Source organism: Pelodiscus sinensis, chromosome 2 (genome assembly GCF_049634645.1).
Source record: "Pelodiscus sinensis isolate JC-2024 chromosome 2, ASM4963464v1, whole genome shotgun sequence".
NCBI classification, from domain to species: Eukaryota; Metazoa; Chordata; order Testudines; family Trionychidae; genus Pelodiscus; species Pelodiscus sinensis.
The window spans coordinates 125,898,534-125,970,622 of NC_134712.1; the positions used below are offsets into that span (position 1 = coordinate 125,898,534).

The 72,089-nt window shown below is 44.4% G+C and overlaps 3 long non-coding RNA genes and 1 other non-coding gene across 5 annotated transcripts; 2 read left to right on the forward strand and 2 right to left on the reverse strand.

The window, feature by feature from the left end:
* Positions 1-16,413: 16,413 nt before the first annotated feature.
* LOC112547776 (small nucleolar RNA SNORA76) lies at positions 16,414-16,552 on the reverse strand. The gene has a single exon (XR_003091589.2). It is a non-coding gene; the product is annotated as a small nucleolar RNA SNORA76 (small nucleolar RNA).
* Positions 16,553-16,555: 3 nt separating this feature from the next.
* On the reverse strand, positions 16,556-29,052 carry LOC142827204 (uncharacterized). The gene is made up of 3 exons (XR_012901754.1): positions 28,924-29,052; positions 17,027-17,304; positions 16,556-16,721 (listed from the first exon to the last, which is right to left on the reverse strand). It is a non-coding gene; the product is annotated as an uncharacterized LOC142827204 (long non-coding RNA).
* On the forward strand, positions 20,545-29,139 carry LOC112547761 (uncharacterized). The gene is made up of 3 exons (XR_003091571.2): positions 20,545-20,725; positions 23,343-23,548; positions 29,004-29,139. It is a non-coding gene; the product is annotated as an uncharacterized LOC112547761 (long non-coding RNA).
* Positions 29,140-31,950: 2,811 nt separating this feature from the next.
* Positions 31,951-55,833, forward strand: LOC112547758 (uncharacterized). 2 transcript variants are annotated; one of them, XR_003091570.2, is made up of 5 exons: positions 31,951-32,024; positions 32,162-32,211; positions 37,095-37,208; positions 38,737-38,909; positions 55,714-55,833. It is a non-coding gene; the product is annotated as an uncharacterized LOC112547758 (long non-coding RNA). The 2 variants fall into 2 exon arrangements; XR_012901755.1 differs by lacking the exon at positions 55,714-55,833 and adding an exon at positions 48,838-49,211.
* The last annotated feature ends 16,256 nt before the right edge of the window (positions 55,834-72,089 follow it).

A 72,089-nucleotide genomic window follows, 5' to 3' on the forward strand; every position in this document is an offset into this window, starting at 1 on the left:
GTGATTATGCAAATGAAGAGTGGGAAATTCAAATCTGCGCTTCATTTGCAGTTTCGTTTGTCTGCATTTGCACGCCTCTCTCGAAAGAGGAATGTAGTGTAGATATACATACAGAGACACAAAGTGTGTGAGTATAAAAGACACTGTGTGTGTCAGTGTGTGTGTGACAGGCTTTATGGCACAGATTGAATATATGCAACAATGTATATGTTACAGTGTGGCACAGACCGGGGGTGTGTGCCAGTGATACAGAGAGTGTGTGTGTGCTCCCTGCTATTGCTGGGTAAGTTTCTGAGAGAAGCCACCCTCTGGCTATGTCTAGACTACATGCCTTTTTCAAAAGAAGCTTTTTCGAAAGTATCTTTTGAAAAAGACTCTTTTGAAAAAGAGAGTCTAGATTGCATTATGCAGATCAAAAAAGTGATCTACTTGTTTGAAGGAAAAAAAAGGCACCTGGAACCGCTTCTGGCAGGGCTTGGGGGCAGCATTTACTTCCTGGTGCTGCTGCCTGCCCTTTGCAGAGATGTGTACTTAAAGGGACGCCCCCGTACAGCCGTTGCTCTGCTCCTGCTTCTGGCTTCCCTATCTCCTAGAAGGACAGCAAAGCCGCTTCAGAGCTTGCTCTGGTTGCCCTGCTTTCTTGGCCACCACAGCAGTTTCTTTTCTGGTTGGTTTTACTGCTTTTCATTGGGTGTTTTGGCCATGGAGCCAGAGCTGCCTCTGAGCAGGCGATGGCCTCACGCTGTCATACTGCAGCTTTTGCTGCATCTTCATGACTCCGTCATGAAGCTCCTGCCCCACATGGACCCGGACCAGAGCAACGAAACCTTTGTCCGGGATGCAGGAGCTATGCCCTTGCATCCAAACATTTTTGGGAACAGGCGGATTTGGAGGCATGAAACGAGTTTGGACTGGTGGGACCAGCTCGTCATGGAGCTCTGGGATGACGAGCAGTGGCTCTGCAACTTCCGGATGTAGAAGGCCACTTTCCAGAAGCTGTGTGCCTGTCTCCCTGCTCTGCAACACCAGGACACCCACCTGTGGCCTGCCATCCCCTTGCAGAAGTGGGTCGCTATTGCCCTTTGGAAGCTGGCCACTGCTGACAGCTACTGCTCAGTGGGACACCAGTTGGGCGTGGGGAGGTCTACCATCAGGGCCATTTTGATGGAGGTACACCACTTTCAGGGGACAGGCCTTGCTGAGTGGGGGGGAGGTGCTGAAAAAGGGGGGCTGCCAAGCAAGGGCAAGAAGCAGTGGGGGATGGAGTGACAGTGGAAGGTGGCTCCTCGGCCAACCCTGCACTGACAAGGGGAGGGGTGAGGGGTGGGTTCTCTTCCCAAGGTCTTAGGTATCCTGTCTAACTCTCTGGTTTCTGTCTGTCCATTTGTCTCTTTCTTCAGGTGGTGAGGGCTCTCAGTGTGGAGCTGCTGAAGAGGATCCTCTGTCTGGGAGACCTGGACACCATCATTGCCGGCTTTGCTGGGCTTGGCTTCCCAAACTGCAGAGGAGCCCTCCATGGGACACACATCCCAATCCACGTACCGCCCCATCGAGCAGCCCAATTTATTAATTGCAAGAGCTACTTTTCTATGGTGCTGCAGGACCTGGTCAACCACTGGGGTCAGATTATGGACATTTGTGTCGGGTGGTCGGAGTGGGCATAAGAGGCCAGCATCTTCTGCAACTCATACCTGTACCACAGGTTGCAGGCAGAAACACTTTTCCCACAGCGGGACCTCATGCTTGGGGATGTGCAGATGCCAGTGTGCATCATGGCCAACACCTGATGCCGAGGCTTATGAAGTCCTACACTGGCCACCTCGATGCAAGCAAGGAGCTATTTAACATGCATCTTAGCCAGGCTCACATGAAGGTGGAATGAGTGTTCAGCTGCTTGAAAGAGAGGTTTTGTTGCCTCCTCCCATGGCTGAACATGGGCGAATGCAACATCCCCGAGGTGGTGGCTGCCTGTTCCATGCTCCATAACCTTGTAGAGAGGAAAAGAGGAGGCCTTCCTGCCAGGGTGGGGGACAGGTTCTGATGGTGAGGAGAGACAATGTCAGCAGCCCCGGACCAGAGTTTTAGGAAGTATTTTATTTCAGGCCCTGCTCAGGCTAGTGCCCACTTTTTGGAGCCCCTTGGTGGGTCCTCTTCACTGTCCCAAGAAGGGTTACGGGAGCTTTGAGGCTGGGATATGGCTAGCATGGCTGGCACAGGTCTGGGTGCCCGTGTCTTTAAGAGACTGCAGATAGAAACAATAGAGGTGCTCAGCATGTAAGGATGGACTGTCTACCAGGGCATCTTCCTGGAGGCCTTTATTTTTGAATAAAAACCTTCCCAGCATCTACACATGCCTTTTTTCAACAGATCTCTGTTGAAAATAGCGTTCTTCCTCGTAAAACGAGGTTTACCGCTGTCGACAAAACTGTCACGTTCTTTCGATTTACTTTCAACAGAACATGGTGGCAGTCTAGATGCAGGTAGTTTTTTTGAAAACAGGCCACTTTTTCGAAAAAACAAAACCCTGTAGTCTAGACACACCCTGCTGTGTCTACACTGGGCCACTTATTCTGGAAAAGCAGCCGCTTTTCCAGAATAAGCTGCGAGCTGTCTACACTGGCCGCTTGCTTTTCCGGAAAAGCAATGATGATCTAATGTAAAATCATCATTGTTTTTCCGGAAAAACTCCTATGCTGCTCCCATTCAGGCAAAAGTCCTTTTCCGGAAAAACTGTTCCGGAAAAGGGCCAGTGTAGACAGCACAGTAGTCTTTTCTGCAAAAAAGCCCTGATCGCGAAAATGACGATCGGGGCTTTTTTGCAGAAAAGTGCGTCTACATTGGCACGGACGCTTTTCCGGAAAAGCATCCTGCCAATGTAGACACGCTTTTCCGGAAATACTTATAACGGAAAAACTGTTCAGTTTTAAGCATTTCTGGAAAAGGGTGCAAGTGTAGACGTAGCCCCTGAGTCTCTAAGGCTGTGTCTAGACTACATCCCTTTTTCGATAGAGGGATGTAAATTAGACACGTTAAAATTGCAAATGTAGTGGGGATTTAAATATCCCGCCCTTCATTTGCATAATCACATCATGGCGCTCTTTTGAAAAATCACCATTTTCAAACTAAAACCGTGGTCTAGAAGTGGTTCTGTCGAAAATGGCAGGCTTTACAGGATCTCAAGATTTACAGGATCTTTTGAAAAAGCCTGCCATTTTCAACAGAACCGCGTCTAGACCGTGGTTTTACTTTTGAAATAGAACTTTTTCGAAAGAGCGCCATGACGTGATTATGCAAATGAAGCACAGGATATTTAAATCCCCGCTTCATTTGCAATTTCAATGTGTCTAATTTACATCACTCTGTCAAAAGAGGGATGTAGTCTAGACACAGCCTAAGGGAAATCCGTCCTGCTCTGTTCTCTCCTCTCTCCCCCCACTCTGCACTCCTTTGAATCACTTACCATCCACACTTTGGATTGGAGCACCTCTGCTATCTCTCCCTCTACCTGACCCATGCTCTGTAGAAATGAGGTACGGAGGCAGAGGACCACCCTGACTTCAGCATTCCTCTCTACCCTCTGCCCGCTCTGCACACCTAGCAGGAGAATTCTGGAAGCAAGTCAGCTGCAGGATGGAGCAAGGTGTGGGGAGGAGCAACTGAATAAATGCATCCAGCTGTAATTATGCATGCTTTGCTAATCAGCTGGGCAGGTCAGAGAAATGCTTGGTGGGGGAGGGTTGCTTTTGCTCACCCCATTATAAGGCCCACAAACACCTAAGATATATATATATATATATATATATATATATATAGGTAAAATAGTCAACCCCTATGTGATTGCTTGGGGGGAAAATACCTTTTCCCTGTCTTCCTCCAGTGCTATTCTTGTTTCCCTCACTCCCCAATATATTAATCTGGTATACACCGAGGTAGCTAAACAATCAATTTCTGTGTTCATAATATAAATTTTCCTTGACAGGAACTGTCGGTTTTAGTGTGCAAGTGGTGTTAGTATTATATGATTCAATAAGACCCTGCTCAAAGCCACAATAAAAATAAATGTGTGAATAACAAATGTCCTGTTTTATGTACACATTTTTTTTTCATGCAGAAAATACGTATAATCACATGAATAAAATCATCTATACCAAAAAGTTGCGTGCTCAAAATGGTCATCTAAATGATCATGGGAAAAAGAAAGAAATGTTTGAACATGATTCCGTTACATGTCAAGTTGGATTCAGCAAACAATTGACCAGTTCATTTTTGTGCTCTTCACTCAGTTGCGTGCCTCAGATGTGTGCCTGTAAATCAGTGGGAAGTGACTTTAGGCTCAATGCTGATGTGTAACTAAATGCTGATTTCAGGACACGTCTCCCCATCGGTTATCCCTTTTTCCTTTATAATGGTCAATATTATTCATTTATAACAACAATTTCCCTTTCAGCATGTTACCTTTTCTCATTCAACTTTTACCTTTCAACATGTAACTGTATTTTTTCCCTTCAGGCTAGTGAAAAAGGACAATATACATACTAGTATTGATTTTTCTCAGCATGGTCAATGAATAGTCTGAAGAAGACTACTAGAAAGTATTGTCCTGCACTTATGTGCTTTTTGGAAATATCAAGGTAATCGGTACTTTCAGGAAAACCTGCAGGGAGACACACTACAGAACTACAGAAGTACAACGCATCAGTTATTTCTACTGTAAATCAACAGAATGTAAGCGGGGGAATGGTCCCGCTATTGTGGGGAACTTTCCTGGCTTCTATACTACCCCGGTGAAATGGACCAGCGAAAGGATCTGAGTCCCCGCTCCCACTTCCTTTACCCCACGACCTCCCTGATCCTGAGGGTTCCCCCTCCCCTCTCCTGAGTAGCAGAGCCCTTGAAACCCCAACAAGGCTGGGCCCTGGTTTCCTGGGGCTTAATCCCCGACCTTGTAGTCACTGGGGGCAGGAGTTAGGGTGTCCCCACTCCGAGGTGCTCTCTTTACACTGCAGGCCTTCTTGGCCCAGTGATCACTTCATAAGGTTCAAAGCAAATACAATTTATTAAACATCAACTGGTTAAAGAGAAAATAAGAAAAAATGAGAATGGTTAAATGAGAACACACAGCCCTGCTCTGTAGCACAGGGACATCAAAACAGCAGTCTGCAGAGTGTAAGGACAGTCCACAGTCTCTTTCTTAGAGGCCCTGGATATGCTGCAGGGGGGGCTACAGACTGGACATGCTAGCTCTGGTAGTGACCACACAGTCTCAAGCTCGAAGTGGCCAGACCCCTCTCCCAGTCCAGAGCCTTTCCCCACACTTTGCTGGTCCCAGGTGCTCACCACATCCAGCTGCAGGCTGTGCTGCTTGGCCAGTTCCAGCTCCTTGTGTTGCTTCTCTGTTCCTTTTCGCTCTCTGAGCACTGCCAGTCTGCTGCTCAACACGGTCTGCACTCCTTGAGCTGTGTATGCCTGGCTCTGCTGTTGCAAGACTGTCTCTCCACACAGCTTGCACTCCTTGGGCTGTCTGTGTCTGGTTCTGTCGCTGCAGGACTTCTTCACACAGCTTGCACTATTCTTTCAGCTCTCTGTTTTTGCAGGACGACTTCTGCACACAGCTTGCACTCCTTGGGATGTGTCTCAGCTCTCTGTTTGCTCAGAGAGAGCCAGAACAATCCCAGTTTACAGGGAGGACGGGGCCTGGCCTCTCCCCTTCCTCACTGGCCTGTCCAACCCGTCAATCAGGCTGAGCTGGAGTGTTGGCTGCTTTCCATTGTCTCTGGGGTCTGTCAGTCTCATGAACCCTTCCCCTTCTGAAACTGGGAGCTGGCAAACCAAAAAACTCCCACAGAGTTTTAGTAAGGGGTAACAGTCCCTTTACAAGAATAATCCCAAGGTAACATACCTTAGATGAATGTCATATTACAATGCCACCCGTAGAGAGCACTCGGACAAGGTCAAAAGGAACTGCAAGAATACTGAAAGTATGTGTTAAACCCCAGAGATAAGCCTCAGATATTAAACTATCTGTAGGCATCTGGTTTCTCTTTAATCTTTGTTAGGGTCAGCTAATACTGTATTAAAAAGAAAGGACCTAAATCATGAGTACATTAATTGCAGCATAAAACTGGACCAATGAACTGGACCCCGAGACTGAGATATACATGGATATCTTCTAGAACAAGGGTGGGCAAAAGGGCCTCCGCGGGCCAGTTGCGGCCTGCCAATCAGATTGATTTGGCCCATAGAGGCCCTGCCGCTCTCCTGCCCCCAGGCCAATTAGGCCCTGGGGCGGGGGAAGTGCACAAAGTTTCTTCCACCCTGCCAGGAGCACGAAGCACTTTGAAGTGCTGCCCGCTCCTGGCAGGGGGAGGGGAGGGCAGAGGAAATTTTGTGCGCTCCTTCCACCCCCAGGCCAATTAGGGCTTGGGAGTTGGGGAGCGTGTGAAGTCTCCTCACGCCTGCCAGGAGCACATGGCACTTCTAAGTGCTACGTGCTCCTGGAAGGGCAGAGGAAACTTTGTGCACTTCCCCAACCCGCAGGCTGTAATTGTACAGGTACTAGCACATTGTACTATGTTTTGTTGCATCATATATATTTCTTCACGATTACAGTGTACAGAAAAGATGAGTTGATATTCATACAAAATGTCAGTTTATACTACACATGAATAAGTGTGAAGGTATGAAAATTCACACTCAAAAACTTATGATCGCCTGATTTGATGATACCTAATGTGTACAGTACCATTCTCTTACATTTCATGTCACAAAAAAGACTTAGAATCCTTTGTACATGCATAGTAAGAATAAAACCACGTATTAGAGGATGTTTCTTTTGCGCTATGGATTTTAAATCACACAATTTGTTACACATACTTCCGAAATCACTTCCAGTATTTCTAAGTGAAAGCCATAATTCATCTGCAAGCAGGATGCAATAGCTTTATTGTTGTACAATTCCTGAAGTAAGCCTAACGGCTCGAAGAATCATAGTAAACAAGACTGACCCTGGAGAACAGAATGCATTTTAAAGCCCCCAAACCCTTTTAGTGTCTAATTTTCCTTTCACCTTATCAAGTTTTTTTGTTTTGTTATTTGATGTGCACTTCTGTGGAGGAAGAAAGGAGACAAAGATGACAGCACAATGATAGCTCCTGCAGCCATACTAATTTGGGCTGTCATCTCATCAGATCACATAACCTTAGTTCAATTACGCTTGGACAGAGATTTCCAAGGAACACCTCAGTTCATTTGAAAGTTTTGGAACAAGTATTCATTTAAAAAAAAAAAAAGAAATTGTCTTTTTAAATTTCATTGGTGGGTCCTCTCATCCTTGACTCAAAATGGAATATGTGAGGAATAATCAAATGGTTGCTTCTATATTATTCATTAGTTTACATGCTGTGGCTGTCCACTAGCCTTTTTTTTTTTTTTTTTTTTGTAAAAGGATATGACACAAAATACTATCATGGGGTATGTCTACACTACAAAGTTAATTCGAACTAACAGACGTTAGTTCGAATTAACTTTGATAGGCGCTACACAAGCTCTCCGCTAGTTCGAACTTAATTCGAACTAGCGGAGCACTTAGTTCGAACTAGGTAAACCTCATTCTACGAAGACTAAGCCTAGTTTGAACTTACTAGTTCGAATTAAGGGGTGTGTAGCCCCTTAATTCGAACTAGTGGGAGGCTAGCCCTCCCCAGCTATCCCTGGAGGCCACTCTGGGCACCACCAGGGAAACTCTACTGCCCCCCTCCCGGCCCCGGACCTCTAAAAGGGGCACGGGCTGGCTACGGTGCCCGTGCCAGGTGCAAGCCTGCCAGCACCCAGCCAGCACACCCTGCACCTGGCACGGCTTGAGCCAGCCACCTGATGCCCCCAGCCCTCCTCCTCTTCCCAGGACCAGGCTGGCGGCTCCCGAGAGCTTGCCCGGGACTGCAAGAGGCGGGCACCCACCTATTCTAGTGCAGACTTCGTGGACCTCGTCCCCGACCTCCGCACTAGGTACAGGAAAGTGGCTGTTAGGGCAGGAGAGCTGCCAGCCAGGCCACCCAGGAACAGCTGTGCATGAAAATCAAGGGGGCCCACTAAGACCCCCGACCCTGAGCCCTGAGCTTACAATGGCCATACTGGGTCAGACCAAAGGTCCATCTAGCCCAGTAGCCTGTCTGATGACAGCGGCCAACCCTAGGGACCCTGGAGGGGATGGACCGAAGACAGTGACCATTTGTCTCGTGCCATCCCTCTCCAGCCTTCCACAAACTTTGGGCAGGGACACCACTCCTACCCCCTGGCTAATACCACTCCATGGACCCAACCTCCATCACTTTATCTCACTTCTCTTTAAACTCTGTTCTAGTTCTAGCCTTCACAGCCTGCTGCAGCAACAAGTTCCACAGGTTGACTCTTTGCTTTTGGAAGAACAACTTTCTGTTACTACTTTGAAGCCTGCTACCCATTCCTTTCCTTTGGTGTCCTCTAGTCCTTCTATTATGGGAACTAATGAAGAACTTTTCTGTATGCACCCTCTCTACCCCACTCATGCTTTTATAGACCTCTATCATATCCTCCCTCCATCTCCTCTTTTCTAAGCTGAAAAGTCCCAGTCTCTTTAGCCTCTCTTCATATGGGACCTGTTCCCAACCCCTGATCAGTTTAGTTGCACTCCCCTCTCCCACCTCCTTTTCCCAGTCTCCCCCAGTTTTGTTCAATAAGGAGAGATTCTATTTTTGAACACAATTGTCCTTTATTTAGTACATCAGGAAGGGGGGCTAGGGAGGGGTAAGTGGAAGGAGGTGAGGGAGGAATGGGGTATGAGCCCCCAATGGGGAGGACTGGGCTGGCTCTGCGGGCTTCTGGGGGTGGAAGCTCTACTGCAGCCCCCCAATTGCCTCCTCTGCACAGATGGCAGCTTGCGGCAAGTGCAGCCAGTCTGATGGCCGCGTGCTGTGATGTGCCCAGTGTGGGCACTCAGGGCACTCCAAGCCAGGACTGCTTTGCAAGCGGGGCACCCCTGAGAACTGTCTGTCCGGGGTGGGGATCGGGTCCCTTTAAGCACAGCCCTCGGCTAGCCTGAGGCAGCAGCTCCACGCTCTAAGTCCTCATCTGATGCCCTGCCGGCACTGCTTCCGGCCATCCTTAAGCCCGGTTCAGGGTCCACTTAATGTGGACATGCTAGTTCGAATTAGCAAAACGCTAATTCAAACTAGTTTTTTAGTCTGGATGCGTTAGTTCGAATTAGCTTAGTTGGAATTAATTAATTCGAACTAAGTTAGTTTGAATTAGCGCTGTAGTGTAGACATACCCATGAAGTAAAAAATCTTAAGCAATAACTCTAACTCTTTATTGCTGAAATCCTCATTTTATGGGCTTGTGTAGACTGGGAGAATGTCTTTGGAACATTGAAAGTACTGGGTTCTAGCTTCCCCAAGGAGACAAAATCTATGACTATTTCTGTGGACCTTCTTTGGCTCTCAGGGTATGTCTACACTACCACCCTATTTCGAACTAGGGTGGTAATGTAGGCAACCGGAGTTGCAAATGAAGCCCGGGATTTGAATTTCCCGGGCTTCATTTGCATGTTGCCGGGTGCCACCATTTTTAAATGTCCGCTAGTTCGGACTCCGTGCCCCGCGGCTACACGCAGCACGAACTAGGTAGTTCGGACTAGGATCGTGCATGACTGGTACTGGGCCACAGACCAGACTTTGGGAAATGCTGCAATAATACAAAAGAGTTTAGATCATGGTAGTACTTGAGAAGAAGGATAAAAATGCTGCTGATGTGTGGCCTAAAACAGAAAGGGAAGCAATCCGTTTTAAAATGGTGCAGTAGTTACATTGCCTGCATTTGGTTGCTTTGCATAAACCTTTAGTGTGGTGTCAGACACCAAGGGGGAAGGCAGTCTTGTAGACCAGCTGAGGACACTTAGACTTGCACCGTCTTTATAAGAAAATTTTCTGTTAAAGTCAACCAGACAATTGCCTGCTGCAGGAATTCAGAACCATGGCCTAAGTCAGAAAGAGAAAGACTACGAGGATGAACACCCTTCGCTAACTGAAACCCATAAGACTGTACATGATCATTCAATGTAAAAAAATAGTATTCTAATTAAAAGGACATCTGTTCTGTGTATTATATACAGAATCTCTCTGCCCAACCCCATTATGCACTGTGGAAGGGTCTGACCCAATCCTGATCCCAGAACCCTGCTCTGGCCATAACTCCGCAGTCTCACTTGCCCTTTCCAGCATTTTGGGGTTCTGTCCCTTAACTAAACAGGTCCTGGTGCTGATGCCTTGGTCAGCATTGGCTGAATAACCCGTCCCCCTTAGTCACCGCCTGGGCTCTTAGGCCACTTGGGGAAGAGAGCATAAACACTCCCTGTCAGCGTCTCTGACCTTCCCCATCTATTCTGGCAGTGCTGACCTTTCTGTTTTTCAGCATCTCTATCTCTTTGCTTTGCAGCTCTAGCTCTAGCTCTAGCTCACTCCTCTCCCCCCTCCCCCCAGGAAGGTTTTTAAAGAAGTCCTGTGGCAGCCTGAAGTGAGCTTACCTGGCCTTTAATTGATTTATAGCAGCCCTATCTTAGCTGCCTCTGATTAGCCAGGGCCCTTGCTGTTTTTTCAGAGCTGCTGTTCTCCCCTTTCATCAAGTACTTTAACCTACCCTGTCATAGCACACAGGTGCTGATTTGCTACAGACAGGTATTTTATATGATATATAATGTCCAAAGAATTTGATATTGTTTGAGTGATTGTTGCTGCCCCAGTGGTGCAAACCAGTCGACAACTAGTAGATTTTTTTAAATTAACGTTTGGAGTATCTTCTGAAAACCATTAAAGAGACCTAGGATCATAAGTCCACCTCAGCAGTCCAGCACCCTGGCATTTAATTTCAAAAAGGAGAATTATACAAAAATGAGGAGGTTAGTTAAACAGAAATTAAAAGGCACAGTGACTAGAGTCAAATCCCTGAATGCTGCATGGAAACTTTTTAAAGACACCATAATAGAGGCCCAACTTAAATGTATACCCCAAATTAAAAAACATAGCAAGAGACCTAAAACAGTGTCACCGTGGCTCAACCGCCATGTAAAAGAAGCAGTGAGGGACAAAAAGGTATCTTTTAAGAATTGGAAGTCCAATCCTAGTGAGATAAATAGAAAGGAACATAAACACTGTCAAATCAAGTGTAAAAATGTAATAAGAAAAGCAAAAAAAGATTTTGAGGAACAGCTAGCCAAAAACTCAAAAAGAAATAACAAAATGTTTTTTAAGTACATTAGAAGCAGGAAGCCTGCTAAAAAACCTGTGGGTCCCCTAGATGATTGAGCTATAAAAGGAGCAATCAAGGACGATAAAGCCATTGCGGAGAAACTAAATGATTTCTTTGCTTCAGTCTTCACGGCTGAGGACGTTGGGGAGATTCCCGAATCTGCACCATCCTTTGTGGGTGATGAATCTGAGGAACTGTCCCGGATTGAAGTGTCATTAGAGGAGGGTTGGGAACAAATAGAAAAACTTAATGTTAACAAATCTCCGGGACCGGATGGCATTCATCCAAGGGTTCTAAAAGAACTCAAATGGGAAATTGCTGAGCTATTATCTCTGGTTTGTAACCTATCCTTTAAATCGGCTTCCGTACCTAATGACTGGAAGGTAGCCAATGTGACACCAATATTTAAAAAAGGCTCTAGAGGAGATCCTGGCAATTACAGACCGGTAAGTCTAACTACAGTACCGGGCAAATTAGTCGAAACAATAGTAAGGAATAAAATTGTGAAGTATGTAGAAGAACATAATTTGTTGGACAAAAGTCAACTTGGTTTCTGTAAAGGGAAATCCTGTCTTACTAATCTATTAGAGTTCTTTAAAGGGGTTAACAAGCATGCGGATAAGGGGGATCCAGTAGATATAGTATACTTGGATTTTCAGAAAGCCTTTGACAAGGTCCCTCACCAAAGGCTCTTGTGTAAATTACATGGCCATGGGATAAGAGGGAAGGTCCTTTCTTGGATTGCGAACTGGTTAAAAGACAGGAAACAAAGGGTAGGAATAAATGGTAAATTTTCAGATTGGAGAGGGGTAACTAGTGGTGTACCCCAAGGGTCAGTCCTGGGACCAATCCTTTTCAACTTATTCATAAATGATCTGGAGAAAGGGGTAAGCAGTGAGGTAGTAAAGTTTGCGGATGATACCAAACTGTTTAGGATAGTCATGACAGAAGCAGACTGTGAGAGACTCCAAGAAGATCTCACCAAACTCAGTGATTGGGCAGCAAAATGGCAAATGAAATTGAATGTGGATAAGTGTAAAGTAATGCACATTGGGAAAAATAACCCCAACTATATGTACAGTATGATGGGGGCTAATTTGGCTACGACAAATCAGGAAAGGGATCTTTGAGTTATCGTGGACAGTTCTCTGAAAACTTCCACGCAGTGTGCAGCGGCAGTCAAAAAGGCAAATAGGTTGCTAGGAATTATTAGGAAAGGGATAGAAAATAAGACACAGAATATATTACTGCCCCTGTTTAAAACTATGGTACGTCCACATCTTGAATACTGTGTACAGATGTGGTCTCCTCACCTCAAAAAAGATATTTTGGCCTTGGAAAGGGTTCAGAAAAGGGCAACTAAAATGATTAGGGGTTTGGAGCGGGTCCCATATGAGGAGAGGTTAAAGCGACTGGGACTTTTCAGTTTAGAAAAGAGGAGAGTGAGGTATGATATGATATGATAGAGGTATATAAAATCATGAGTGGTGTGAAGAGGGCCGATAAAGAAAAGTTATTTATTAGTTCCCTAAATAGAAGAACTAGAGGACACCAAATGAAATTAATGGGTAGCAGGTTTAAAACTAATAAAAGAAAGTTCTTCTTCACACAGCGTGTAGTCAACCTGTGGAACTCCTTGCCAGAGGAGGCTGTGAAGGCTAGGACTATAAGAGTTTAAAAAGAAGCTAGATAATTTCATGGAGGTTAGGTCCATAAAAGGCTATTAACCAGGGGATAAAATGGTGTCCTTGGCCTCTGTTTTTCAGAGGCTGGAGAGAGATGGCAGGAGACAAATTGCTTGATCATTGTCTTCGGTCCACCCTCTCTGGGGCACCTGGTGCTGGCCACTGTCAGTAGACAGGATACTGGGCTAGAAGGACCTTTGTTCTGACCCAGTACGGCCGTTCTTATGTTCTTATGTTCTTATTTAATGTGAAAGTTCCTTTGGAAAATGAAACTTAAGCACTTTTAAAATTTGTCATCTTTATTTCTATTATCTCTGTTACTCACCAAGAAGGTTCACACACAAAAATCAAACCTAGGATGGCTTTCCTATTAGTACACATTACTATACATGGATATGTTTTAGTCCTAAAGACTTGAAATGTTGTGTTCTGGTGCTCTTTACAGAAATGATTCAAAACCCTAGGTTCTCTGCTTCATGTCTGATCTTAAAAAATGATCACAGGAACTAGTACATTGAAATACAAACAACTTGAAACCACTCAGTATGAAGGAATTGATTTACATGTTCTTTTTTTCAGGATACAGAATAATATCCTACTAATAAATATATCTGTTTTTCTTCTGTTAAAGTTCCTTTTATTAATTAACTATATCCTATATAAACAGACATTTTTGTAATAATTTATCAGTTAGAATGTATGGATTTGTATGCAGAAGTTGGGGAAGGGAGGGATAAAGTAAACCCTAGGGAAAAGGAATCATTAAACAGAGTTTAAGAAGTTATCTTTTCAAGGTATATAGTAAACTATTTGGATCACAAATCGTGTCTTCCTCTGCAATTGCATAGTGCCTGAAAAATTTATCATCCCATTTGGGATATACAAGTATCATATATATAACTATATAACTATATATATATATTTATATATATATATACACACACACACATAGTAAATAAATGCATAACCAGTAGAGTTTAAAGGAAAATGACAAATTAATATTGGGCATGCCTTTATTAATTTATAAATCCAAACACAGAACAAATAAATGTAATACTAAAATGAAAACATTTATAGTTATATTAATATAAGTGATTAAAATTATTCTTCGTTATTGAAATGACGCCTTCCACTTACATGCAGTTTAATGAAATCCTTCTGTCCTTGCAATTTATGCCTTTAAAAGCATGTATTCCATGCTTATAACATTGGATTGTTCTATTTCTCTTTAGCTACTTTTAAAAAAATACAATTTAAAACCATATCACTGATCTTTGAATTTAGCTAATTGTACGTATTATATTGAAAATTGTTATACATGTTATAGAGATGTGAATACTTATACATTTGTTTTATGTAAGTTCCAAAAAATCTTCAGTGCTACAAAAAAAAAATTAAAATGGAATAGGGCACCCCTGAGCCATTCTGCTCCCCCTGAAAACAATTGCTTAACTCCCACTGACTTCAAGCTAGATTTGAACTTCCATTATAGCTCTGAGTGAAAGGTATAAGATTCAGAACCCCAATACTAGTCCTAGGTGGTGTAGCCGGCCAGAGTAAGTCTCAGGTCCGACACTGGGCTCCCAGAGTACAAAATACGTCACACAAGTATCTGTCACACACAAGTAGTTTATTTCCTGACAGCTAACAGCTGTGCCCCATAAGTGGAAGAACAACATAACAAAGAAGTGGCATATCTTACGTCCCTTGCTGCAAGCCTGGAACCCTGGGTAGGCTGCGGACGAAGCGGGAGGTTGTCTCAGCTTCCGAGGTGCAGGTACCCAAAGCCTATCTGTGAGGTTTGATTTGGTAGGCTCTGAGATCTAGCAAATACAGTTTTCCCTGCTTTGTTTTGCAGTTTGGAAATGGCCAGAGATTACTCATTACATGCTGATGTAGGGCTTAGCTGTTAGTTATCGATCTGGTTCTGATCTGGATCTACTTGTTCTTTGGCCCTGTTTACGTGATCAGTACGTTAGGGTAAACAGAATTGTTTATATATTCTTGCCCTTTACCCTTATCTTATACTTGTTCTTGCTATACTGGCAACAATGCTTATCTTAAGTGGCCTATGTTCCCAAAGACTTGCTTCTGGCTCATCAGATATAGGGAAAAGGGAAGGGGGGGGGGGGGAATGCAGGCCTCACCACCCCCTAAACTAACATGTACAAAGTTCTTCTGCAATACACCACTACAGGTGGCTTTCTGCCTCAGCTGCTCCTGAGGCATAATTCCCTTTCCTGTTTTCCCTTTCCTCAGGAGATACTAATTTGCTGCTGGCCCATTCTTATAGCAAGTTACAACAGACTCCCTCATGCTATCTCAGCTCAGCTGGTGAACTGAAGGGTTGGCATGTGGGGGGTATAGGAGTGTTATGGTAGGGGGTTGGGATATGGGGGTACAGGAGTCAGGGTTGGGGTGTATGAGGGGCTCAGGACAGGGGGCTGGGTGTGTGAAAGGTGCAGGAGGCAGGGCAGGGTGGGAAGTAGAGAATGGGGGGGGGCGGGGAGAGCTGATTACCTTACTTGGTCAGAGCTGGGCTGCTGCACTCTGGCAGAAGTAGCTGGACGAAGGATAGGCCTGGATCACTGTAGCAGAGTGGGGCAGGGAGTGGGGGGGGCGGGCACCGCCAATCCTTCCAGTGGCCAAATGGGAGCCAGACCACAGGGCCTGCCCCAGGATCAGGGACAGGATGCTGCCCCATTGGGACACACTGAACAAGCTGCCTGCCATAGCCACTACCACCTTCCACAGGGCTGGAGCTGTGGCCATGTCAGAAGCAGCTGGGCAGCCATGATGTGGCCCACCCTAGCTGCATATCAGAGCTGAAGCCGGGCTATGGTGCAGCCCCAGAGCAAGCCACCTGCCCTGGGAGCAGCCAGGCAGCCATGATCAGCTTCTGGCAGCTCCAGCCCAGGAGCTGAGGGGAAACAACACTGCTAACAACTGACTGCCCTCAGATTTGCCTCTTCTGGGGATGTGGAGCCATCCCCCTCCACCTTGCCCTGGGACCCATGGTGGCTGTTGGCCTTAATGAGTGCAGAGGCAGGCTGGAGGTGGGGGCAGATCTGGCCAGGAGAGAGGGTGAGGGGCTTGGCAGACGTGTGTGTGTGAAGGGGATGGGAGTACGGGCATGAGAGGGATGCAGAAGCACTGTTTCCTAATGCTCCCATTGACTGCAATTTGGCCAATGGGAGCAGTGGGGAAAGCCTCCAGGCAGTTCTTTTGGGGGCTTTCTCTCCACACCAGCAGGAAGATGGTGCTAGTGCTCCAGCCTGTAGGAGCGGGACATGGATGGGACTCAGACCCACAAATCCAGGCTCTGGAGGCTGATGTCTTATCCTTTAGGCTACCCTGCCCCCCACCTTCAGCCCACACCCGCATCCAGCGGAGCTAAATCGTCAGATTAATCATGGTCTTCAAGTGAGCACTCAGCATTGCCCCAATACCAGCCTGTTGCTCTCTCTTAAAAGTGCCACTCAGGTTTTAGCCAAGCAGCACCAGTTACAAGCAAGCTTTTCCTCTCGTGCCGCTGTTTAGACAGTGAAGCCATCAGAGGGACACCATGCCTGCTCAAAGGAAACCAGCTCAGATGTTTTGATGCTGTTTTATTGAATGTTCTTCCCCCGTTTACAAGCAGACGTCAGCAGGTGCTGGGGCAGTGCCAAGGTGGAGCTTGTGTGCGGGACCAACACATGTGTAAGGAAAGAAGAGGCTCTGGGGCTCAGGCTCGGCTTTACTTCATCTGCATCAGATGTTCTAACATGTGTAAGAAGAATCACCATGGCAGCTGGCGCTGGCAGTTTGGATCTCTCCCTCCCACATGGCAGCTGCTACCCATCCTATGCAGGATACCTCAGGCCCACTCCGATCCCACCCCACCCCCACTGCCAGAGCAAACGGCCTGCCCCAAGTCCTGCCAGGCCAACCCAACCCCCACTTCTCCTCATGGGAGCCTACACCCAAAGTGAATTATGGCCCATCCTCTGCCATGCTCCCCTGTCACACTGAGCCACACCGATATTTATAGTTTGGGTGCTTCAACAGGCACCGTCCCTTCTCACCAGCAAACCAATAAAAGGTAAGTCCCAGGACACGCAGCAGTTTGATGTCAGCGGACGGTCTTTGCACAGTCTGTCCCATGAGGCAGGGTTGGGAACGAGGAGAGGGTGGAGTTACATTGGTCCAATCAGCCCGAACTGGGGCAAGCAGGGCCTGCTTGCACTGGCCTTCACCAATCTGTACATAGTCCCCTGATAACGGGTCCATCTTTGTGCTCCTCTTGGTCACGCTCAGAGGGGCTCAGATTACTTCAGTGGCAGGGCCTTGGGTTGGAAGCAGCCTGAGTTTGAACATAAGGAAATAGTAAGGTTGTGTTTTCCCTTCTCTTGCTAATCTCCATCAGCAGTTGTACATATTATAAGGTTCTGCTAATTTGGCCTCTACTAAAAGGTTATTTTTGTGTGGACATCAAAATGTTGATTTTGTCTCAGTGCTGTTTACTGTGATGAGAAAACACCAGGCATAGCCTGTCCATGCATTTTTTCCAGACTTTTAATGATTTTCCTATTTTATTCAAGTTCTCTTTCTACTTAATTTTTTGCTTCGACCTATCTTTTTTTAAAATAACACTTAGTTTAAAAGATTTGATACATTATTTGTGTCCATTAAATCAAAAACATTTGTAATGTCTACAGTTATTCCTCATTTGGAAGTTGTGCATTTGATTTCTCCTTCCTAAGTGAAGTACTTTATCCTTCACTGATTTTCATCTTGAATTCAGATCAAAATTCAAATGTGTTGAAATTTTAAATTTTAATTCTATCCTCCAAAATGCTTATAATTCTTCTCAGCTTTGTGTCACTTGTACATTTTATAATTATACTCTCGAGTCATTAACATACTGAATATTATCAGACCTATGACTGACCCTTCAGGACCCCACTAGATGTATCATCCCAGTTTGACAGTGAACCACTGATACTTACTCTTGAGTATGTTCTTTGAAAGTGATTAAATTTGTTAGAATTTGACCCATAATTATGACATACATGAAATACAAAATGGCAATTTGCACAAAAAAAAATGTCCCCTTGCAAAATGGAAAAGGTTAACTGACATTAATTGAATATTAGTAAAATAATAATATAGAGGGAAAATAGTCCGTTAGTACAATTTCAAGGTCTGTGCAAATCCTCTTTTCTCTCATACCCTCTTACATTTATTTTGTGAGCTTGAACACACAATAAACAAACCACTCATACAAAACCCTTCCCTATGCAGAGCAAGAGATATTGACAAGACTGATTTATTTCTAAACTTTATTTTATTATTTCAGATACTTTTTTTGGCTCCCTGATCTTGGAGCAATTTGATATTCTGTGACAGCATGGAGAATTACTGGTGCTGTATACAACATGTTCTTCATTGTAAGTCCAATAGACAATTGACCTTGGGTTTCAGAGGTCTTTTTTGATGGTCTTGAAACTATTGATTAGCACTGTCATTTATTAGAGAGGGAAATAGACATATTGTATGTGGTCCTGATCCCACACTGGTGTAGACCAGGAATAACTACATTAAAATGAGTAGAGTTACAGCAGATCCAAACTAGTCTGTAATCATAGTTAGTCCCACTGTCTCCCAACATAGTTTGTTCCTGACTACAGGTAGACTATTATTTAATGAAGTGTAACCAGCATTTTGTTATTGTGATGGACTGTGCTGGGCCTGGGCACTGCTGAGGGCATCCGCTTAGGGCGAATTGCTCAAAACCAGGGCTGCTTACAGCCCTAGACTGGAGACCTTTCCCAAATAGGCCACAAACCAGTCACTCTGAGCATTCCAGCTGCCAATCTGGCCAGCAGGAATCCTCACGAGCAAAACCCTTCAGACATCCCAGCTCTCCCTGTGCCACAATTAGCCACGGGCCTCACACACGGGTGAGGTGTTATAGAATCCAATCTCACCAACTCTGAACCCAATCTCACCAACTTCTGGTCCCAGAGAACCAGCCACAGATTCCCAGTCAATTTATACTTTAGATCTTACCGACAAGAGCACGCTGGGCCAATTCTTTAGAACCTAAAATCTAAAGGTTTATTAATAAAAGAAAGAAAAGGTTGAGAGTAAAGTTATTAAGGGTAATACATTACATGCACCAAACACCAAGTTACAAACTGCTATCTTAAAAGTCTCTGATGTACATCCTATGTCAGAATTGGTCAGCCATCCTTCCCGGCTCTCTGTCCCTCACAAGGCTGCATCTGGGATCAGTTTCAGAATTGAAGACAAGATGGAGTCCTCTTCATGGCATTTTATATCCATTCCTGGTGTCTTCCAAGCTGGAGCGGGTCACATGGTCAAGTGTCCTGTCTGTGTTTCACATGCTGGCAGCCATTATGCCCCGATTGGTTGCAGGTTTCCTGATGCATTCCTCAGATATGTATTGGCCACCTAGAAAGCCATTGTCCTTGGGCCATGCTAATTAGAATAGTCATTGACTGATCAATCCTTCTTTACAACAGGCAGTACAGGCCCACAGTTCTATCTTAGGCAGAGAACATTTATCTCTCTAACAACATGGATTCCTATTCCTTCCTGCATCATAGCATGACATAGTGTAAAAAATAGCAGGATATGACCATCAGAGAGGGGAGTAAAAGTAAAACTCCTCTACAGAGAGACTTCCTTTCCTTTACCACAATTACTTGGAACCATCTTCCTCCCTTGAGCAGATTGTGCTGCTGGATTTACCCTGAGGGAAAGAAAGAGGATAAGAAACATCTAGGAATCTGAGTGCAGAGTAACCATCATGGAAAGGTGGACAGCAATACAACTGTGCTGGTAGAGAAAAACTGCACAAAAAATGGGCTGCAGTCCAGAAACAGAAAGCTGCAGTAAAGAGACCCTGATCCCATTTAACAGGTCAGGAGAGGCTATCTCAAAGAGATATGTGTGTATGGTAGTGAGGAGGGAGCTGTGTTAAAAAGACAGACATTTTCTTACATCCAAGATAGTAATTGTATTTGGTTTAGCAAAGCATTTAGGCACAGTGCTTTGCTGTACTGAAGCAAATACCACCACCATCACCATTCTTTAAGAGTTCCCATACAGAAACTTTTTTCAAACAACTTTATCTCTTGTATTTACCATTGAAAGTTCCCAAACAGGGGAATCCATTATGTCTGTTCAGAATACAACTAAAATACATTAACATAAGATTTGTCAAAACATTTAGCTATAGCAATGAGACAGCTCTCGACTTCTAAGTGAAATGAACAATTTACAGATGTAACTTTTGGGAGGTTTAATCAGAGCTTGCCTTTTTTTTTCTTGAGAAAAAGCTGCAAGAGCAAATTATGCAAGAGTTTTCATGTGTCTGTTAGATTTCCATCTCCCCTGGGAGGTTTGTGCCTGTTTGGGCACCTCACCCACCCCCATAATGAAACAACTTTTAGAAATAAGAAAAATTGTCACTCTAGTGGGGGTGTTTAATGTAACCTTTTAATTACTGGCTTTAATGGACAGGAGGAGTGCTGGCCAGCACCTAGTGACTAAGGGGCTAAATTCAGATAGCCAGAAGAACCAACAGGAATGAGGTGCTGAAATTTGAATTGTATAAGATTCCTTGCCTGCTTTCTTCGAGTGAGAGAGAAAAACTAGGATTCGAGAGAGACAGAATGGTTTCAACTCAAGCAGGACTACCATTCCTCCAGGGAATTTGGGGCATGGAAGTGGACTGAACCAAGAAAAGATTGGAAGTAAGTAAAGGGAAAAAGTGAATCTAGTTGCAATCAGGGTGTTTTCTTTATTTTGTGGTTTTGTTTGTGCTTCTCTATGTGGTTCTATGCCTCCCCTCCTTTGGTATATATGGTTGTGACTATTTTCTTCCACTATTTGATCTGAGGAAGTGGGTCTGGCCCACGAAAGCTCATCATCTAATAAACCATCTTGTTAGTCTTTAAAGTGCTACATTGTCCTGCATTTTGCTTCAGCTACCCCAGACTAACACGGCTACATTTCTATCACTCCCCTCCTCACTTACCATCTAAACATTTTCTCTTGTGTTTTAATTTGTTTTCCTTAGTTGCTCTGTAACATCTAGCAACCAAGTATGCGCTATCAAGAATATCTTTTGTTTTGTAATAAAAATCACTTTTTTAAGGTGATGATTTGATACTTGTATTCTGGGAAGTAACACGGGGGTCTGTCTGTGTATCTGCATGCTTCAGGCTGAGAGGACAGCTACTAGAGACTGCAGCTTATTCTTCTCTTTTCAAGCTCTCTTGTCACAGAAGAGCCTGGGGCACCCTGAGGGTGGGTTCAAGTGTTTTCCCTGGTTTTAGGGATAAAAATCATTTGATGGTAGCAGCTACCCCCCAAAAAATATGTGCATTTGAGATTCCGGGGAAAGTTTTTGTAATCAGTGCCTGTAGTTGCAATGTATATTTAAAGTCTTTGCGGGCCCCCACCTTCTGCACTCAGAGTGCCAGAGTGGGAAACAGCACTGACACTGACAAACTGCAAAGTACCCATATCTATGTTCTGATTCATTCATTTTAGAAAAAGGTGGTCCTGCAAACCACTTTGGTGCTGAGAGTAGCTGCTATCTGACTTTTGGATTATTTAATGTTGAATCTTATTAATATATTTCATTATTTGCATACATATTTAACTTCTCTGTCACATTTTTCATTGTATATATATATATGCATGAGAAATATACTCCCTATCATAAGAGTAAGATGTCATCACAAGTAATTTCTGGATTTTGTCTAATAACAAACTCAGACCTGTACTGGTAAACTCTGCTTGCATCTTCAAAGTTACTGGTAAATTCTGACTTTTTATGAAAGCATAAAATTTCCCTTTAACGTTATTGGAGCTATGGTCATTTGATGAGAGTATTTGTCCATGTGGACCAAAAATGGAGACATAGGCACAATAAGTGGCCTTTGCAACCATGAGGCAAGACACAGCATATTAAAATGCATATGAAAAATGTGGTATTTGTGCATGCAGAGTGTGCATTTCCAAAGGCATGGTGATTGGTCTTGCATCAAAGAATCCAATCATAAGCTAAATGCCTGCATAAAATGTTGCATTCTAGTAGTGATATTTATACCTGGGTGAACACTACAAGAATGTTGGACAACTTGATTTGTGTCCCTTTCAGTATTTATTTATATTGAGTGACGGGAGGGATCACTTGATGATTACCTATTGTGTTTCCCATCACTAAGGAGGACACACACAGCACACGGGCCTGCACGCATGTTTGGGGCAGCAAACGTTCCCAGGCGAGCAAGGTGAAGAAGAGAACACTGAGCCCGGCAGCACTCTCTCCAGCAAGTGGCATCTGCGGCTCACACACACCTCCCCTGACACCCTCCCCCCTCTCCTCTAGCAGGCAGGGATAAAAGTCCTCTCTCTGTGGGACACCCCACTGCAAGAGGGAAGATAAGCCACCCCGTCGTTGTCCTCCCCCCACCACCACCGTACACACAAGCTCCTAGCATGGCCGGCACCTTCCGATGCCTGTTTTCTTCTAAGGCATTGGGATGACAAGGCTCCCCTGGAACATCCATGCCCCTGCAGGAAAGTCCCTGCTGTCAAGGCCACAGATGACCTCACTTGAAGCACTTCGTGTTTATCTGAATGGAGACCTTTCAATGTCTGCTCACAGTAGGCTAAGCTTCATGCACCCTGACTCCTGGGACGACTGCACTTGTCACTTTTATTCTAGACCAAGCTGTGAGTGAGACGTGTCCACCTCCCGTACCAATCTCCAGATGCCGTAAGACCCGCAGGTGCCAATGACTCCAGGAAGGCCTGCAGTGGGAACACGTTGCCTGCCTATATTCCCTGCAGTGATCTCTGGATGCTGACCTGGAGCTCTGTTGCTCCATCTGGCAGGAGATGTTGCAGCAAACCCAGAGCATATGCGCAGATTACACCGCCACTGTCAATCACCTGCTATCTGCCTTTAAGAGGTCCAGCAGCTGCCAACCCGCTCCTGCTGCTGCTCTTGTTTCAGCTACTGCTCCTGATCTTGCCCCTCCAGCTTCTCCCCCCAGCTTCCCTGTTGGTGCTGAGGGCCCCACACATAAAATGGTGGGATCAGCGGAGGCAGGCACCAGTACCAGCCCCATCTCTGAGCCTCTCTAAAGGTACTGCAGAAGCCCCTTATGAGGAGACCCAGAAGAGTATGTCACAGGTATCCTTGTCTGAAACTCTCCCTGAGGGCCTCCTGGATGTGCACAGCTGCTGATAGGATTGCTGCAAGGCAGCGGTACATGGCTGCTCAAAAGCCCTTGTGAGCAGCTTGGCCTCTGCCCTGCACCCTGATGGAACATTTCCCCCCATGTTCTTGCACAGGTTGTGTAGGACACAGCAGGCCAACACCGCAGGGTGGACAGTCCATCCACCAAGGACCAGGCAGGTGAGGAGACAGCCAAACCTTCCTTTCAGATGCCTGAAGGCACCCTCTACCATGATGCGGGCCCTGCTCATCCTGCCATTGAAACATCCTTTATGGGGTCCAGGTGTCCAGTGTATGGTTTTATTAGCCAGGGGAGCAAGAGGTAAGCTGCATCCCCCATGATGCACATGGGCATGTCCACATCCCTGATCCTGATGATGTGATCAGGGAAAAATGTGCCAGATTGTATTTTCTGGAACAGGTTGGAGTTGCAGAAGACGCGGGCATCATGCACTTTCCCTGACGACCTGATATTGATGTCAGTGAAGTGGCCTTGGTGGTCCATGAAGGCCTGCAGGATATTGAAAAGCACCCCTTCTAGTCAATGTAGTCAGTGGTTGGGGGCCCAGATGGGGATATGGGTGCCATCAATGCCCCCACCCCAGTTCCCTGCAAAGCCAGGAACAATGGGGTCCATGTCGCCCAGGATGATGACCCTGCACAGCAGGATGGTGCTGATGGCCCTCACCACCTGTCAGAGGATGCAAACAATGAATCACAGGGTTGCCAGATCCCTTGGAAGGTCCCCAAGGCCAACCCCATTTTCCCCACACCAGGCCCAACCCCTACTTACTCCATCCCACAGCAGGGATTGTGAAGGTGGGACTGACAAACCTTCCAGGGAGGGAGCTTCTACCCCCCCTTCCTTATGGAGCCCCATTCCAGTAGTTCACCACCCTCCTAGAACAATCATCAGAGAGTCATAGCTGTACGAATGCGGCCCCAACAGTTGATCTCCCATGCAAAACTGGTTCCCAACAGAGCAGTAGCTGTCCTGCGTGGTGAGCTTCCAAAATGCAATGCAACTCACTTCTGGAGGGGGATAGCAGATCACATGTGGGTGTCCCATCACCTGAAGGCAGGGGCAAGCCAATCAGACATGTCCAGAAAGGTATCCTTTTGCATGAGGAAGTTCTGGAGCCACTGTCAGTTGTCCCACCACTCCAGGACAATCTGGTTCCACCAGTTAGAACTGGTATCCCGTCACCACAAGTGGCAGTGCACAGTGTACAGGGGAGAGTGGGAGGGACTGTGCTGCATTAGCAGCATGTGGAGAGGGGAGAGGAGGTGCCCCATAGAGAGCTGTGGGTCCTGTTCCTGGTGTGCCACGAGGGAAGCCTGAAAAACTGAACAAGGGTCTAAGAGCTGGCGAGTGCTTTGCAGCAGTTCAGGATCCATTGCTGGGAGTGCTGTGGTGTCCACGAGGGCAACAAGAGCATGTGTTGAAGAAAGTTCGCTGTACCTCAAGGAGGTAGGCAAAGATGAAGAGCCTAAGACACAACTGTACAGGGAGGAGTCCCTTTAACCATGAGCCTCAAAGTACTGCTCAAAGTAATTCTGGGAGGCTTTAAATGAGATTCAATGTCCAATCAGTGTGCACATGCTATTTCAAAATAGCTCAATGTTATTTTGATGGGCATTTGTAGTGTGGATGGGCTATTTTGAAATAAACTATTTTGGAGTTTGTATTCCAAAATAGCTTATTCTGAAATAAGCATGTTGTATAGACTGTGAAGGGCTTGATAGAAGGGGAGAAAGGCAGCTCTGTAAAAAAAACCAAACAAACCAGCAATGGCTCTCCCTCGTCAATTAAAAGCAGTGAGGCAGGGTGGCTATAAATCGATTAAGGGCCAGGTGAACTGACTTCAGCTGCCACAGAACATCTTTCAAAAAGCTTCCCAGTGCGGGAGAGAGAGGGGGAGAGAGCATGGGGAAGGAGTCTGGAGAGGAACTAACAACGGATAAGGAGACTCAGAAGAGCTGAGCAGAACAACACCAGCACTGCCAAAGGCTGCAGGTGGAGGTGAGAGGCTCCAATAGGGAGTATTTGGAAGCTTCCTTCCCCAGGTGGCCAGAAACTTCAGATAGTGGCTGAGAAGGACTGTTTACTCAGCCCCTACTGGCCAGGGGCATCTGCCCCAACACCCCTTAGTTTTGCCAAGGGACAAAAGCCAAATGCTAAAAAAAGGCAAGTGGGACTTGCACCATGGCCCCTAAACTGTGGAATACAGGTCAGAACAGGGATCTGGGAACCAGGAGTGGGACTGACCCTAACATAAGATGTACTCTCAGAGAAGCAGCTGATGATTCACTATTGCCAGCATAGCTCATCATGAAGCACTTTGAATGACTCTCAACTATCAAAATGGTTCCTGTATGATTCTTCCAGCCAGAAAAATTAGAGAAGCAATAAAGTTGTTTAGAACATTCTCACTTCACTACACACACACGACTTAGATGCACACAACATAATTTCATGCAATGGAGAATGTAGCCTTTTGATTTCTCTTACTGGTTGCTGTATTGAGGTTGATTGGATCATTTATCTAACCAATCTGGAGTCTATTTATGTGTTTAAATGAAGTTATCACTTGGATTGTCACCATTTCTCTCCAAAGGGGTGTTTACAATACTGGTTAAAAGCAGCAACCCTTCAACTAAACTAAGGAACCTTGCCAATCTGCAGAGAGCATTCTGGCTTTATGATGCAATCTGTAGCCTTTCATTTTCACCTAAGGGCCTGAAAATATAGTTGTCAAAACCTTTCTGCTGCAGGGGAATTTGGAAATTGAATGTATACAGTCAGTTAAATTCTAGCTTATGTTTAGTATGAGAGGGGTAGCCGTGTTAGTCGTGATGCATTTGACGAAGTGGGACTTTGCCCACGAAAGCTTATGCTCCAACACTTCAGTTAGTCTATAAGGTGCCACAGGACTCCTCGCTGCTTTAGCTTATGTTTAGTTCACAGAAACAGACCTCATAACTTTGCATTAACATAAAAAAAAATCAACATTTTTGTCCTTTTCTTGCTAGGCGTTTGCTAACATTGGTAACCATTACTCATAGTGTAGGTAGTATATTGTATCAATGATTTATCTCATCAAGCATTGTTCTATGGTGTGTTGTTTATGTAACCTTATAGTTATTGTAAATGTCATAGCTCATGTTTTTCAGAAAGAGATATGTTGGCCTACTTTGTTTTCTTTGTTCCACTCCTGCATTGTTAAATCCTTTACCACACTTTGGAGTTCCTATTCCATGAAGACATTATGATGATCCTCAGAGTACCTAGGAACCTTGTTACCCCCTTCCTGAACTGTGAAGGAGTCAATCTTGTACTTAGCTGGGTGTCAGCTTCCTAATACTAGCAGCCTGTTAGCCACTCAAACATACTTCTTTAGACTATGCAAACCTTGTTTTTGTATTGCTGATTAACAATAGGTGCACCCCACTTCCTGAGTCTCTATGAAGTATTTGAGAGTATGTCTACACTACCCCGCTAGTTCGAACTAGCGGGGTAATGTATGCATACCACACTTGCTAATGAAGCCCGGGATTTGAATTTCCCGGGCTTCATTAGCATAAGCGGGGAGCCGCCATTTTTAAATCCCCGCTGCTTCGAACCCCGTGCAGCGCAGCTACACGGGGCTCGAACTAGGTAGTTCGGACTAGGGTGCCTATTCCGAACTACCGGTACACCTCATTTCATGAGGAGTAACGGTAGTTCGGAATAGGAACCTAGTCCGAACTACCTAGTTCGAGCCCCGTGTAGCCGCGCTTCACGGTGTTCGAAGCAGCGGGGATTTAAAAATGGCGGCTCCCCGCTTATGCTAATGAAGCCCGGGAAATTCAAATCCCGGGCTTCATTAGCAAGTGCGGTATGCATACATTACCCTCCTAGTTCGAACTAGGAGGGTAGTGTAGACATACCCTGAGTCCCTTTGAGTCTCAACTCAAGAACAGCACTTAGCTTTCACTTTCTCCAGCATACATACTGGTGGGGACATATCCAGCTGCAGCACATGAGAGCAGGCTTTTTAGCTAGCTTCCGCAGGAGAGGGCTTTAGCTAGGGCACATCCCATTTCCTGAGGCAAACAAACCCCTGAGAGTAACACCAACATTTTACCATCTTGTGCTAAACAGAGAACTGCAAAACTTAAGCTCATAAAAGTTGCTCCCTCCCCTCAGTAGGGAAAGGTATATGCAATGGCTTTCTGTCCCAAGGTATGACTCCCACACATGGTATATGGGCACAGTTGATACCCTGGCCCGTAGCCTCAAGTACTGTCTTCTACTATTTGGTACTGATACTGCATTCTTCTCTGCTTCTGCATATTCCATGATGACTAGGTCTCAGTGCTATGTAGTTGTTTGCAACAGGTTTGAAGACTTTGCACTTCTTGATGTTGAAAGCTCACCTCTTTGAATTACTATTCAGTGGTCCACAGAGTAGCAACTTACATTTTCAGCACCAACAATCTAACCAAATAATTGTTCTGTTCAGTCCACAATCATGAAATCACACTGGGCTCAGCACCGTCTTTCAAAATACATATGAACAGGGTTTTTAAATGTGACTCTAATGTATATTTTCATTACTTCACACTTGGTTAGCTGTGACTCCTTCTGTGCTGATGCACCACCTACTTAAAACACTTACCACTTCTGACAACATTAAGTCTCTTCTTCTTTCAGTTAAATGAGGAAGAAAACAAGAATCAGCTTTCTGAAAGTGACAGTTAGTACTCTGATTCTGGTGCACCCAAACTTCACTTCCATAATTTGTATCATTTTTTGTTTTTATTTTTATTTTTTTGCTGTGTTTTGTATAATATATTTCTTGGAGTTTTCACCATCCCCTCTACCCCCCACACATCTCTTACTTCCACAAGTCTTACACAGTAAATTGTTTTCTGATAAATAACATTTTTTTTCCTGACCCCTATATTTTCAGTGGACATTTTTGTTGAAATCTGAACATTTGTACGTTTTGAAGTATATACACCTGAAGACATAACCTAGTCATAACTCCAGTCATCTGAAGAAGTGGGCTGTGCCCATGAACGCTCATGATACCGTCTAAATGTTTTGTTAGTCTATAAAGTGCTACCAGACCATTTGCTTTCTGTTTTTTCCTGGCAGAAAAACTCATGGCAAACTCTAACCTTTATGAAACATGGCTTTCCCTGAATTGATTTGATTTGAGTGGAAGAGACTGAAAACAGATAACTGTACTCTATGTTCATTTGGCATATGGCCCGTTTTCTTCTTGCAGTTTACAAGTGTCTAGCTTCTAAACAAGAGCTATTATTGAAGAGGTAATTAGGAAAAACTGTCTATTTGAGAACAGTATTATCTGAGGCAAAATTAAATATATACCAAAACACCAAGGGCTCAACATTTCTTGGCCCAAATATATAATTCCAAATCCTTTAGCCCAAGATCAGTGTCTGCGTCCCCCTCCCCCACACTCCAACTCTCTGCCCCAACCTGGATAAAAGTGAGTGAAGATGTGGGAGGGAGGATGGAGTGATCAGGGCAGGGTCTTGGGGAAGGGGCGGGAAGGAGACTGAGCAAGGGTGTTTGGGTTTGAGGTAGTAATTGCACTTAAATTAAAAAAGTGATCTCCAGCTTATAAAGGCTGGAGACCACTGACCTAAAGACAATAGAAGGAAATTAGCCTCATATGATCTTACCACTCTTTGATTTCTGAAGAGTCTGAAAGGAGTAGTTGCCTTCCACTGACAAAATGTTGTTTGTTCCTTCCCTTCTAAAGGATGAAAAAGGAATCCAGACATTTCCTGGCTTTTCCAGTTCCCACAGATGTCCTTTGGAGTGAGAGATAAAAAACATTGAGTAAACTATAGGCCAAATTTTTAAATGTATTTAGGCACCTAAATATGAAGGTTGATACCTAGTGGCATTTTAAGAACATCTCCCAACTGCTGTTTCTAGAAACATTTAGGGTATGTCTACACTACCCCGCTAGTTCGAACTAGCGGGGTAATGTATGCATACCGCACTTGCTAATGAAGCCCGGGATTTGAATTTCCCGGGCTTCATTAGCATAAGCGGGGAGCCGCCATTTTTAAATCCCCGCTGCTTCGAACCCCGTGTAGCGCGGCTACACGGGGCTCGAACTAGGTAGTTCGGACTAGGGTCCTATTCCGAACTACCGTTACTCCTCGTGAAACGAGGTGTACCGGTAGTTCGGAATAGGCACCCTAGTCCGAACTACCTAGTTCGAGCCCCGTGTAGCCGCGCTACACGGGGTTCGAAGCAGCGGGGATTTAAAAATGGCGGCTCCCCGCTTATGCTAATGAAGCCCGGGAAATTCAAATCCCGGGCTTCATTAGCAAGTGCGGTATGCATACATTACCCTCCTAGTTCGAACTAGGAGGGTAGTGTAGACATACCCTTAGAGATGTACCATCTAGTCCAAGCAAATTGGGCAAGGAGTTGCAGCCAAGCTGAGAACACCCTGTATATATCAACATTTCAAGATCTCAACATTCATCTGAACAGCAGCCAAATGTTGGGACCTCTACATGTTTCTAATGCTTTGTTTGCCATTTTGGATTTGGAATCAAGTAGACAACTTGTTACATTGCTTTGTATCATTGTACCTCATTGTTCATTTACAATACAATGAATAAGCTGCATTAAAATGAGCTAATCCTACATTCTGAGCTTTGTGATGCCATGTTTCTGTCTCACGGCTTAGCAGTCAGACACTTTAAATTCACTCCCACCTTTTATACAGCTAAAGCTATTGAACTGCAGCTAGAAGGAATCAATCTGTGGTCTTAGAAGAAAAACCCTTTAGTGAAACAAAAGGCACTGGGGATGCTGAAGATTATGGAGCATAGCACAAAGATTATTAGTAAAGGTAATGACTTTTAAGCAGGATGTTGATTGAACTGTACGGTGTAAAAACAATTGGGATTCTCTATATAATTGCCTAGTGACCCAGATGGAAAACTAGTTCCATTCCTTTCTATCAAGTAAAGGTCAGGATACAGTTGAAGCCTTTCAGAAATCTTGATTGACATTAAAGCAATATAGTTAATGTGATGAAAGCAAGAGCACTGGATTTAACAATGTAAACAAAGCAAATGCTGCCTAATAACATGACATCAGACAAAGCTGATCATAGCTCTTCATCACTATCCTTGCTGTTTCTAGATCTATTGCTGTAGTGTCTAAATAATGTTCAGATTGGATGCATGTTTTAAGCAGCCTTCAAAATATTTTCAGTATAATTGACATGTTTGGAATTTCAAAGCTTTCTGCAATTTTCAAACAAGAAAAAAATTGGAATTAGGGCCACGTTATTTTTTGTTGATTTATTACTGCAGTACTTTGAAAGCATGGAAACATGCATTCATATCAGTCATGGACTTTTCATACTGATAAAAAAAAATCAGCATTCATGCCAAATCAAAAATCCCTTAACATAGCAACAACAACAACAAAAACAAAAATTTAATACAAAGCATTCGGATGTAAATCAAGTTACTCTATGAAGAAGTTAATGCCCTTGAGTTCAATGTTGTTACTCTGGATTTACATCATTGCAACTGACACCAAAACCTTCTCCTGGGTATTCTTTGCACTGAAAATATTCACTGGTGCAAAGTGACTATAACAGAACATTTTCAGAACTGGTTTTAAGATCCCAAGTTTCCCAATGGGATTTGGTTGGTCCACAACACACATGAAAATGAAGAATGAAAAAAAAATGTCTCTGCTTCATTGGGGAAATAATTCACAGAGCCTCATTGGGTCACTGCCAAGACTTTGTTACTGTTGCTTGATGGCATGAACTTCCCTAATGAAAATTGATTTTGTTTATGTCCACTCGTAATGGGTCTAACTTCCTGATTACAAGGCACTGACTGCTAGTAATTAATTATTATTTTATAATTTATTTACCCAAGAAAATTCCACTCAGTGCCAACATCTGTTTTCCATTGGGGTCCTGCTTTGATTTAATTGTATAGCTGAGCACAAGGAGGAACAAAGAAGCTGAATAAGTTGCTCAAGGTTACACAGACAGAAATGAGCCAAGTACAGTTCTTAGTTAGTCCTTTGCTTTAACCTCCAGAGTCTAGTTGTTCTCAGCTTTTAACAGCTTCTATTGAAGTCACAGAGACCCAAAATAATTTTTTTTGGCCATATTGTTCTCTTGTGGGAGGACTCAGGAGAGCAGGAATTTTTTTTTATTCCCTTCAGTGTTTTCCCTGCAAATTGCCTCCTAAAAGGGGAAAGTTTGGGACTTGCAGAGAGTGTAGAAAGTGATGGATCCAAGCACCAGCAATGTGGCTTCAACATGGTCCACATTTTAACTGATATCTTTGCAGCAAAGGAAATTAAGGTTGTTTAAAGCAGCACTTGCTCTGACTTTGATTTCTGCCTGACTATATATGGACTCAGGGGTCTGTGTCCCCAGCACTTTGTGCCCCTGCCCTGTCTCCAGATCCTTGCAGAGCCTGTTCTGTGCAGCATACCCCATGAGTGGCCTGAGTGGAGGGATTGCGGATGGCATGTTGAAGCAGCAGCATGTTTTCCTACCTGCTCATTTAAATCATTGCTCACATTCCACGGAGCTGATCAGATCATTATGTCATTACTTCCCAAGGTTCAATTATGACAATGGAGTTGTGACATCATATCAAGTTGTCACATTTATGCAGTGTCAAAATATAATAGCAAATAGCATTGATATTATCTCTCCCCATCTGACTGAAGGAGAAATGTTTTCACTTGGGTCTTTGCTCTTTGACCTTTTGTAGAAGTGAGCATCTCAAATATCTCCTTCCTGGCTGCTGCAAGGACACTTTCTTCTCTTCCCTCTATCCTGGTTTCTGGAGAGGTCTAGGGTGTGACTTTTTTTTCTTATTTTCTCTCTCTCTTCCTTCCTTCCCTTCCCAGATCTATTTAGCGAAGTACACGGTCACGTTATCAGAGAATGGGTTTGGAAGGTAAGATACCAAGGTTCTTTAGGATATTTTTACATAGTAGCTACTTGGAAACTTAAAATCTTTCACAGACAGTGAAAAAGGAGGCAAGATGAGACAGGTTTCTAAACATCATAAAAGGTAACTTTATGAACCACAAAGTAGGACCAGCAACCTGAGGCAAAGCCATCGCAAGTACATTTATTTTGATTGCAAGAAATATATGGAGACAATGAGTATAACAGGAAACCAGAATGGGTGACTATAAGTTGTTTGGTCCACAGCACACATAAAAATGAATGAGTAGTGTGTTCAAAGAAGTACCAGGGTAAAAGATTTCAGGAATGCACATTAAGAGACAATTAAAACCTGGACAGCAAGGTGTGATGGCAGGAAGTATAAGAAAAAAATCAGCTGATGCTGTTTCATAAGAGGCAGTTCAAAGGTCAGTTAAAAATGACTGAAGAATTTTTGTATTGTATCTTAGAAAGGGAGAAACCATTGTAAGATTGGTACACATATTGCTGTCATGGGGTGACAATGCGGATGGTATGAGACAGAGACAACTGGTGACTGGAGGGAGGGGGCATGAGAAGGAAACCCAGTTAGTAATTAAAAATTGGGGAGGCTACAGGGTCGATCTCCCAAGCACTACTACAAGTTACTTCTTTGATGAGGAAAAAAACCCCAATGTGGAGCCCTGTGGCACCTTAGAAACTAACAGATTTATTGGGGTATAAGCTTCTGTGGACAAAACCCACTTCATCAAATGAACTGCAGTGGAAATGTCTGTGAACCAGCCCTTGTGATCCATGAGGGCCTGCAGCATGATGGAAAAACACCCCATCCAATTTATATAGTTGGAGGCATGGTGGTCAGGCTTCAGGGTGGGGATGTGGGTGCTGTCCATATCTCCTCCCCCCCACAGCTGGGGAAGTCCATGGCAGTAAAGCCCATAATGATGGGGTCTGTGTTGCCCATAGGGTTGCCAGATACTTTCACAAAAAATCACAAACATGGTGGGGAAAATAATTGGTTGAGCAAAAAATAAATTTAAAAAAAAGTTCACTGCGCCTTGCCTTTAAATTCCCATGCTTACCGCTCCTCCCTCCCCTGCCAGGCCCGGCAGAGGAAAAATGTCCCCGCAGGCCTTCCATCTGAGAAAAACAGAAAATACCAGACATTTTACATGTCCTATATTTTCTGTTTTTTTTTATCAGACAGAAGACGCAATTACCGGACTGTCTGGGAGAAAACGAGACAGTTGGCAACCCTAGTTGCCCAGGGTGATGACCCTCCACAGAAGAATGGCATTGAGGGCCTTGACCACTTATAGAATCATAGAAACATAGACTCACAGGATTTCAAGAGCGGGGGTCACCGAGTCCAAACCCCTTCCCAACAAAAGACCAACCCCAACTAAACCATCCCAATCAGGGCTTTGTTAATCCAGCATTGAAAAATCTCTAAGGATGGAGAGTCCACTATCTCCATAGGGAACCCATTCCACTGCTTCACCACCCTCCTAGTAAAATAGTAATAGAGTCAAACCTGCATGAGCATGGCCCTGACCATCTATCTCCCCATGCTGAACTGGTTCCCAGTGGAGTGATAGCTGTCCAGCATGGCAAGCTTCCAACATGCGATGGTGACTTGCTCCTGGAAAGGGATGGCGGGTCTCATGTTGGTGTCCCATTGCTGGAGGGCAGTGGCGAACCACTCGTACAGCTCCGGGAAGGTAACCTTTCGCATGCAGAAGTTCTGGAGCCACTGCTGGTCATCCCACCGCTGCATAACAATGAGGTCCCACCAGTTGGAGCTGGTGTCCTGGTGCCAGAAGCGGTATTACAGAGTGTGCAGGGGGAGGATGGAAGGGAATGTGGTGCATCATGAGCACCAAAGCCTGGGTGAGAATGTCCCCCAGTCCATGCTGGTCAATGTCCTTCTGCAGCACTACATGGGCAGTCATGGTGCAGCAGGAGGCCCAAGAGTCATTAACTGCTTTTGCAGCAGCTCTGGCTCCATGATGAGAGTTCTGTGGTGTCCACAAGGACAACCAGAGTGTGCAGCATGAGTTTGCTGTCCCTCAAAGGGGTAAGCAGTGTGGAAGAGGAGTGTGAGATGTAACTGTAGAGAACAGCCCCTTTAAGCACGAGTCTCAGCTAGCCTCAGGAAGCAACTACAGGAAGTGGCTGCTCTCCTGATGCCCTCTCTGGAGTGATTCCAGGGGCCTTTAAATGCAAGTCAGGCTCCAATCAATGTGGATGCGCTATTTCGATATAATTCTGCACTATTTTGATGGTGTCTTGTAGTATGGATGCACTATTTCAAATGGTTATTTAAGGAGTTATTATTTCAAAATAACGTATTTTGAAATAATTTCCCACTGTAGACATAGCCTAAGGTGCCACAGGACTCCTCATTGTTTTTTGCAGATACAGAGTAACACGGCTACCCCTCTGAGATTCTTTGATGTTTAGGGTTTGGCATGGCAATAATAATGTATGTTATGACATAGATATTCAGGACTGTTTGTAACATCCTATAATTTAAGAATCTAGGGCTGCGTCTAGACTGGCAAGTTTTTCCGCAAAAGCAACTGCTTTTGCAGAAAAACTTGCCAGCTGTCTACACTGGCCACTTGAATTTCTGCAAGAACACTGACGATCTCATGTAAGATCGTTAGTGTTCTTGCGGAAATACTATGCTGCTCCTGTTCGGGCAAAAGCCCTCTTGCGCAAATGCTTTTGCGCAAGAGGACCATTGTAGACAACGCAGTATTGTTTTGTGCAAAAAAGCCCTGATCACGAAAATGGTGATCAGGGCTTTCTTGCGCAAAACCGCGTCTAAATTGACACGGACGCTTTTCCGCAAAAAGTGCTTTTGCGGAAAAGCATCCGTGCCAATCTAGACACTCTTTTCCGCAAATGCTTTTAACGGAAAAACTTTTCAGTTAAAAGCATTTGCGGAAAATTATGCCAGTCTAGACGTAGCCTGGGTGTTTTCTTAGCATTTAGCTAGTTAAAGGGTTATAGAAACAATGAATCAAACTTACATTCTGCCTGTGTATGAGTATGCTCTCACTATGACAGTCTGAGGGCTTGTTCTTAACTTAAGGCCTTTGGTTAAGCAGCAGCAGCAGCAGCAGCCATAAGCTGAGAAACATATGGTCATAGTCTCACACATCCCAAAACAGTCAGATTGTAACAATCTATCGCCTCCAGATATAGGGTATGTTGACACAGCAAAGTTATTTCAGAATAACAGCCCTTATTCTGAAATAACTTTCCTAGTGTCTACACAGCCAAACCTCTATTTAGAAATAAATTCAAAATAGTGGCGCACTTATTTCGAATTTGGTAAACCTCATTCTATAAGGAATAACGCCAAATTCAAAATAGCTATTTCGAAATAAGTGCTGTGTAGACACTTATTTCGAAATAGGGGGCCTCCAGCCTTCCCAGGGAGCCCTGGTGGCCACTCCAGCCTAAACAAGAACACTCCTTTCCCTCCCCCCCCTCCCCAGAGCCCTTAAAGGGGTAGACTGTGGCCACAGTACCTATGCCAGCTCCAAACCTGCCAGCCCAGAGCCAGCAGTCACTGCCCCTGACCCAGTGGCCCCAAAACATGATCCAGCAAGCCACTGGCAGCCAGCCCTCCACCGCTCCCCAGAAGCAGTCTGCCAGCTCCCAGGAGCCTGACAGGGCCCAGGGTGGAGATCATGGACTTTATTCAGGTTTGGGGGGGATGCCCCCAGTATCCATGATCTCCGCACTAGATAGAGGAACGCAGCCATCTATGGTTGGATAGCTTCCAGCCTGGCCACCAAAGGCCACAAGCGAACCCAGGAGCCAGTTTGCATGAAAATCAAGTCAGTCCGGTGAGACCCCCCCCAAACCTGAGCCCTGAGCTTCCCCTCCCCCTTCTTCCCCTTGCTTCCCCCTTCCAGCTCCCTCCTCCCAGGTTTCCCCCTCCCCTCTCTCACCCTCTCTTCTTCCATCTCCTGCCTCCTTTCCCCAGTCTCACCAGAGTTTCATTCCCTCCCCCCAGTTTTGTTAAATAAAGAAAGTTTGTGTTTATGAAAATATGTGTATTTTATTTGACAGCAGAAAGGGGGTTAGAGAGGGGTAAGTGGAAGGACGTGAAGGAGGAATGAGACACAAGCCCTACAGTGGGGAAGACCAGGGAGGCTCTTAGTGCTCCTCAGGGTGCAAGCTCTCCCGCAGGGCCTCCTGGGTACTGACAGCCCCCCAATAGATGTCCCGGATGGAAGCCTGCAGAAAGTGCAGCCAGGCTTGCAGCAACACGTCCAAGAGAAGCACCAGAGTGCCCAGGGGCAGCTCTGGCTCCATTTTTCAGAGTGCTGTGGCGTCCTGAGTGAGGGCAATCAAAGCATGCAGAGTCAAAATGCTTTGCTGTCCTTCATCAAGGTAGACAAGCAAACAGGGAAACCTGAGAACTGGCTGTCCAGTGGGTTCCCTTTAAGCACAGATCTCAGATAGCCGCAGGCAGCAGCACCACACAATAAGTCCTGACCTGGTGGCCTGCTAGAACTGATTCTGGCCAGCCTTAAATGCAATTCAGATTCCACTCAGTGTGGACACGCTATTTGGAAATAGCAAAATGCCATTTTGAAATGCATTTTGTGTGTAGACGCGTTATTTCGAAATAAGCTATTTCAAAATAACTATTTCGAAATAACACTGTAGTGTAGACATACCCATAGAGAAGAGCCTAGCAGTTTTAAAGAAAACTTAGGTTGATAGCTTTCTGTCTGGTAAGGACCCACTTATCACTTATCACATGGCAAACTGGAAGTAAGATGGGGAAAAAATGGAAAAAACAACAATTGATTCATACTTCATGGATGCTAACCCCAATAAACAGTGAATTGTTTGTATCTCCAGACTCCAGGTATTGCTGTTCTCTATTCATGTAAGGAGGATCAGGAAAGTGAGAAGATGAAGGGATAAATTCTCTAACATCTTGGTGTAGAAACTCAGATACATCACAGGGGACAGGTGAGTGGCAGTCTGTAAGTTCTGCTCCCATCTGTCCACATAGCTGGTTAGAGGGGGTTATTATGGCAGGCTCGTGATGGCAAGCCAGGGTAAAGGATTTTTTTGATAAGTGAATATAGAAGCCTCAGGGCCCATTCCAGGCATAGAGGTCAACCTGGGATGAGATTAAAAAGGAAATGGAGGCAGTTTTGGGGTCAGAGGAGGTCACAGTCCTTGGTACATGGGTGACAGAAGACGGTGCATGCCCAGTGGGACAGGATGCCTTCCAGGGAAACGAAACACTGCAGACTGCTGGTAAGAGGTCTAAAGTAGAGGCAGCACTGTGGGAAGCTGCTGGTGATCTTTCAAGTTTGGTGCTGGTTCAGCGAGGGCTGCTGAAGGATTGTGGATTGGGATCAGGGATGGTTAAAGATAATTTGGAACAAAAGGTTTTGGAGTCACTCCTCTACCAGGAAGATTGATGCTGTGGTGGTTGATCTTACAGAGTTCAATTTAGCCAGTCTAGTAAAGACCTGCTAAATTGAACACTGAGGGCTCCCCCATCGATACCTGTACTCATGAGAAGTTAGGAAAGTCGACAGGAATATTAACTCCTGGAGAACTCCTGCAGTGGAGATGGAGCCAAAGATCAAATTAAGGTACATCAACTCCAGCTATGCAATTAACATAACTGGAGTTGCGTGAACTCAACCATCCAGGGATGTAACAGTCCCCTTAAGTGACAGGAGCTAGGACTGGGTCATAGGGGAGTGGATGAAAAAAGTTTCAAAGTGTTTGGTAGGGTTTTCAGGAAAAAGTAATACTCCCCAACTATTCAACCCAGGGACCCTAGTCGTGGTTCAGAGGTAACTATATTCTCTTCTTCTTTTACTTAATTTGCTGTTGCTAGTCTGTATTTTAAACTGAGTTTCACAGGGTTAATTGGTTGTTTTTCATCTCTCTCTGTCCCCCAGCCCACATTCCACACTTTTGTTTTTCAGAAGTTTTAATGGAGGAGTACTTTGGATACTTATGTGATTATTTTGAACAAAACATGAGAGAAGTCTGCTGTATTTAATTGGCATTTTTGGAGTAAAAGATCTATGGACCATCATGAAGACAAATGTTTAGCTGCCTTTTTGAATAGTCTTAAGGAAAACACAGCAAAGGATAAAGCAGTTGTGTGGCAAAAATTGTACTTGGCCACTAAGTTGTTACAGGGGCGTATACTACATTAAAGAACTAAATGTAGGAGTGACTAGCTTAAAGAAAGTAAAGCATTACAAATAGTGTTGTTGAAATTAATACTACAGAATTTGGAGAAAAGTAAACATTTGGGAGATGTAGAAATGGTAAAAGGTAACAGCTGTAAAAATGTCAAATTGTGGGGTTGTAAAAAGGAAGTGTTTTGGTTCTATAACAGCCTAATTATATAAATGTAACTATATTTACAACTCTGCACAGTCACATTGCATGGAAGCTTGGTGGTTAAATTATACATGGAGTTCAGGCACAGTAGCCATTACCATAACTATTTTTTTGTCCCTAGAAACCTTTACAACTATTCTGAAGGAAAACGGGACTTTTTCTCAGAAAAATTTGTCCTGTAAAGGACTGCTGCAGGCAGTAAGCAGACTGAAGATCAATATCACCAAAGGAATGGGTTTCTGTTGGAACTTAACTTAACTGTCTCTTGTTGTACAAGATGCAAGTATAATCAAGGTACATTTGGGTAAAAAATAACAGCAGTGCAAGGGATCTTAGGCAAAAGAGAATTTTTTTGCAATTATGTAATGTTTTCAGGATCCAAACTGACACTTATAGTAAAACTTTTTTTTTCTAAGTTTAAGATGAATTGCTTTGGTTTTGATTTTTGATTTTTTTTCTTATTTTTAACTATGCCATTAAAATTCTTTTGAACCTTTCATTCAAAGTTGCAAAACTGACAAGTAACTTTCTGCCAGACACAGGTGACTAATATTGTTTGACTTTGGTATTAATAATTTAATCTTTAAGGGTATGTCTACACTACCCTGCTAGTTCGAACTAGCGGGGGTAATGTAGTCATCCACCGTTGCAAATGAAGCCCAGGATTTGAATTTCCCGGGCTTCATTTGCATGAAGCCGGCCGGCGCCATTTTTAAATGCCGGCTAGTTCAAACCCCGTGCCACACGGCTACACGCCATCCCCAGCCATCGCTCCTCCTCCTGCCTCTGTTCCCCCTCCTGCTTCTTCCGCACCCCCCGTTGCGTCTGCCTCACCCTCCACACCCACTCCCCCCCGACACCCCTGTACCCACAATGCTGCGAGATAGGAGAGCCAGTAAGACCCGCAACCCTAAGCTTCCCCTCCCCCTTCCTCCCTTTGCCCCCCCCTTCTAGCACCCTCCTCCCAGGTTTCCCCCTTCCCCTCTCCCACCCTCATTCTCCCCCTTCCCCCACCCCAGTTATGTGAAATAAAGACTTTTTGGGGGGCCACACAGCTGTTTTTATTGTAGATCAGGAAGGGAGTTAGGGAGGGGAAAGGGGAAGGAAGTGGGGGAGGAATGTAAGGCCCCAGGCCCCAGTGGGGCACGCCAGGGGGACTTCAGTCCTTGTCCACAAGGAATCTCTCCCACAGGGCTTCCCAGCTGCAGACAGCCCCCTGAAGGGCCTCCCAGCTGGCAGCCGTGCAGGGCTGTGCGTACTGGCCAGCCAGGCAGTCAGCCTCTGCCATCTAGGCTGGCAGGAAAGCCTCCCCCTTCCTCTTGCACAAATTGTGGAACACACAGCACACTGCCACCACGTACGGAATATTGTGCAGGGAGAGGCTGAGGTGGGTGAGGAGGCATCTAAACTGTGCTTTCAGTAAGCCGAAGGCCCCCTCGACCACTATGCGGGCCCTGCTGAGCCTGACATTGAAGGCCTGCCGGGAGAGGCTGAGATGTCCTGTATAGGGCTTCATGAGCCAGGGCTGGAGGGGGTAGGCCCCATCCCCCAGCAGGCACACTGGCATGTCCACGTCCCTGACCCTTATGTGGCGGTCAGGAAAGAAAGTCCCAGCATGCAGCTTCTGGCAAACAGAGGAGTTGCGGTACACCCATGCATCATGTGCCTTGCCAGACCAGCCCACATTGATGTCTGTGAACTGGCTCCAGTGGTCAGACATGGCCTGCGGGATCACAGAGAAGTACCCCTTGCGGTTAATGTAGAGGGAGGCTTGGGGTATGTCTACACTACCCCCCCTAGTTCGAACTGAGGGGGAGGGGTAATGTAGTCATACGGAGTTGCAAATGAAGCCCGGGATTTGAATTTCCCAGGCTTCATTTGCATGATCCCGGCTGGCGCCATTTTTAAATGCTGGCTAGTTCGGACCCTGTGCCGCGCGGCTACACGTGGCACGGACTAGCTAGTTCGGATTAGGAAGCCTAATCCGAACTAGCTAGTCTGTGCCACGTGTAGCTGCGTGGCACGGGCTCCGAACTAGCCGGCATTTAAAAATGGCACCGGCCGGCTTTATGCAAATGAAGCCCAGGAAATTCAAATCCCAGGCTTCATTTGCAACTCTGTATGACTACATTACCCCCCCTAGTTCAAACTAGGGGGGTAGTGTAGACATACCCTTGGTATTCCGTGGCATGGATGGGGATGTGCGTTCCATCGATTGTCGTCCCCCCCCGCAGTTGGGGAAGCCGAGGGTGCCAAACCCTTGGATGATCACGTCCAGGTCAGTGAGGCGGACGACTCTGCGGAGCAGCACCCTGTTGATGGCCTTGACCACCTGCAGAGAGACACACAAAACCGAGGGTCACTGGGGCGCCAGGGTGGCTGGGAGTGTTTTTTCCCCACCACTGCCCCGTGTCCCACTCACAGGAGCAACCGCGGGTGGTCAGTAGCCCGGCCGGGATGGACCAACCCCTCCCAGGGAGGGTGCTTACACCACCTCCCCCCCGTTTTCCCTGGGGCAGCCTACGTTCTCCTTGCAGCCCCCCATCCTGGCCCAGTGGCCAGTGAGTGCCGTACCTGCATGAGACATGGCATGCAGGATCACAGAGAAGTACCCCTTGCGGTTAATGTAGAGGGAGGCTTGGTGTTCCGTGGTGCATCTCCCCACACCGAACTGGTTCCCGATGGATCGGTAGCTATACAGCGTGGAGAGCTTCCAGAGGGCAATGGCTACCTGCTTGTGGAAGGGAATGGTGGGCCTCATGCGTGTGTCCTGTCACTGCAGAGCAGGGGAGAGCCACTCGCAGAGCTCGAGAAAGGTGTCCTTCTTCATCCTGAAGTTCTGGGTCCACTGTCTGTCTCCCCAGTGCTCCAGGACGATGTGGTCCCACCAGTTGCTGCTGGTGTCCAGACGCCAGATGCGGCGGGGCACGCTGGCGTCCAGGTGCCGCTCCTCCAGGGCCCCCAGCAGGGGCATGAGGAGGGCCAGGGGGCTGGCCTGCAGCAGAAGGTGCCAGGCAGCCTTCAGCAATTGCTGCCAGGCTTGCAGCAAGACATTCAACATGAGCACCAGAGTGCCCAGCTCTGGCTTTATGTGCCAAGTGCTGCGGTGTCCCAAAGGAGAGCAACCGAAGCAGACGGAGAGAAAAACACTTTGCTGTCCCTCAGCGAGGTAGGCAAGCAAGTGGGAAAGCTGAGAACTGGGCCAAAATGATGCTCATAGCACCTGCCGAGGGTCACAGCTTAAGTGTGATTGCATATATATGTAAATATATATGCAAATATATGCCCATGTTTTATACTGATGTGCATGAATATAAAGATTAAGGCAACACTGTACAAGACACGGGCCCCATTTAAGTCAGTTCAGCTGATATTAATAAAATACAATATTGACTTGATTTCCACCCATATGACAGCTCTTTTAATGAGCAATGACAGTCCAGGAATTTAACTACTAAAACATATATCAACAGAAGGCCATTACATTGACTACTTTTTTGTTTTGGCTGTGTGTTGCGCCCCTCATAAATCCAAACGGCACTGCGAGCCGCAAACAAAAGTGCTGCATGCAGCCCACGAGACACATGTTGAGTATACCAGCTCTAAGATATCCAAAACTAGTCATATTAAAAAAAATAAGGCTATTTTGGGCTGCTAGTAAGGATATCCAACCTATTGCCTCCAGTTAAAGGGAAAAGCATAGGGAAAAGAATATTTAAAGAAAACTTAGGTTGATAGACCTCTGTCTGGCAAGGAGCCACTTTATCAATAGCAGATGGTTTGAAATCCCTATTTATTTATTGTTTTGTTACTATACTCCCCCTTCTCTTTAGTTTATTTGTATGGTCTCTATTTCTTTGTTTCTGTCTGCTGTATAATTAATTTGTCTGGGTGTAAACCAAATTAGGTGGTGGAATATAATTGGTTAGATAATCATGTAACAAGATGTTAAGACTGGTTAATTAAATGTCAATAAAATGATTGGTTAAGATATATTTGAAAATATTACTATATACATTGGGGGAAAACAGGAAGTAAGTTGGAAAAAAGAGCAAAAGGAGGAGAGAAGGAAACTGAATTCATTCTTGCTAGAAGCTAACCCCAATAAACATTAAATTGCATCTTTTGACTTTGGCTATTGCTGTTCTCTGTTCTCATGTCAATGGAACTAAGCCAATTTATACCAGCTGAGGATCCTGGTCCCTGTTTTTGATACTCCTTGTTCTGTAGTTTTTCATTGGTTTACAATTATTTTTTTCTAGCTCTGATGGCATGGAAACTTGTCAACTTTTTAAAAATTGCCACCCAAACAGGACTAAACAGAACAGCTTCTGGATTTGGGGCATATTATTGCTTATCTAATTTCATTGGCCACATAGTTTAGAAATGATATAAAAGGAGCACTACTGAATCCAAACTGAGCCACAAATCACAGTTGGGTTTTGCTTTTGTTTCATTAAAAATTTAATTGGAACCAAACAGTGCAGTCACTGAGCTCATCAGCATTTCTCACTCCTTTTTCTAACAAATCAGATGTTCAGACATAGGCAAATTAGTGAAGAGAATGTTTGCACTTACCCTTATTGCAGGAAATGATTATTTGATAAACAACGAAGCTCAGTCAGGAAGGAACAACAAACACTTGGTGTCAGATTGAATGGGGTGCTCATTACATCTTGTTCACTGGGTGGTCCAGGAATAGCTGCATCAGTAGATTCTCCTGAGGAACTGAAAAGCAAACAACAGCCACCAACTGTTTAAGTCACGGGTTGGGGAACCTAAAGCCCATGGGCTGGATGAGGCCCCCAGCTTGCCTGAACCCAGCCCCCAAGGCTTGGGGCTCCCCCACCCCCACCATTGGGGAGCATATGCTGGCCCTCTATGGGGCTGGAGCACACAAAATCTACTAGCCTTGGCCCCCCTAGGCTGTGGTGTGCAAGGGGAATGTGGAGAATGTCTTTTTCCTTCTCAGTCAGGGGCACGTCAATGAGGGTGGATTTTTGTTTGTTTGTTTGTTTGGGAGGGAGGGAGGTTTTTTGCTTCTCACTTGTGTTGCCCCCGACTGATATTTCTGTGGATCAGTGGACCCAAACCAAAAAAAAAAAAAAATCCCACCTCTGGTTTAAGAGGTCTAAGTGAAACTCATAGTAATAAGCACACATGGCATTTTACCTCAGCCAACTGATAGAACTGTTCTAAAGTGTCTAGCTTAAATACATGGAGAAAAGAGACCTTTCTTTGAGAAGATGTTAAAAGAGACTATCAAACCAGAAAATGCTTGCTGTGTTTAGGATAGAGAAGTTTACTCCTTTTGTGTAGTAATGATTGTTTTTCGAGATGTGTCCCCCCGTGGATGCTCCACAATTGGTGTTGGGCTCGTACCGGCACCACAGATCAGAGACTAACAGCAGTGATCAGGTGGGCTGCACATGTGTGAACAGAGAGTGGCATTCCCACCTTTGAAGTTCCACACGCCACCTGTTTCTCCTCTGTTTCCTCTTTGATGCCTTCTTGGGCTGCTATTATTGACCTAAGAAGTGAGGAGGAAGGTGGGTAGTGGAGCACCCACAGGGACACACATCTCAAAGAACAATCGTTATTGCATGAAGTGAGTAACTTCTCTTTCTTCTTCGAGTGATGTCCCCGTAGGTGCTCCACAGTTTGACTACATCTAGACTGCAAGCCTCTTTCAAAAAAGTGCGTCTAGGCTACAACCAGTACTTTTGAAAAAGCAAGCCGCTTTTTCGCAAGAGAGCACCCAGACAGTCTGGATGCTCTCTTTCGAAAAAGCACAGTTTGCATTACATAGCGCCTTTTTTCGAAAGAGCACTTTTGAAAAAAAAGGCTTTATTCCTCAAAAAAACAAGGTTTTCTGCAGTCAAAAAAACTGCTGTGTTCTGGTAAGTCATGGTAAGTCTTGTGTGTCATTTGTCTCCTGCTATGCAACAGAACATTTTTCACTTGTTGGGAGCACTGTTGCTTCACTTCCAAGAACCAGATAGGTACTATGCCGTCAGGTGTAGCGTTTGTGTCTGGGGTGGACTATTGAACCCTGGTTCTGGATGAGCAAATCTGGGTGGTTTGAAAGTGGGTAGAGAGGTCATAGAGACAGGTGATAAAGATATATGTGAACCATGTCTGTTGGGGGCAGGCCGGGGCTATCAAGATCACTCGGGCCCCATCTTTCTGTATCTTTTGGAGGACTCTGGGAATGAGAGGAATGGGTGGAAAGGTGTATAATAGGTGTCCCCTCCCCCCCAGTGAGAAGCATGGCATCACCAAGGAAGCCATGTCCTATGCCCGCTTGTGAGCAGTACTGGGGGCATTTAAAGTTCTGCCTGGTGGCAAAGAGATCTACCTGTGTTTGCCCCCATTGGTGGAACAGCTTGTGGGTGATCTGATTGTGTAGTTCCCACTTGTGTTCTGTGAGGAAGTTACAGCTGAGGGTATCTGCCATAATGTTCTTGTCTCCAGGCAGGTATTCTGCTGAAATGGTAATATTGTGGTTAATGCAACATTTCCAAAGCCTGATCTCCTCTACACATAGCAACTGGGATCTCGCACCCCTTTGGCGATTGATGAGAAATATAGTTGTCATAGTGTCAGTGAGGATCCATATAGCAGAGCCTTGGATGTAAGGGAGGAAGTGCTTTCACATCTTGTGGACTGCTCGAAGCTTGAGCAAATTTATATACAGTCTTAACTTGTCCTTGGACCATTTCCATTGTGCAAACTGTTGTTGGAAGTGTGCCCCCCATCCCATCAGTCATAATTTGTTTGGACGGCTGATCCTGGTGGAAAGGCACCCCGTTGCAGAAGTTATGTGCCTGTGTCCACCATTGTAGGGAGATGAGGACTTTTGGGGGAGGGGAAATGCGTCTGTGGATCTGACAGCTGGCTGGTGTATACACTGAAGAGATCCAATGTTGGAAGCAACAGAAGCACAGCTTGGCATGCAGCACCACATATGTGGTAGTCACCACGTGCCCCATAAGTTTGAGGCATGTTATGATGGGTACCATTGAGTGGGTGGTAATGGTCATAATGAGATTTATATTGTCAAACTGGTGATTGGGGACATAGGCTTGAGCTGTTGTGGCATCTATACGAGTCCCTATGAACTCCAAAGATTGTGTTGGGCATACTATAGATTTCTGCTTATTGATAATGAAACCCAGCAACTGAAGCATACTCTTTGTGAATATGATCATGCCTTTGATAATCCATTCTGAGGGACCTCAGATAAGACAATCATCTAGATAGGGGAATATTGTGATCCCATGGCATCTTAGACATGGCGCACCCACCACAAGGGTCTTGGAAAAGACTGTGGGGGCAGAGGAGAGTCTGAATGGAAGCACTCGGTATTGAAAGTGGTCTGAGGCTACCATGAATCGTAGGATGCACCAGTGTGTGGGGTGTATTGTGATGTGAAAATACACATCTTGAAAGTCGAGGGCTGCGAACCAGTGCTGAAAATATTGTGGCAAGCACGACCATTCTGAAGCATTGCCTGCGAAGGTATTTGTTTAATTGGCACAGGTCCAAGATGGGTCTCCAACCTCCTGTTCTTTTTTTTGGTGAGAAAGTAGTGTGAGTAAAACCCCCTCCCTTTGTATTTTTTGGGGACCCACTCTATGGCTCCTATTTTGGTGGAGCTCAGTCTCGTGAGAGAGGTTTCTGAAGAGGGAGAGTGAGGGTGGAGAGGTTGGAGGAATTGCCATGAAAGGGATAGAATAACTATGGATGATGATTTCTAAGACCCATCGGTCTATAGTGATTGCTACCCACTGATCATAGAAGGGGCGCAAACGGTGGTGAAATAAATTGTGCTCGCCTGGTACTGTAATTGGGGGGAGGTTGGGCAGACCCTCGACCAGATTTTCAAACTTGCTGCATCGAGGCCTGAGTCATAGAAGAGCGGTTGTTTGGGGTTCTTTCTAGTTGGTTTCGAGGTCTGAAGTGGTTTTGCTCAAAGGGTTGGTATTGGTGTTGTCTAGTGAAGGTTGTGTCCCTGTGTCTTCAATAGGATGTGTAGCGCTTTTTTCGGTAAGGGGGAGTATACATCCCCAATGTGCGTAGGGTAGTGCACAAATCTTTGCTCGAATGCAGTGATTCACTGGTACCTGCAGCAAACAATTGTGCTTTATCAAATGGCAGGTCCTCTACTTTGGCCTGGAGCCAAGTTGAACATCTCATCACCACAGATGTTGTGGTGGACCTAGCCACAGTTTCTGTGGCATCCAGGGCCATTTGCAGTGCCATATGGGAGATAGTGTGACCTTCCTTAAGATTCTGCATCAGTTCTGTTAATTTCGTGTAATTCTTGAAATCATGATTAGCAAGCATTGCTGTATAGTTAGCTATGCATAGCTGGAGGGTTGATGAAGAGTACACTTTTCTTCCAAACACATAGAGGCGTTTGTGGTCCTTTTCCTGTGTATGTGTTTTATGTTGTGGGTTCTTGGACCTTTGATTGGCAGCATCAACCATGAAGCAGTTTGGCTGAGGGTTCAGATAGAGAAAGGCCGTGCCTTTAGATGGCACAAAATACTTCCTATCAGCCCTTTTATTAGTTGGAGGGGCTGTGGCAGGTGTTTGCCAGACTTCATCAGCTGCCTCAAAGATTGCTTCGTCTAGAGGCACTGCAATTTTGGATATTGCAGAGAGCTGTAAATTCTTTAGGAGAGTGTGGTGTTTCTCCTGAACCACTGATAAAACTGCCTCCTGACTGGTAGCCACCCTTTTAATTAGGTCCCGGAACTGCTTAATATCATCAGTAGGTGTTGGATCATTTGGAATAACCACTTAATCAGGAGCAGAGGATGAATTATCATTGGGTGCAATATCAAATCAGTGGATGGTTGGGTCATCCTCAATCTGTCATTCCTCTAGATCCGTGCCCTCAGATGGGGAATGTGCTGCATCTGAGTGCATGGAGGGCAGTGACCTTTGTGCGGGTGTAGATTGTACAGTGGAGGTGTGTCGTGGTGCCCAGTAATGATAGGGGGACCATCGGCTGTGATGAGTGTCATAGTATTGCCAATCAGTGTGCCATGGAGGATATTGGTAATTGGGTGGTCTGTATGCCCTATAATGTGTGTGTGTGTGCGCCCTATCTGAGGAGGAGTGTTGTGAGGAGAACATATTGCCTGTATCCACATGGTAGGCACTGAATTTGTGATAAGGACAGTGACAGTGGTGAGCCCCTTGTTCATAGTAAGGATCGTGAATGGTGTCATGGTGAAGGCTCAGAAGGGAACAGGGTCCTGACCTCCTGTCATGTCCTGCTGGTGCTTGTGTTTTGCGACCTGAGGAAAAGTGATGAGATGCAGGCTTGTAACCCATTGCTATGAGGGTCAACACTTGTGATGGTGATATGGGTGTTGCCATGACCCCAACTGATCTAGAGTTAGTGTGGAGTACTAAGGGGTGGCTGGAGCTAGCCGTAATGGTTTTCTGGGCCACAGGCAAATGTGCCATAGGTTGTCAATGTGCCAGTGATCTTGAGTGTGCCGGCGGCGAGCCAGGTGCCCTTAATGCCAATGGTGCCTCTGTTACCACAGGGCCCTTGCTAGGTTCCCTTTTTGTGGTAGCTGATTTCAGGGGATGTTTAGAACACGTCTTTGAGACCGTTATTGAGGAGGCTCAAGACTTTGCCATGCCTGAAGTTCCTGGATCATCTCCTTTGCTAATTCTTGAGGGGAGAGAGTGGGCAAGTGAGGGTCTAGTTTCCATGCATGTTCTCTGAGAAGGGTTTAGATGTTTGTCCTGAGGAGAAGTTGCACTCGAGCCTTTATTGCCCCCTTGATAATTATGGGGGTCCAGGGCTCTATCCATAGACTGCATGCACACTGTGAGCTCCTTTTCTTTGTGAGCTCTGGTTGAGAGGCTACAGCAATGCACACATTTCTGAGCTACATGTGTGTCCCCCAAACAGCATATTCATTTGCTGTGGGCATCAGAGGATGGCATACATTCTCAGCATTTGCCACAACTTTTCTCCTTACAAGAGTTTGGAATGTCTGCCAGAAGCTATCTATAACTGTACAAGCAGCTGAGACTGCTTGTAGGTCACTGGTTTCTGTTTCCTTTTCTTTTGTTTTGCTTGCCATAGCTTGCTGCTATGTGGCGATAAAAGCTGGTGGTGGTGGCTTTTTTTTCTGTGTAAAGAGAAGGTAAACTCTCTAAGCTGATAAAGTGGTTCTGCTTTGTTCTGCAGAGTGCACTGAGGAAGAGAGGACTGAGCTCTGTCTGTGGCCAAGGGAGGTGAAGAAGGAATTGAGGAGAAGCAGGCTGCATGAGCTATTTCAAAGGCGGGAGCAACGCTCTTCACTCACGGATGCACAGCCCGCCCAATCACTGCTCTCAAAGTCTCTGATCTGTGGTACCAGGATGAGCATGACATCTACTATGGAGCACTTATGGGGACATCAATCAAAGAAGAAGTCTATGTTTGTTGAGCTAAGGAAATACATTAATAATTTTCTGATAGCAAGTAACTTGCCTCTATTTTGAGAGAAGCTAAGGAATGCCTGGACTGCTAAAAGCTGCCAGATTTCCCCATCACAGATTATCCAGTTCTGCTGTCCCATGTGGCAGTTACATGTCCCATGTGTCAGTTACACTGTGCATTCGCAAGACCCGCATTGCGCACGTGCGCGCCGCCGGTGAATGGGGAGACCAGCTGAAATCTACTCGCCATAGACAAGTAGATTCAGTGATTTGTCAAGCCCTGCCAATAGCCAAGTACAGGAGCAGATGTGACGCTCCTCTAGAAGAAAAAGATAACCATGTTATACTAATGTATTGCCACTGATTTTTCATGATTGTTGCACAATTGTGATAAATCTTACATGAAATATGCCTTGTAAGGCATCACTGGAAAAATTGTAGATGTATTCAGCAGTGCTATCTTAATTTACATATGTGAAGAACATAAGAATGGCCATACTGGGTCAGACCAAAGGTCCATCTAGCTCAGTAGCCTGTCTGCCAACAGTGACCAATGCCAGATGCCCCAGAGGGAGGGAACAGAAATAGGTAATCATCAAGTGATCCCTCTCTTTTCACCCATTTCCACCCCTGACAAACAAAGGCTAGGGACACCATTCCTACCCATTCTCTCTAATTAGTACTGGTGGACCTAACCTCCATGAATATATCTAGCTCTGTTTTAAACCTTGTTAAAGTCCTCATCTTCACAATATCCTCTGGTATTCTCATTGTATATGATCAATCCGTGCTATGTGTTTGTACCTCAAACGTATTGGCTATGTCTAGACTGGCATGATTTTCCACAAATGCTTTTAACGCAAAAGTTTTTCAGTTAAAAGCATTTGCGGAAAAGAGCATCTAGATTGCCACGGACACTTTTGCGCAAAAGCACTTTTTGCAGAAAAGCATCCGTGCCAATCTAGACGTGGTTTTGCACAAGAAAGGCCCGATTGCCATTTTCGCCATCGGGGCTTTTTTGTGCAAAACAGTCCTGAGCTGTCTACACTGGCCCTTTTGTGCAAAAAGATTTCCGGAAAAGGGCTTTTGCCCGAATGGGAACTTCAAAGCATTTGCGCAAGAAGCACTGAAGAACATCGTGCTTTTGCGCAAATTCAAGCAGCCAGTGTAGACAGCTGGCAAGTTTTTCCGCAAAAGCAGCCGCTTTTGTGGAAAAACTTGCCAGTCTAGATGCAGCCATTGTGTTCCTGGATAATACCCATAGAAAGAAGTATATCAAGCTTGACATCTGTGATTAACAGACCTTTACGGGGAATAAACTTTTCCAATGGGCTCTTCCAGAGGACACCTCAGAAAGCACAGAGACAAAGGAGGCCTCATGATTCAGCAAGGAACATAGAACATGTGATCGCTGATTCCATGTTTAAGACATTTCATGTGCATGGGCTGGGTGGGGGATATAAACTGGAGATTATGACATCGTCACCTTGCCTATTTCCTGTACCACTTCTCTGGAGTATGCTTTCTAACAAAAGGAGAGGTTTGAATAATGGATTAAGGACCTTAGGAATGAACCAGGGACTTACAACAAACTAGCAGATTTCACATCACTGCTACTATCCTGATATACAAATTCTGAAATCAACTGTAGACTATATTGCATTTTAACCATTGAATAATCCATTAGGATTAGATAGATAATTTTTAATGTATTAAAGATTAGCTAAAAGATATCTATCAGCATGGTTTTTGGGTAATATCCGAATTTCATTTTGTCCAGGATCAATGTCGGGTTGTTTAGAACTAGAAGAACTTAATTGTGAATTTGGTTTTATTAATCATTTACCATAGAAGTCTAGCATGTCTGGGTGGTTCATGAGGGGTTAGAGTGCCTGAAGGGGCCTGTCTGTGACTTCATTATAATTATGTTAGTATTTTGTAGGGACACATTTGTTACTAGCTGGGTAAAGTCTAACGGCAGAGTATTCCATCCCTTTGGGGTACGTGTCCTGTATTCTGGCAGTCTGACCCAAGGTTGGCACTCTTAGCTATGTCCCACACCAGGCAACATGACAGCAGATTCTTCTTGGAAATACATGTAGTGGTGTGGCTATTCAAAACAGATTCTACTTGGCTGGATTCCAAAACAGATCTCAGTTAGGAGATTCACAGAAATCAAGCAGAGATCAGTGCCAAAAACAACTCAAAAGATTTGGAGCGCTGTATGGTCCTTTTGCAAATGTCACTTTTTAAGCGAAGATCCAAGCTGTATATGTTAACTTCCTGTCCTGAAGAAAACTCTTAGAAATATTTGAGCAATCAACATCAAGGAAGACTACTAATCCACATTTGGGTATCAAGCTAGACACTGTGAATACATTAAGATAATTACTCTTCATAAATAAATGCTAATTTAGCATTCTAAGGTGTTAAAAATAATCATTGATCCATTACCAGTTTTATTTTCAGTGGACTTTTGTGTATCTAAATTGCTGCATACTTTTTTTTTTAGAGTTACTCAAAGTCTTCTATGATTAATTGAGACATACTTAGTTTAGAAATCTATTTAATTGGGACATCTCCCAGGGAACACATTTAAACCAATAATAGGGTATGTCTACACTACAAAGTTAATTCAAACTAACAGACGTTAGTTTGAATTAACTTTGATAGGCGCTACACTAGCGCTCCGCTAGTTCGAACTTAATTCGAACTAGCGGAGTGCTTAGTTCAAACTAGATAAACCTCATTCTACGAGGACTAAGCCTAGTTCGAACTTACTAGTTCAAATTAAGGGATGTGTAGCCCCTTAATTCGAACTAGTGGGAGGCTAGCCCTCCCCAGCTTTCCCTGGTGGCCACTCTGGCCAACACCAGGGAAACTCTATTGCCCCCCTCCCGGCCCCGGACCCCTTAAAGGGGCACGGGCTGGCTACGATGCCCGTGCCAGGTGCAAGCCTGCCAGCACCCAGTTAGCAGACCCTGCACCTGGCATGGCTCGAGCCAGCCACCCGATGCCCCCCAGCCCTCCCCCTCTTCCCGGGACCAGGCTGGCGGCTCCCGGGAGCTTTCCCGGGACTGCAAGAGGCGGGCACCTGCCTGGTCTAGTGCGGACATCGTGGACCTTGTCCACGACCTCCATACTAGGCACAGGAAAGCTGCCAGCCTGGCCACCCAGGAGCAGGTGTGCATGAAAATCAAGGTGGTCCACTGAGACCCCCGACCCTAATGAAGAACCTAATAAAGAACTTTTCTTGATGCACCCTCTCCACCCCACTCATGCTTTTATAGACCTCTATCCTATACCTCCTCAGTCTCCTCTTTTCTAAACTGAAAAGTCCCAGTCTCTTTAGCCTCTCTTCATATGAGACCTCTTCCAAATCTCTGATCATTGTAGTTGCCCTCCCCTCACCCACCCTCTCTCTTCCCCTCTTCCACCTCCTTTTCCCAGTCTCCCCGAGTTTTGTTCAATAAAGAGAGATGCTATTTTTGACCACACTTTTTCTTTATTTTGTACATCAGGAAGGGGGGCTAGGGAAGGGTAAGTGGAAGGAGGTGAGGGAGGAATGGGGTACGAGCCCCCGATGGGGAGGACTGGGCTGGCTCTGCGGGCTTCTGGGGGTGGAAGCTCTCCTGCAGCCCCCCAAATGCACCCTCTCCACAGATGGCAGCCTGTGGCAAGTGCAGCCGGTCTGATGGCTGAGTGCTGTGATGTGCCCAGTGTGGGCACTCAGGGCACTACAAAACAGGATTGCTTTGCAAGCGGGGCACCCCTGAGAACTGTCTGTCCAGGGTGGGGGTCGGGTCCCTTTAAGTGCAGCCCTCGGCTAGCCTGAGGCAGCAGCTCCACGCTCTAAGTCCTCATCTGATGCCCTGCCAGCACTGCTTCCGGCCATCCTTAAGCCCGGTTCAGGGTCCACTTAATGTGGACATGCTAGTTCGAATTAGCAAAACGTTAATTTGAACTAATTTTTTAGTCTGGATGCGCTAATTCGAATTAGCTTAGTTCGAATTAACTAATTCGAACTAAGTTAGTTCGAATTAGCGCTGTTGTGTAGACATACCCATACTTAGCAGCAATATTTGTTATTTAATATAAATGTTAATTCCACTTATAGGGGATTCAGGTGATTTAGCTGAACTTTTGTGTGTTTAGGTTTCATGTTGGTTCGGTTAAGTACTGTGACAGGGCCAGTCCCACTCCAGGGTCCCAGGCCCCTGTTCAGTCCACAATCTGCAGTCTAGGTACTGCAGCACAGGTTTTGCTTATCCCTTTCAGCGTTTTGTGAGGGTCTGTTTCTTAGCAAAAATGGGTGTTGGGACAGATGATTTTGGTAAGTTTGGGCTGGGTTACCAGTCCTCCCCAGTTACCAATTGGATTCTCTGGTTGTTTGGGGCACGGGAGCCCAAACACTCCCTGTTGGAGCACCTCACCTTCTCTCTCCTTTGGCAATGCTCTAACCTTATCAGTTGTAACTCTTCTCCGCCTCCTTCCAAGCTCCTGTTCCACTCTCCTTCTTGCTCGTCCCCACAGGGAAGGCTTTTAAAGAGATCCTGTGGCAGGCTGAAGTCAGCTCAGCGGACCCTTGTTTGCTTCAGAGCTGCCCTGTCTCAGCTGCTCCTAATTAACCAGGGCCACCACTATTTTCCAGAGCTGCCTTTCTCTCCCTTCAGATCAAGCCTGTAACCTGCCCTGTCACAGTACCCAAATGGCAGTTTTCGTAGCTTCATCAGCTGTTGCCTTCCTCTGTAGCATGGGACACAGATCACAGCTGGAGGATTCTCTGCATCTTGGAGGTCTTCAAATTATTTGAAGGCTTCAATATCTGAGATATAGGTGAGAGGATTATTCTAGGAAGGGGTGGGTGAGATTCTGTGGCCTGCATTGTGCAGGGGGTCAGACTAGTTGATCATAATGGTCCCTTCTGACCTTAAAGTCTATGAGTCTATGAACTGTGATACACACATGATGTCTCATTTGTTATACCACTGCCTGCAACTGGTGGGTTTCCCATAACTGCATCTGTATAATGTGTGTCACCATGCCTGGTACATTGCCACTATCTTGACTGACAGAACTTGGTGAGTTACACACTCAATCCCTAGCCTAGTGCAGATAGCATTTCCTGCCAAACTCATAGGCTTCTTCGCTAATACAATAGGTCTTGCAGATCTCTGGACAAAAAATGCTATTATGAAAGTGCTAGTTATTAGTTAGAAATTCTTATTAAATGGATCAAAAAGAACCCCTTAAACTTAAAGGCTGTGTCTAGACTGGCATGATTTTGCGGAAATACTTTTAACGGAAAAGTTTTTCCGTTAAAAGTATTTGTGCAAAAGTGCGTCTAGATTGGTCCTGGAGTTATCATTACAACAATGAGCTTTTGTCCAAAAGTGTGTCTACATTGGTGAGACGCTTTTGCACAAAAGCAGAAGCCCGGAACCATTTTGAAGAGGAGGTATGTACCCCTGCTGTACCCCTTCTTCCGCCCCCCTCTCCCCACCGGTGGATCCTTCCCCGGCCTCCAAGGGTGCACGGGAGACGTCGGGGCTGCCAGAGGGGGCCTGCAGGGTGACAGTGCTGGTCTCGTCTTCTGACCCGCTGCTGGTGTCTCCTTCCCCCGCCTTGGTGGTCCTGGTGACAGGGGGGGGGGGGTGCTGGTGTCCACAGGGACGTACAGTCCCTGCGGTGCTGGCTGGCCCATGATGCGGTGGAGCCGTTGGTAGTGGGGGCAGGTGTTGGCTCCTGCCCCTTGGCCCTCGCTGGCCCAGACATAACCCAGGCGCAGCTCTTTTACTTTAGCCCCAACTGGCTCCAGGGTCCGAGCTGGATGGCCCTGCTGGGTGAGCGCCTGGGCCATGAGGTGAAATATGTCCGTGTTCCAGCGCCGGGAGTGGGTGCTGTGCAGGGCCCCCTCCTCCTACCAGAGGTCCAGTAGGGCCTCCAGCTCCCCCAAGAACCAGGACAGGGCCCTTCTTTTTCTGCCCCCTGAGGCCTCCTGCGCTGGGGGTGCAGGTGGTTGATCCCCCCCTGGAGCTGCCATTGTGCTCTGGGTGGCGTTGGAGATGGCAGGGGCCATGTGGCACAGCTCTCAGCAGAGCGTGGCAAAGGTGCATCTACCTCGTGGTCTCTGCAGGCTGCATCTGCCTTAAGGGGGCTCAGGTTACCAGGAAGTCCGGGAGCTGTCTGCAGCTATGGAGCCTCCAAACGGCCACTAGGGCTTTTTTCCATTTAGCTTGCTTTTGCGCAAAACATATTAGCTGCCTGTCTACACTGGCCCTCTTGCGCAAAAACATTTGCGCACGAGGGCTTTTTCCTGAACGGGAGCATGAGAGTATTTGCGCGTGAAGCACTGATTTCGGACAGTAGAACGTCAGTGCTCTTGCGCAAATTCAAGCGGCCAGTGTATACAGCTGGCAAGTTTTGCACAAAAGCCAATCTTGCTAGTCTTGATGCACCCAAAGACTTCTATAGGTTTTCAATGTTTTATTGTTTTGGTCTCCTCACTTGCCTTGTTTTTAAGTTTTTTTAATAAATATTATTGATTACTTCAATAATCTCTGAATTAAGAAGCATGCTATAAGCAATGAGTGCACTTGCTAAGTAATTTTTTTCTCCCTTGCTCTTTTCCTTTACTTTACAGAGTATAGAGGAAAAATGTTCAGACTGAGTAGATGAAGACTGGGCATAATGCCAATTTAAATTCTTTGTGACAATAAATTGTGATCCCAAATCTGCTGTCATACTTGTACAAATAAAAGGTAATTACATAGACACAATGTGGTTTTTTTTTTCAATTGTGGAAGTAAGGCATGTATACAAGATACCAGTATTGATTCTATCTGTGTTCGAAACAGACAGTTAAATTTTCCTGCCTGAAAAATTCACTGAAAATCTTAACAGGAAATATGTATTAAGGGAAAATTTAGCCGTATACTCTTCTCTCTCTCTCTCTCTCTCTCTCTCTCTCTCTCTCTCTCTCTCTCTCTCTCTCTCTCTCTCTCACACACACACACACACACACACACACACACACACAAATTGCATAAACAACTCTGATGTCCTCTGCACTTCTAGCAAGAAGGAACAAAAGTCATGCTACATATTTATTTGACAGTGTAAATTAAATCTTACCTCCAACCTCAGAGTTTCCCTATTTCCAATTTAATATTTCACATTTAAGCAATGCAAATGTAACCCACACACCTAGGGTATGTCTAGACTACATGCCTCTACTGACAAAGGCATGTAAACTAGGCTACCCGACATAGTCAGAGAAGCCGAGAATTAAATATCCCCGGCTTCATTAAAATAAACATGGCCACTGCGCTGTGCCAGCTCAGCTGATCGTCGGCACAGCACAACAGTCAAGACGTGGATTGGTTGACAGGGGAAGCCTTTGTTGACCACTCCCTTATGCCTCGTGAAACAAGGTTTACAGGAGCAGTCGACAAAGGATTCCCCTGTCGACCGATCCACATCTTGACTACCACGCTGTGCCGATGATCAGCTGAGCTGGCACAGTGCAGCAGCCATGTTTATTTTAATCAAGCCGGGGATATTTAAATCCCGGCTTCTTTGACTATGTCCGGTAGCCTAGTTTACATGCCTCTGTTGGCAGATGCATGTAGTCTAGACATACCCCTAGTGTGGTTACTGAGCAGTGCAAGTGGTACCTAGACCACAGCAACAATTAAGCTCAAGAGACCTCTATAGCATGGGCTAGGAAGCAGCTGGCTTTTAGCTCAGAGGATAGAGGATCCTATGCTCCACTTCAGAAATCCCAGGTTCAAATCTGCCCCATGGCGGTTACACACACATATACCAATAACAACAATATTAAGTATTCTATGCTTAAAGTACAGTGTCTGGGTATGAGTATAGATATAGAAACTAAAATATTACCACTTTAAACGCTAATAAAAGTGCTGTCAATTAATTTTCTTCAAACCAAAAGTATTGTCATTTAATTTTCTAGTCCAGTCCTGCATTGATTACTGACATACAACATAGGCAATTTTAATTGTATATACAGTGCCGTGATATTCCTTTGATTCTTTTAAAAGTTAAATAGACTGCAAAAATCTCTATCAACAGCAAATGGTCTGCCAATTCTAACTCTCTCAGGCCTGATCTTCAGTTTATATAAATAAGTGTAGTTCTGTTTTAGTAAATAGAGCGATGTTTATTAACATGAGCTTAGGATATGGCCTATATTGCTGATGGCTATTTGGATCACGGTTTTTAATTAGGGCTGTTAGAAAGTTTGGGAACACGTATGAAATTTGGATTGTGACTTTTGAAAGTCTCCAAGAGTCAGGGGGTTTTATCCTGGGCTGTGGGCTTTTGTTATTTTTGTTGCTTTTTTACTCTCTTTCCTGTATTGGCATTGTTAGTAGTCACAGCTGACTGGTGCAGAGACACAAACATGCACGCCAGGGTAACATCTTCGCTACATGCCAGACTGACAGAGATCCTGGCAGGAATCCAAATTGCAGCAAAATCCTCTCATCCATGTTTAGGTGTCAGTGAATCAACAGGAGCTGAGTTGCCCCCAATTTCCTTCTCTCTACATGTAGCACATGTAAATGCAGAGTGGCACACAATTCCTGCTCTTGCATCCACCTATTACACACTCTGCTTAAAAAGATGATCTGTATTGCAGAGTGGGAGAATCTAATTACTAATGAAGTGGATAGTTTGAAAGTTTTATTCATCTGTGGTACTATAGCTATGTTTGAGAGAATTCTTAGTTTGTGAAAGTGGTCTAAAATACTGTGAAGGGCATGTAAAGGGCATGGTTATGGACCCTAGTTTCCTATTTAAGTTAAAGCAGCCCAATTTATGACAGTTGGTTATGTTTAGTATAGCCAACAGTTGTGTCTAGACTGGCAAGTTTTTCCGCAAAAGCAGTGGAAACTTGCCAGCTGTCTACACTGGCCGCTTGAATTTCCGCAAGAACACAGACTTCCTACTGTCTGAATTCAGTGCTTCTTGCGGAAATACTATGCTGCTCCTGTTTGGGCAAAAGTCCTTTTCTGCAAAGCTTTTGAGCAAAAGGGCCAGTGTAGACAGCTCAGATTTGTTTTGCGCAAAAAAGCCCTGATCGCAAAAATGGTGATCAGGGCTTTTTTGCGGAAAAGCGTCCATGCCAATCTAGACGCGCTTTTCTGCAAATGCTTTTAACAGAAAACTTTTCCGTTAAAAACATTTGTGGAAAATCATGCCAGTCTAGACATAGCCAACTAGTATAAATTAGAAAAGCCCAAAGGCTGCTCTCATGTACTCTGATAGCAGGCTTTTTTGAAAATTTGGGTTTCTTAAGGGACCATACAGTGATTGTTTATCTGCACAGCAGTGCTCCACATTATCCCCTCATTATTTTCATCATGGCCAATAGGCAAACCATGGGTATGTCTACACTACCCCGCTAGTTCGAACTAGCGGGGTAATGTAGGCATACCGCACTTGCAAATAAAGCCCAGGATTTGAATTTCCCGGGCTTCATTTGCATAAGCCGGCCGGCGCCATTTTTAAATGCCGGCTTGTTCGAACCCCGTGCCGCGCGGCTACACGCGGCACAGGCTAGATAGTTCGAACTAGCAAGCCATTTCACACTATCTGTACGCCTCGTGGAACGAGTGCGGAATGGCTTGCTAGTTCGAACTATCTAGCCCGTGCCGCGTGTAGCCGCGCGGCACGGGGTTCGAACAAGCTGGCATTTAAAAATGGCGCCGGCCGGCTTATGCAAATGAAGCCCGGGAAATTCAAATCCCGGGCTTCATTTGCAAGTGCGGTATGCCTACATTACCACCCTAGTTCGAACTAGGGTGGTAGTGTAGACATACCCCATGCTAGAAGCCAGTTCTGCTACCTGACAGTCCTTCCAAACTTGGTCCCAAGAATTGAGCTAAAATGAAACTAAAATGAAAAAAAATAAACAAGTAAAATTTAAATAAAAACAACTAAATTAAAGTTTGACCAAATGTTTCTATTTTTGTTCTGAAATCTTAAGAATAAGTTTAAAGTGCCCAATTTTCTTATCACACACATTTCATAGAGCAGTAGCTCCTGCCAGCAATAGTATTACTCCTGTTTTATGATGGTGTAAATGAAAGGAGAATCAGGCTCACCATCTTCATTTAATTACAATGCCATGGCAGCAACACAGAGTTCTTTCCCTAATCTGTTACAAGAATATTAAGTACTTATTGACTTTGGAAAAGGTGAGCCATCAAGATTTATTGAGCCAAATGGTAAATATTGAGTAAGGTGAATCTACACTCTTATGTTCCTCATTTGCAGGAAATCTAAGAAGTAGGACTGTCAACCAGTAAAAAATTAATAGGGATTAATTGTGTAATTAAAATTAATCACAATTAATCATGTGTCTAAACAATAAGATAATGCCACTTATTTAACTATTTTGACTGTTTTATGCATTTCATATATGTTGATTTCAATTAAAACAGACTACAAAGTGTACAGTGCTCACTTTATTTTTGATTGCCTATAATTTTTCTATAAGAATAGTATTTTTCAAATCACCCACTTTAAGCTCTGTAATGCAATCTCATCATCCTGAAAGTTGAACTTAAAAATGTAGAATTATGTACCAAAATAACTGTCTTCAAAATTAAAACAATGTAAAACTTTAGAGCACAAAGTTCTCCTAGTCTTTCTTTTTGTTCAGCCAATTGAAACAAGTCAATCGACAAACAAGTTTGGTTACAATTTTCAAGAGATGAAATACCTGCTTCTTGTTTACAATGTCACCTGAAAGTGAGAACAGGCGTCCACATGGCACTGTTGTAGCTGGCATAGCAAGGTATTTATCCCTCCAGAGACACTAAGGATTTGTGTGTCCCTTTAAACTTACACCACATTTCAGAGAACTAATGTCAATGCTGATAATGATCCAAAGCAGAGTGGACCAATGCATGTTCATTTGTACCATTGGAATCAGATGTCACCAGCAGAAGGTTGATTTTCTTTTTTGGTGGTTTGGGTGTTATAGTTTCTATATACGAAGCGGACAGGGGACTGCAGACAGGGGAGTTGAAGAGGGAGAGCAAAGCGACCCCACCGCTGAAGAGGCTACCCGGTGAGAGTACAAGCTGTGGTGTGAGTGTGTGTGTGTGCCTGACTGTTTGAATTTTACAGTTTGAAGTGTGAATTGAGTCTGATTCCAGGTGAGTGCTAGCAGTTTCAGTTTCAGCTTCTGTGGCAGTTGGGACTGAGAGCCTGCCATTGTTCCCTTGATTGCCTCTGATTAGCCTCAGGCTCAGCCTTCCCCTGTGTGACTCAGAAGGGGGCAGGCCTGACCTAGGCAAGCAGGCTTTAAAAAGCCAGAGCAGTGCGACCAGGGGAGCAAAGCGGACAGGGGACTGCAGACAGGGGAGTTGAAGAGGGAGAGCAAAGCGACCCCACCGCCGAAGAGGCTACCCGGTGAGAGTACAAGCTGTGGTGTGAGTGTGTGTGTGTGCCTGACTGTTTGAATTTTACAGTTTGAAGTGTGAATTGAGTCTGATTCCAGGTGAATGCTAGCAGTTTCAGTTTCAGCTTCTGTGGCAGTTGGGACTGAGAGCCTGCCATTGTTCCCTTGATTGCCTCTGATTAGCCTCAGGCTCAGCCTTCCCTTGTGTGACTCAGAAGGGGGCAGGCCTGACCTAGGCAAGAGGGAGTTGGGCAGAGGGAATGACTGATGGTGATGAAGACCCGAAGCGCTTGTGCCAGTACTTCTCCTGTCTCCTCCACCTGTGCCTGTATCCAGACAGAGAACCTGAGCATGGATGCCTCTACCCAGGTCCTGGTGTGGTCTTGCTGTATTTGTGGCTTGCAATTCCCACTGAGTGATCTCCAGGCTGGGGGAGACAACCGTTGTGAAAGGTGCCTGCTGGTGGAATCTCTCAGGCAGCAGGTGGGAGAGCTACAGGAGGAGGTGGCCAGGCTGAGGTGCATTCGAAGCCATGAGGAATTCCTGGACAGTATTCCTGTGGAATCCACGGAGGTCACTGTCCTAGGATGTGGGACTGTTGACCAGCCACTTACGGAGGAGGCAGTGGTACAGGGTGAGCACTGGCAGCTGGTTACTTCCGGCAGCAGGCAGTGTTCCACCCCTGCTCCTAACCCTCCCACTGTGTTGTTACATAACCGTTACACTTTACTTTCAGCAGGAGACAAGGAGTCACCCCCCACAGTGGAGGAGACCAGGCCTTGCACCACCAAGGTTGAGCAGTCTCCTGCCACCACTGCGAGGAGGAAACGTAGGGTAGTGGTGGTTGGAGACTCTCTTCTGAGGGGAACGGAGGCACCCATCTGTCGCCCTGACAGCTCATCTCGAGAGGTATGCTGTCTGCCAGGGGCCCGTATCCGAGATGTTACGGAGGCATTGTCGAGGATTATCCGGCCCTCTGACTACTACCCCATGCTACTCATCCACGTGGGCACAAATGATACTGCCAGGTGTGACACTGAGCGGATCAAGTGTGACTACAGGGCTTTGGGAGTACGGGTGAAGGAGTTTGGAGCGCAGGTGGTATTCTCTTCTATCCTTCCTGTCAAAGGTAGGGGCCCGGGCAGAGAGAGGTGCATCCTGGAGGTGAATGCCTGGCTGCGACGATGGTGTCACCAGGAGGGATTCGGCTTCCTTGATCACGGGGTGCTCTTCCAGGAAGGACTGCTTGGCGGAGATGGAGTTCACCTTTCCAGGAGCGGGAAGGCCTTGTTTGGACACAGACTGGCTAACCTTGTGAGGAGGGCTTTAAACTAGGTTTGTCGGGGGCAGGTGAGCAAAGCCCACAGGTAAGTGCTGAATGTGCGGGACTGGGAGATGGGTTGGAAATGGGGGGGACTACGGCCTATAATGGCAAGGAGAAAGGAGGGTCAGGGCACAACAGGGAGGCAAGATCAAATCAGTATCTTAGATGCCTATATACAAATGCGAGAAGTATAGGTAATAAGCAGGAAGAACTGGAATTGCTAACCAATAAATACAACTATGATATCATTGGTATTACAGAAACCTGGTGGGATGGGACGCATGATTGGAATGTTGGTATGGAAGGGTACGGCTTGCTCAGGAAGGACAGACAGGGAAAAAAGGGAGGAGGGGTTGCCTTGTATATTAAAAATGTACACACTTGGACTGAAGTGGAGATGAACGTAGGAGATAGCTGTGTAGAGAGTCTCTGGGTTAAGCTAAAAGGGGTAAAAAACGAGGGTGATATCATGCTAGGAGTCTACTACAGGCCACCTAGCCAGGTGGAAGAGGTGGATGAGGCCTTTTTTAAACAATTAACAAAACTATCCAAAGCCCAAGATTTGGTGGTGATTGGTGACTTCAACTATCCAGACATATGTTGGGAAACTAATACAGCGAGGCACAGGCTATCCAATAAGTTTCTGGACTGCATTGGAGACAACTTTCTGTTTCAGAAGGTTGAAAAAGCTACCAGAGGAGAGGCTGTTCTGGATTTGGTTTTAACAAATAGGGAGGAACTAGTTGAGAACTTGAAAGTGGAAGACAGTATAGGGGACAGTGATCACGAAATAATAGAGTTCATGATCTTAAGGAAAGGTAGAAGGGAGACCAGCACAATTGAGGTAATGGATTTCAGGAAGGCAGATTTTGATAAGCTCAGAGAACTTGTAGGTAAGGTCCCATGGGAAGCAAGACTGAAGGGAAAAACAACTGAGGAGAGTTGGAAGTATTTCAAAGGGACGTTGTTAAAGGCCCAAAAGCAAACAATTCCGCTGTGTAGGAAAGATAGAAAATATGGCAAAAGACCAGCTTGGCTTAACAAGGAGATCTTGCATGATCTCAAAATAAAAAAGGAGTCATATAAAAAATGGAAACTAGGACAACTAACAAAGGATGAATATAGGCAAGCAACACGGGAATGCAGGGGCAAGATTAGAAAGGCAAAGGCACAAAATGAGATCAAACTAGCTACAGGCATAAAGGGAAACAAGAAGACCTTTTATAAATACATTAAAAGCAAGAGGAAGACCAAGGACAGGGTAGGCCCACTGCTTAGTGAGGAGGGAGAAGCAGTAACAGGGAACTTGGAAATGGCGGAGATGCTCAATGACTTCTTTGTTTCAGTCTTCACCGAGAAGTCTGGTGGTGTGCCTAAGGTAGTGAATACAAGCAGAGAGAGGGTAAGTTTAGAAGATAGGATACACAAAGAACAAGTTAAAAATCACTTAGGAAAGTTAGATGTCAGCAAGTCACCAGGTCCTGACGAAATGCATCCCAGGATACTCAAGGAGCTGATAGAGGAGGTATCTGAGCCTTTAGCTATGATCTTTGAAAAATCATGGCAGACAGGGGAGATTCCAGAAGACTGGAAAAGGGCAAATATTGTGCCCATCTATAAAAAGGGGAATAAGAACAACCCAGGAAACTACAGACCGGTCAGTTTAACGTCTGTCCCAGGGAAGATAATGGAGCAGGTAATTAAGGAAATCATATGCAAACACTTGGAAGGTAATAAAGTGATAGGGAATAGCCAGCATGGGTTTGTGAAGAACAAGTCATGCCAAACTAATCTGATAGCTTTCTTTGATAAGATAACGAGCCTTGTGGATAAGGGAGAAGCGGTGGATGTCATATACCTAGACTTTAGTAAGGCATTTGATACGGTCTCGCATGATATTCTTATTGATAAACTAGGCAAAAATAACTTAGATAGGGCCACGATAAGGTGGGTGCATAATTGGCTGGATAACCATAGTCAGAGAGTTGTTGTTAACGGTTCTAAATCCTGCTGGAAAGGGATAACAAGTTGAGTTCCTCAAGGGTCTGTTTTGGGACCCGTACTGTTCAATATCTTCATCAATGATGTAGATATTGGGATAGAGAGTACGCTTATTAAGTTTGCAGATGATACCAAACTGGGTGGGGTTGCGACTTCTTTGGAGGATAGGGACATAATTCAAAATGACCTTAGCAAGTTAGAGAAATGGTCAGAGGTAAACAGGATGAGGTTTAATAAAGAGAAATGCAAAGTGCTCCACTTAGGAAGGAACAATCAGTTCCATACATACAAGATGGGAAGCGACTGTCTAGGAAGGAGCATGGCGGAAAGGGATCTAGGGGTCATAGTGGACCACAAGTTGAATATGAGCCAACAGTGTGATGCTGTTGCAAAAAAAGCAAATATGATTCTAGGTTGTATCAACAGGTGTGTTGTAAGCAAAACTCGTGAAGTCATTCTGCCGCTCTACTCTGCACTAGTTAGGCCTCAGCTGGAGTACTGTGTCCAGTTCTGGGCGCCACATTTCAAGAAAGATGTGGAGAAATTGGAAAGGGTACAGAGAAGAGCGACAAGAATGATTAAAGGTTTAGAGAACATGACCTATGAAGCCAGGCTTCATGAACTGGGCTTGTTTAGTTTGGAAAAAAGAAGATTAAGGGGGGACATGATAGCGGTTTTCAAATACCTAAAAGGGTGTCACAAGGAGGAAGGCAAAAATTTGTTCCTCTTGGTTTCTGAGGACAGGACAAGGAGTAATGGGCTTAAAGTGCAGCAGGGGAGGTTTAGATTGGACATTAGGAAAAAATTCCTAACTGTCAGGGTGGTCAAATATTGGAATAAATTGCCAAGGGAGGTGGTGGAATCTCCCTCTCTGGAGATATTTAAGAACAGGTTAGATAGACATCTGTCAGGGATGGTGTAGACAGAGCTTGATCCTGCCTTGAGGGCGGGGGGCTGGACTCGATGACCTCTCGAGGTCCCTTCCAGTCCTATTATTCTATGATTCTATGATTCTATATAAAGGAACTGCTCTTTCGAAACTTCTGAAAGAGTGCTCCACACCTGTCCTTTTCAGGTTTTGGATAGCACTTCAGATTCTTAAACCTTAGGTGTAGTGCTGTAACTATTTTAAGAAATTTCACCTTTTTTGCATTAGGTCAAATAAGCAGTGACAGTGTTCTTAAAATGAATATGTCCTGGATCGTGATCCAAGAGTGCTATAACATGAAACATATGGCATAATGTGGTTGAAACAGAATAGGAGCTAGATAATTCTCCTCAATTCTCCTCTAAGAAGTTCAATCACAAATATAATTAATACATTACTTTTTAACAAACATCATCAGCATGGAAGCATGTCCACTGGAACAATGGCTGATGAATGATGGGGCATACAAATGTTTAGTGTGTCTGGCACATGGCCTCTCAACGCCAGCTACCAAAGTGTCATGTGAAACCCTGTTGTAAATTTCTGGTGACATAAATGGAAACAAATTGTATTTCTAAGTGATTGGCTGAATAAGAAGTAGGACTAAGCAGACTTAAAGGCATGTTTTTTGGGGGGTTTTTTGGGTTTTTTTTTTGCTTTTGAGTGCATTTATGTAACAAACAAAAATCTACATTTGTAAGTTATGCTTTCACTATAGATTGCGCTGCAGTACTTGTCTGAGGTGAACTGAAAAATGCTATTTCGTTTGTTCCTCATTTTTATAGTGAAATATTTGTAATGAAAGTAATAATATAAAGTGAACACTGTATACTTTATATTCTGTGTTGTAATAGAAATCAATATATTTGAAAATGTAGAAAATAATTCAAAATAGTTAAGACATTTCAAGTAGTATTCTGTTGTTTAACTGTATGATTAATCATGGTTAATTTTTAAAATTATGAATAATTTATGAGTTAATCATGTGAATTAACTATGATTAATTGAGACTCCTACTCTTAGTGAAAAGCTTATCCAATGTGTTTATAATATTATTTAGAGCCCAGTTACAGCTTCATTTTAAGAGGCTTTGAATAATTGTAGTTTTCAATGCATCTCAATGCCTCCCAGGATCAGGTACTACAAAACATAATAAGTTTTTCCCGCTTTAATTTCTATAATCATAGAATTAAAGTGTCCTTTAGCTGGAAGCAACCTAATGTGATGAATGTCTCTGTACATGATTATCTATTTTGTAAATATGAAATTATTTACTGATATTGTTTAAATCAAGTAATAAGTTATTGAAGTTAACAGTTTGGTTGTTCTGTAATTCTTCCATCACCTTTCCCCCCAGTTCATTATATTGATTTTTTTACGAATGTTCTCTTCTATGCTGAAAATCATGTCACTAGAATTATATTAAATCTCCAGGAAAACATTTTCTTTGCATGTTAATTGTAGGCTAGTGGTTCCACTATATTGCCCTCTCTATATTTTTAATAGAAAAACATAGACCCGCAAACTAATATTAGGATTTTGGCTTCAAGAAGATTAAAGAAAACTTTAGTCCCACTTCAGAAACCAAAGATTAATCTGCAAAAGTTCACTGTTTTAGATCCAAAGGAAAACCACAATTTTTCTCCAGTCAACAAAATTCCTCATGGCAAAAAGTCAAATTGTAATGAAGTCAACACATTGTTGAGCTGCTGTTGAATGTGATTTCAAGTAAATTAGAATAATTCAGTCTCAGGCCAGTCATTTAAATAACTACCAGAGTAAAGAACAAAGGAAATAATGCTGGTCAATTTCAATTAGTTATAACATTCCTTTCTGTTTTTCTTATTGTACTACACAGAGCAAGAGTATATTGTAGATCAAATCACATTCACATAGAACTGGTAAATGTGTTTTCAAATTAATGTGAATGCCTGGGCTTACTGCTGACTATCCATTTGCTCTGCTTTAAACTTGTGTGCTGCAAGAGTAATGTTATAACTGCTCCTCTTTTAAGAAGCTCTTTATTGACCCAAATTTAAGTATATCCAGATGCTATGGCATTAGATATCATATAAGCAGGTCTAATAATAACAATCATCATTACAGCTAAGCCTTTTCATGCATTCAGTACACACCTCTGCAATCCTTGTATAGCTATAGTAATGCAATCCAAATTCTCCTTCTAGTTGTACTCATGCAACATAAATGCTAATTCAGCACCCAGATGCCTTACTTGCCTAAATTCAGATGGGGGTGTATGTGTGACATTTTCAAAAGCACCTATGTCACCACAGCATTTTGAAAATGTATCCGTCTTGAGTATCTTTTATGTACTCAAGTTTGAAAATTGGCTCCAGTAATATTTAAGTAGCTATACTGAGTATACATTTTCCAACTGCTGTGAAAAACAGAAGTAAATTCTATGCTAGATGAGCATCATCTCATACCATATACTTTAATGAGAGTCTGAATTTCACTTTAGGTTTCTGGCATTAGATGGATGAGCTTCTTATCTCTGTTGCTGTTGAAATTTTATTGATTCTCAAACTTGGGTATCTCAAGAAGCATCCGGCAACAAGCATGAATCCTTCTCTGTGGAGTTCTGCACATTCCTCATTCTAAATATCTGTTCAAGCTCAATAACTTTACTATATGGAAATGAGTCTGATGTACCTAAGTCAGGAGCATTTTACTGTATGGTACATTAATACTAAAATATAATTTCTCGTATTACAAATGCATATGACTGCCACTTTCTTCTTTGTTAACATGAATTACCATACATTTTAAATAAATCAATAATGACTACTTCACATAGCAGGCTCTTCACAGTTTTCTGGTAAGCTCTATATGAGCTTAGGTATATATAAGGATTTAGGCATCTTGCTTGGATTAAAATTAAATGTTTTTAAAGAGAAACATTCTAGCCATTTAAATAGAAAAGTTGAAAGTCACCCATGCTGCTTCCCTGGAAAACTCCCAAATGTGCGGTTATGCTAGAAAGGAACTAGGGTAATTGCAAGTCCTAGTTGTATCTTGTTTAGCATTGTTATTTAAGTGACTAACCCTTTCCTAAATCAACTTATTTATGGTTTGGATTTGCCATTGTCTGGCCAGAGCATGTTTTCATATTTTACTAAAATACTCAGAATTGAACAGATATTCTGTTCTCTGCACACTGCATGTGTCTCCTCTTAATGTCACTGGATTTATGCACATACAGAGTACATCTATACAGCAGGGCTAAACTTAAAATAAGCTACACAAGTTGAGCTACGCTAATTGCGTAGCTTAAGTTGAAATAGCTTATTTTGAATGTGGGTATGTCTACATAGCATTTATATCAAAAGAGAGCACTCTTCTTCCGACTGCCCTTAATGCTAATAAAATGAGGGTTACAGGAGTCAGAGTAAGAAGGCCTCCAGATGGACAGTATTTTGACATAACTGCTTGTGTGTAGACACGTACTTTGTTATTTCGAAATAATGTCAGTTATTCTGAAATAACAGTGCTGTGTAGACGTACCCATAGGGAGTAGAGAAAAGGCTTCTTAGACTGGAACTGCTCAAACATTATTAACTATAAATGCTTAAACATTGCAGAGGAATAATTTTTTATTACTGATCTGTTGTTCCATCAGGGAAAATGGAACTCCCAGCAAAGTCAGGAGAAAAGAATCTATTTCACGGGGGAATGGACTTTCATACAACTCTAGAACTGGAAGGAACCTCAAGAGGTCATCAAGTGCAGTCCCATGCCCTCATGGCAGGACTAAACACCGGACAGATCATCCCTGATAGCTGTCTATCCAACCTGCTCTTAAATATCTCCAGAGATAGAGATTCCACAAACTTCCTAGGCAATTTATTCCAGTGTTTAGCTACCCTGACAGTTAGGAAGTTTTTGCTAATGTCCAACCTAAACCTCCCTTGCTTCAATTGAAGCCCATTGCTTCTTGTCCTATCATTAGAGATCAAGAAAAACATGTTTTCTTCCTCCTCTTTGTAACATGCTTCTAGGTACTTGAGAACTGCTATCATGTCCCCTCTCAGTCCTCTCTTTTCTAAACTAAACAAGGCCAATTCTTTTAGTCTTCCCTCATAGGTCATGTTTTCTAGATCTTTAGTCATTTTTGTTGCTCTTCTCTAGACCTTCTCTAATTTTTCCACATCTTTCTTGAAATGTGGTGCCCAGAACTGGACACAATACTTCAGTTGAGGCCTAATCAGCTCAGAATAGAGAGGAAGAATGACTTTTTCTGTCTTTCTCACAACACTCTTGAGTCATATTTAGCTTGTGGTACACTAGGGCTATGTCTACACTTGCAGCTTCTTGCACAAGTAATATGCAAATGAGGCTAAGCATGGAATATCGCCGAACCTCATTTGCATACCTAATGAGCCACCATTTTTTTCAGAAGAGGCTCTTGCGTAAGAAGGAGCATCTACACTGTTCCTTCGTGCGCAAGAAAAACCCTCTTGCACAATGCTGTTACATCTATTACTTTTCAGGAAGAACGGCATTGCTCAAAAGGGTTTTTCTTGCGCAAGAAGGGGCAATGTAGATGCTCCTTCTTGCACAAGAGCCTCTTCTGAAAAAAATGGTGGCTCATTAGGTATGCAAATGAGGTTCGGCTATATTCCACGCTTAGCCTCATTTGCATATTACTTGCGCAAGAAGCCGTGAGTGTAGACATAGCCTTGGAGTTGTAGATCCCTTTCTGCATTACTCTCTTTCCTAGACAGTCACTTCCCAGTCTGTATGGCTCTGTCTACATTGGCATGATTTTGCACAAAAGCACCTGCTTTTGCACCAAAACATGCTGCCTGTCTACACCGGCAGGGAGTTCTTGTGCAAGAACACTGACATTCTAATGTGTGAAATCAGTGCTTCTTGTGCAAGAACTATGATGCTCCCGCTCAGAAATAAACCCTCTTGCGCAACTGTTCTGCGCAAGAGGGCAGTGTAGAAAGGCAACAAGAATTTCTTGCGCAAAAAAACCCGATGGCTAAAATGGCCATTGGAGCTTTCTTGAGCAAGAGAGCATCTACAGTGGCATGGATGCTTTTGCGCAAAAGCACATCTCTTGCACAAAAGCACATATCAGTGTAGACGCTGTCTTGCGCAAATACTTTAATGCAAAAACTCTTGTGTTAAAAGTATTTGCGCAAAATCTTGCCAATGTAGACATAGCCTATGTGTGGAACTGATTGTTCCTTCCTAAGTGGAATACTTTGCATTTGTCCTTATTACACTTCATCCTATTTACTTCAGACCATTTTTCTAGTTGGTCCAAGTCATTTTGAATTATGACCCTATCCTCCAAACTACTTGCAACCCCTCCCAGGTTGGTATCATCTACAAATTTAATAATCGTACTCTCTATGCCATTCTCTAAATCATTGATAAAGACATTGAACAGAACCAGTCCCAAATCTGACCCTTGAGGAACCCCACCTGTTATGCTCTGCCAGCATGACTGTGAACCATTAATAACTACCTTTTGAGAATGGTTATCCAGGCATTGTGCACCCACCTTATAGTCCCCTCTGCACTCCTACTTTCAAGTATTGATGGTGCTATCAATGACAATGTGCTTCCCTCTGTGATGTCTGAATATGCAAGAAATATAAGAGACCACTGAGAAGGTGGAATCCACCATATGAACTGGTATTAGGGTCTGGGGATGTATTCATCACATAATTTTGCTGCTCCAGACTGCTAATGGAACTACAGATGTCTATTAGTTATCAGGGACACGACAGTGCTCTCAACCACTGCACTATTAAATATGGAGAAGAATCTCTTGCAGTTCCCTTGTGCAACCTCAGTGTAGAGAGTCAATGGTACAGACAGGTTTTTTACGCAGAATATAGGGGCTTAGGAAAACCATAACAATTCTGTAACAGGCCTAATCCTGCTAGTGTTCTACAAGTAGAACTGAAACTGTTTTTCGTGGCTGTTTAGAATGCAGAGTCCTTTTAGGTTTAAGACTTACATGTCTATATATTATACATAACTGATCCAACACATTATCTAGTGTAATCTAACAGAGATTTAGCTAAATTACGAAAAAAATGTTGCTTTACTTTCAGTGGGTTTTTTTGCTACTTTTAACCTCCTCCCCTCCCCCCAGGAAACCTCACAAGTGTCTTTTCAGATAGGGCTTGTAGCTACAGTACTAACCTTCTGTCTTTTCCATTTCTTCAATGATAAGGGCAGTCCTGATAACCTGCATGCATATATTAATTTAAAAAATCCTTTGGTAAGCAGTTCGGTTCAGCTGATGTGAGTTAGTTCACAGGAATTGAGAAGACAGCACTATTTGCTTCCAAACATAAATAATTAAAAGCATAATGCAATGTTTTAGGAGCCAAATATGTAACAAAATCATTATAGATTGCATGAAAAATGCTGCAGGAATACAAATTAAATAGCTTAAAGCTGAGGCACTGAACACAATAACAATTCTTTTACAGATTGAGTATATCTTTTTCCTAGCTTGTTTTCTAGGCTTGATTTCTTGAAGTGGCTTTAATTTCTAAAGGACTACATTCATAATTTGGAGAGAAAATGGTTTCAGTCAGTGTGGTATGCAATCATTTTGGGTCTAATTTTGAAATTTAGGATACGTCTAAATTACATCCCTCTTTCGAAAGAGGAATGTAAATTAGACATATCAAAATTGCAAATGAAGCCAGGATTTGAATTTTCCATGCTTCATTTGTTTAATCACATCATGGTGTTTTCTTGAAAAACTCTATTTTGAAAGTGAAACCGCGGTCTAGACACAGTTTTTTTGAAAAGAAAAGCCTTTTTTGAAAGATCCTGTACTCCTCAATAAATGAGGTTTACAAATCCCAGCTTCCTTTGCAATTTCAATATGTCTAATTTACATTTCTCTTTCGAAAGTGTCTAATTCCACAGTTTGGTCCCTAAATAAAGAAAAAAACAAGCAGTGATCATTTCGGAAGTCTATTTTATGGTATATAAATTGGTACCTAGATGCCTGATATGGATATTTAGATGCCTAATCTTAGGCTCTGATGTTTAAAATTGGCCTTAGTCAACAGGTATTTGAAGACAGATTGTCATTACCTATTTAGATAGATAAGATATTCTAGATGCAAACCCTCTTTGTGATATCGGGCATCAGTAGGTGATGAGGTGGGGGAAAACGTATCCTTCCTCCTCAAGTTGGGCAGCAATCTGACACTGCTGTTGCTATCCTGTATCCGTAACACACTAACCTACACTAAAGTATGCTAGAATTCATAATATTAATATGGCTGAAATGAGGGCCTGTTAATAAATTAAGACATTGATATA